General features: G+C 40.0%; 2 protein-coding genes across 2 annotated transcripts in view; both read left to right on the forward strand.

The window, feature by feature from the left end:
- Positions 1-5,435, forward strand: part of manf (mesencephalic astrocyte-derived neurotrophic factor) — a 5,454-nt gene extending 19 nt beyond the window's left edge. Inside the window, exons 1-4 of the mRNA XM_084061182.1 lie at positions 1-179; positions 2,592-2,719; positions 3,662-3,803; positions 4,400-5,435. The exon at positions 1-179 is cut by the window's left edge and continues 19 nt beyond it. Coding sequence (XP_083917308.1) covers positions 92-179; positions 2,592-2,719; positions 3,662-3,803; positions 4,400-4,584 — 543 coding nt within the window. The 5' untranslated portion in view covers positions 1-91 and the 3' untranslated portion in view covers positions 4,585-5,435. The remainder of the gene's footprint in view (positions 180-2,591; positions 2,720-3,661; positions 3,804-4,399) is intronic.
- Positions 5,436-8,621: 3,186 nt separating this feature from the next.
- rbm15b (RNA binding motif protein 15B) lies at positions 8,622-16,692 on the forward strand. Its single transcript, XM_084061176.1, has one exon. The coding sequence runs from the start codon at positions 8,853-8,855 to the stop codon at positions 11,901-11,903; it is 3,051 nt and encodes a 1,016-aa protein (XP_083917302.1). The 5' UTR covers positions 8,622-8,852; the 3' UTR covers positions 11,904-16,692.
- Positions 16,693-72,089: the final 55,397 nt, after the last annotated feature.

Below are 72,089 nucleotides of genomic sequence, written 5' to 3' on the forward strand. Positions count from 1 at the left end.
TTCTTCAGACATACTCATGTGAACGAACGGAACCAGTCATTTTATATAACTGTAAAAGTATACACATCTGATTTAATTTATTGCTGTCAAAATGTTGTCGTTAGGCGGCTTATCCGTTGCTCTGGCGCTTGTTTTGGTGCCGGGCAGCACTGAAGCACTGAAAGAGGGAGAGTGTGAAGGTAGGTTTTCTAAAGCTAAAGGTAGCTTCAGCTTTAGCTTGCTTCTGTTCACTTCTTACTTCTTATACGTATGTATGGAATGCATTCATATCACAGAAGTGGTTTGCTACCGAGTAGGCCTGGGCTATATTATATCGAATTGTCTCAATATGATGGATACCATATGGATTACTGCCCAAGTGGATTTATATGGAAATTCAATATCGCCATATTGAAAATTATTGTTATTTTTCACGGGAAAAAACATTCACCTGAACCACCTCTCTCTATTTGTAAGTTTGATTTAAGTACTCAAAGAAATGGAGGTACATTGTGCTATATGGGGAGTTTAGAGAAAAGGTGACATTATTATTAATAATATAAAGTTATGTTATTCTTATATTTAAAATCAGATTTTTAAGCCATTTCAACCAGTTCTACTAAGATGTATACAGTAAGCATTATGAGTTTATGCTGTCCAGGTAAGGTGAAAAAGATGCTTCACATTGGAATGGATGAGGGGCACAATCTTAGAGACATCCTGTAAATCAATGTCAAGCCATCATACAGTATTAGGTTACACAATGACCATATGTAATTTGAATTAATAAAACAGGTCACAATAATACACATCACATAATATGTGATTCCATTTCCCGGCTACAATTATATAACTGCTTAGAGGACTAGGAGGCCTCATTAATTCCTTGAAATTTGTAGCAGCTGCCTCAGGTGATAAGGATTAAAGCCAACTATCTATTATTTTCTTTTATTTTCTTGCGATTATTCTATCAATTCATTATTAGATGAATCAAATCAAGATTTTTTTTTCAAATATTTTTATAATAATATATATTTTTTTTAATAGATTTTTTTATAATTGACTAAATCGATAAGTCTGACTAACCACATATTAAGTACCGTTTTATACTCAGTTTAGCGCAAAAATAGCAGATGTACAAGCTCAGTAGCCCACAATGTGTCGCTGCACACTGAGCTTGTAGATCTGCTATTTATTTAATTGTTTTTTTCAAATCAATTGTTGATTTTTTTTTGGGGCTTAAAACAAAAGGTTTTTTGTTAAAAGTTTAAAGCAGCTCTTTAATAATCAGAAAATACATTTTCAGATAGGTGACAACATTTCAGCCAATCAGGAGAGAGTACCCATTTATCAGCTTCATTTTTTATAGTGTTCCAGTTCCAATTTTGTCTGCTCATTTCTTTGAGTCATCACTTTGAGTTTCATCTGTATCCTGTCTGAGTTATCTATCCTGATTGGATAAAATAGGTATCCTGACCTGACATCAAGACCCCTGTTACTGAAGAAACACTCTATAGCAATGAGTACTATCAGAATATAGAGCTATTTAACACTTATTTTAACCAAAGAAAATCACTTACCCAACCTTTTAATTGTTGCACTCCTAATACGGATTGTGACCTTGCCATCTGCATTTGCACCCACTGGGCTACTGTAGTGTGTAACTTTAGCTTATAAATATAGGCGTAAGTATAGTGTACAAACTATCACCAGTAATATGAACATGCTGTACATCTATGAATGGATATGTGTAGTAGACTATTATACACTGTGGATAAAATAAGGCTGATACTATGTACAGTGTATGCTAGTAGCTACACAGTTGATATTTATGGATATAAACCTGATTCATATGAGGTTTTACTGGTTACCCGACCTTGTATATCTCTTTTATACAGAAAGGGAGTGGATTCTGGGAAGATTGTGCCAAGATTTGCTTACTTGTCTTAAACTAGTCTCGCAAGCCAGACAACTATTCCAACATCTTCAAATGCTACAACATTGTCTGTAACTACTCTGTAACTCTGTAACTACTCCCCCCTCCCACCCTGAAAGCAGCACACAGGAAGCTGTCATCGTTCATCATTTCCATTCACTAAAATATATTTTTAAATATGTTTAAAATATATTTTAAACATATCTAGGTTGCTGCTGAGCAGCAACCTAGATATGCTTCGAGTAATTTACAGTAGAACAAATTTAGGCGACTGCAGAGACTAAATGGAAGTGGGGGGGGGGGGGCAGACATCCACTTTAACGTCTGCACTTTTTCAGCGCTTCTGCTGAACAGATTGTATAGCGGTGGCAGAGACATTAAAAAAAGAATCACACCACGGTGGAAATAGTGGCACCGCAAAAAGGAAGCAATGCAAGATGAAGGCTCAGTGGCATATTCATTTATTCAAGGCTATAACGTTTTGGCCTCAGCCGTCCAGAGCAGGTTAAAAAGCCTGCATGTTTACCAGATGTATGGTGGAAGCATTTTCTAAAATGTCTGTCTCGAGAGACTAGCTTTATACTACTCTTTTATCAACTTTCCCCTCAGGTGTTAATAAAGTGTTGTCTTCTCAGTTGCATGACTAATTCTTTATACCTTTTCTTGTTTATTTCAGTGTGCGTGACCTTCCTGGGGAGGTTTTACCAGTGGTTGCAGGACAACAACGCAAAATTCACCAGTGCAGATATTGAGACGGCCTTGGTAAAGCACTGTAAAGATTCCAAGGGCAAGGAGAACCGCTTTGTAAGTTAACAGTCTGACAGAATGTTCAGGTCATCCAAGTAGCTTCATAGTCGGTTGATGTTAGAGAAGTGGGCCTGCAAATAAATGTTGCTACCGCAAACTACCACCAATTGTTGATTACCCTCAAGTAGGACTTTAAATCTCCAAGTGTTCCAGTGCTCAGCAGCAACTTTAGGCAAGTGTCAGGTGTGAATAATGGTATGCAGTGCTTTGTTTGTGAATGAGAACCTGGGTGGTCCTTGAAAAAGACCATGCACTACACTTCCTTTTGATAATTAAAAAGTGCAAACCAAAAAAAATAATCCTTTGTAAAATAATATCTATCAAGTCAACAGCACTTATAATGACGGACTGGTTCAGTCGGTCCACATAAAATTAAACCAGTTTAATCTCGTAAACCAGATAGAACCGGGGAAACTGGAAATCGGCACAACCTTAGAAGTCAGTGGAAATTAACATTTTATTTTAAATATATGTCTTTCCTAATCCTGAAAAGTTTACTTTTACAGGATACTAACTAGGATACGTTAGTCTGTAATTTAGTTAAGTACTATGCATGCATACAGTCAGCACAACATTGAGTAAAGACGGCACATAGATCCTCCAAATTAAATTCATACTTCTTAACACATGTCGGAGTGGCAGTTTTTATCATCTTGTCCCCTGTGTTTATGTCTATGAGAAAGGCAGGCTGGGAAGTTCAGGGAGTGAGATAAAGGAATAAAGATGGACCAGGAGAGTAGTTAAAGTGAGAATAATAAACTGGGAGGGGGCAGTGTGACTGAGCACTCAAATGTTTTGTCTTTTTAAAATGACCATCACATCAACGTTGTCTCTCTGTTTGATTGCTGTTTATCATTGGTTGAGCTACGTTCCTTACGTGAAACAAACTCCACTTTAACTCAATCAAATGTTCTTGCTTCCATCCTGCATGGTCTCTAGTGTTACTACATTGGTGCGACAAGTGACGCTGCCACTAAGATTATTAATGAGGTTTCGAAGCCACTCAGCTACCACGCCCCTGTGGAAAAGATTTGTGAGAAACTGAAGAAGAAAGACGGACAGATCTGTGAACTGAAATACGGTACGTCCCCTGAGGCCGGTGACTAGGCTCCTTCTTTGTTTCCTTCTGTTTCTCTTGCTCTTTTCCTTTCTTTCTTGCGTCTGCTTAGTTTTTACCAGCTCAATCTGTTTCTTGTGCTTTATCTTTTGGTCTTTCTTTCTTATGGTCTTTCTTTCTTATACTTGTTTCTCTTGGCTCCGTTGGTTTTTCTGACTCTTACTTGACATGTTTTTCCCCTCCCCCCTTCTGTTGTGTTATGAGACATGATGTTAGTCTGCATTTCTGAGCTGACAGTATTAGACTGTCATAGCTAGGATTGGGTAGCATTAGTTTGAGTGTGTGTGTGTCTGTCTCTCTCTCTATCTCTCTGTCTGTCTTGTCTGTCTGGTTTTGGAATTGGAATCCTTTTTTACTGGTATTAGAATTGTCAAAATTGAAATGCTGCCCAGCCCCATGTGAAATGAACCACAAATGCCTCTGTTTGGTCATCATATCGGCATTAATGATCGTTTCTCAAAGCGTTCTTGCGTTCTCCACTAGGTCCTCACCCAGCTAAACATGATTGATCTCATGCATTTTTAACATTTCTCTCTCTCTCTCCTAATTGTCGTCTGTAGACAAACAAGTGGACCTGAGCACTGTGGACCTCAAGAAGCTGAAGGTGAAGGACCTGAAGAAGATACTGGAAGAGTGGGGAGAGTCGTGCAAAGGCTGCGCCGAGAAGTCAGACTTCATCCGCAAAATCACTGAGCTCATGCCCAAGTATGCCCCCACTGCCGCCAAAGCACGGACAGATCTGTAAAAAAATCCCCCACTATCTCATAACTTTTGGACTTTTTGGAACAGATTGCAATCCACCGAGGATTGAGAGAAGAGAAGGGAGGAGGTTTTTGTCTATTTGTCTGTTCTTTTCTTGAGGTGTGCACTCATCCGCTATCACACACAGATTCATAAGTGTAGGGGTCTGGTGTGTATGTACGCTGCAGACACCTGCTCTATGCTTTTAAGTCAAGTGTATCAAGTGTTCATAGCAGTCTGGGAATCATTTGGAGGGTCTGGTTGCGTATTTGGGGTGGAATTCATAGTTAAAAATAAATAGAGGAAATTCATTGTGATTCCATTGTAAAGTTAGTCTCTCAGGACAATCGTGTTGGATCCCATCATTTTCAAATGCTTCCACCTAACATTCTGTACATCAGAAGCTCTGAAAATGAGTAGAAAATAAAGCGGAGAGCCCGCCTCTCCCCCACTTACACTGTTTCCCTTGTGCAGGTGCATAAATAAGTTCCACTGGAAACCAAATTAATCAAAGCCTATCTGGCTAGCTGCTTGGCAGTAATGGTAATTAAAACATATATTCTACACCGCATTGTGTGATTGGTCAGTGTGAAAAAAAGCTCATCAGTTACAGAATAGCATTTCTGGAAGCATGTTGGCCCTCAGTATCATCTTCCTTCCTTTGTTTAGTAAAGCTAACAAAGCATGTATGCATGCTCCTCCATGGGACCAAGCCAATTCAATTTGGGAAGGTATGATAGAATGCTGTTTTTTTTCTATCCTTGAAATGTTGGAATATATTTGTGCAAACTATGTTCCCACTGGTGCTTACATCATATTGTTAGTTGTATTCTCATATTTTAATTCAAACAGGACCAGATACTTAGTTGTCACTGTCATTAACTCTGTGCTCTCGGAAACTCACGAAGTTTGAGCAAAAGTTACTTTTATTTAAAGTCTGTTGGGGTGATAGCTAAGTTACATAATGGTAATTCAGATGTAAAATTAAATCTGCACCAAGTCTGTTTCCAGGGTAAATTGTCCTCACAGAAATGGAGAGGTAAAATAAACTTAGACCTGGGCTTCAAAATGGTACTCCTTAAGACCAGTCCATCACACCACTGCAACAGTCTTGTTGCAAGGAGTGGTTGGTGTGGACTGGCCTTTATATCTTCCATAGTCGATACAAGGCTGAGGTCATATTTATATTTCAAATGGGTCATTTTCAGGTTTTTCTTGCTTTCTTTTTTAAACATAGCATTTATTTTTTCCCTGAGGGTAGACCTTTTGAATGATCTATTACAGCAGCTCATCACGTAACTCACTGAAGGCACGCTTCTCCCATCCAACCACCCGTTCAAGGGGAGGATTTCATAAAACAAAAGAAATCCAGTTTCATATTTTCATCAGAATATTCCTCCTTGCTCCTCCAAGAAAATTCTGATGACAAGAACTTTTCAAACATTTCTAAAGTTGAGGAAAACTGAAAAGTTTTCATTTCTAGATCACAATGATGGGACTGAAAATACACGTTTTCATGTTTCTATTTCAATTTGCATGCTGAAATGGTAGCACCGAAGGTTGCGCTGTCCTCACCAACACTGAATTCCACCCCTGACTGCAATGTATTTCAGAAGGGATAGATATTGTATTTGATGTACGCAAAAAGAAAAATATGTGCAACACTTGAAAAGACTTGATACATTTGTAAAAAGGAAAAATACTGTTCTTTGACATCAACCTTTAATGTTAATCCTGATTGTTTATTACAACTGTGCTACTACTATACTTTTTCATTAAAATATAAAAACATTGTGTCTTGAGTATAGGGTTGTCTCACTTGCCACTAGTAATACAGCATTTGTGTTAACTTCTTTGTACTGTTTAGGATGAACATCATTGTTAAAACCTGTTTTGGATGTTAAAAATCACTTTGCCCATTTTCAACCTTATCGTCATATTTGTCTTACTGTTCACTGATGCACTAATGGAACTATTTGTGTACTCGCTCTGTCTCGGAGAGGTGAGCTGTGGCCAGTTCAAAAACATGCCTACCAATCAATCTGCAGCCATTCTCTTCCTGGAAAATTAGCATGCTGAAAGCATGCTACAAGCCATTAGTTCTAGCATTAAAAAAAAGTTACCAAACCTGCCAACCGATGATGTAATTGGTGAACAATTTTCTGAACTGTTCACAGCTCCTCTGACACAGCGAGTAGACTGAAAGTCTTATAATGACCCATTATATGAAAATAAGCGTGAAAATGGGTGACGTGCTACTTTAACCACTTAAACATATTATACTTAAGTTGACCGGGGTCCCCCAAGGGTCTGTACTTGGTCCCCTTCTTTTCCCCTCTACATCAAATCTCTTCACTCAAAATAGCCAATATCTTGTAGATCTGCTATTTTCCCTTGTTGATCTGCTATTTTTGCAGAATTTTGCCTATTATGACATGCCCTGGGATTAGGGATGCTAGAGTACATGTAGTTAAAGAAAAGTCTGTGTAAAGGCAATCTGGTATGGGGGGGTTCTGTCAATGGGCTCATGAAGTGGGCACCTCCCACCACAGATGTTTCATATAATTAGGCCCACAAAATATCCAGAAGGCTGAACAGTGACTTCTTTCCCTGGGCCATCCTAGAACAGAATACCAATGAACCTATTCGACAGACGCAAGACATGTACTGGAATTTGTTGTTGAGCTGATCTTGGGGATGTTGATGACTGCACATCTACAACTTGTGTACATAGTATACAGTATATTTACTACACCATGGACACTGGGCAACAACATTCCAGAAGGGAACAGTGTGCGCACAATTACTCCACACATCCAGGCCTTTGGTTGAGTCTCTATATGACAGTAGTGGCAGTATGACATGGCTGCTGTAGACAGCCGTGGTTAGAATCTTGACAATACTGTTAAATAGCCTACTAGTGGCTATATACAAAATGCTAAAATGTGAATACTTATAAGCTGTATGTAATGGTGTAATGCACCCCAAATGTCTGAGGGTGTGGGAGTTCTCCTAAATATAGCTATATAATATAGCTCAGTAACAATTGAAAAATCCTTATAAAACGTTTATTCATTTTTCATCTAGGGTAGGTATGGCAGCCTATCAATATCTTGCAGGGACAGGTGCCTGATCAGTTTGAATGTTTTAGTGGTCTTAACATCTTATGATGCACTATTACAATTCTGTCCTGAAGTCACTGTGGCCTCAACTTTGCCGTTACACCCAGCCTAGAGATTGAAATTGTAGACATTAAAAAATATGCTGCATCCCTGTTTGGTATATTTTAAATGATTTAAATGATTTAATTGGAAGTGATTTTGTAGGGTTTCAAATAAATCAACACCTCATTTTTCCTACGTCTCAAATTGTCTGGTGTTGTGGTGCCCTTTGTATTTTACATACATTCTACAGACAGCTCTAAATTATTATTATTATTCCATTTTACATTAAATCTGTATGATTAATGCCAGGCTCAAGATAGACCATAGACTAGATTAGTGATTCTCAACCTTTTCAGGCCGTGACCCCCCAAAATGATCATATTTGAACTGGGGACCCCCCCACCCTGACAAGCACTTGGAATCAAATTGTATGAGTTGAGGAATTACATTTAGTTTCACTCGGTTCCACAGATAAATATTGTGAAAAACAAGCTCACAACACCTCGCGTTGCGAACTTGTAGATCGGCTTTCTTATGATATTAGAAAATGTGGCCAATGTTTGACCACTTTTTATAGTATAGTTTTGATGCAGTAATGGTCTTTTTTCTTTTCTTTCTTTTTTTTTAGGTATTAAAAAGGTCTTAAAAGTCATTATAAATTGTCACTTCACTGTCATCTGGCAGAGGGGGTGGGGACCCCCCTGGGGGTCCTGACCCACAGGTTGAGAACCACTGGATTAGATGAACAGAAATGGTTTGGGGTTGGGGGGGGTACGTAATGCGTCATGACGCACGCTCCACCGAACGTGCTGACGTGCTGACTAGACCCTCCCATTGGGGGGAGGAAGCGCACATTCCTATTGTCCAAGATGGCGGCGCTGGTGCAGATCCTTTGATGCTAGCGTGTTTTTAAATGTTTTTACGCTTTTATTTCGGAACACATGCAATCGCTCGGCGTCTCAATCGGCAGCTTCCTTTAACCGAAACGCCGCTCCGCGAGGTTAGTGTCGCTAACACCCGTGGAATCGGCTCACCGCGCACGGATTCCGTGTGTGCAGGCGGTGAAAAGTTTGGGCTCCATCATCATCATCATCATCTTGTTTAGAAGATGAAACGCCAGGCCGGGAGAGACAGGGACAGCAGTCCGTCCCGGGCTCTAGCCAAGAGGATCCGGGAACGTGAACGGGAGAGAGAGGCGCGGAGAGAGGAGCTGCCGCCGCCGCCGCTCGCCTTGCTGCTGGCGGAGAGAGAGAGGTATCACAGCCACAGGCGGAGCCGCAGCCGAGAGAGAGAGAGAGAGAAGCCCCGGCTGAGAGAGAGAGAGGAGCGCGCCGCTGCGGCCGCCGCCTTGGAGCTCCATCACCACCGGCACCATGAGCTCAGTCTGCTGGGCCGCCCGCCCCTCCGGACCACCGCCCCGGCGGAGCTCCCTCTGCCCGGCGGCGGGGGGAGACCGGGCACGTTGGAATACAAGACGCTGCTCATCAGCAGCCTCGGCTCGCAGGTCTCGGACGAGGACGTCGAGGACATGCTGTTTCACGAGTTCAAAAAGTTCGGGGACGTGAGCGTGAAGCTGTCGCACACCCCGGAGCTCGGCAGGATCGCCTACGTTAATTTTCGCCACCCGGAGGACGCGAAGGAGGCGAGACACGCCAAGTCTTCCAGGTTAGTGCTGGGCGACCGTCCGCTCAAAGTAGAACCCATGTACGTTAGAAAGCGAAGCGTGACGCCGCCAGATGTGGGTTATTTGCCACTGCACGCACCCTACCCCTACCGCCAGCGATCCCTCTCGCCCCCTGGGCCTGGGGTCAGAGACATTAGAGACATCAGAGCCAGGCAGTATGCCTTGGAAAGTCTGGGACTCAGTAGAGAGAGAGAGAGGATCTTGGATTATTATGGAATGCTCGATGAGAGGGGGCGACCCTATGGCTTCCCTCCCATTCCAGTAGTAGAGGATATAAAACCTGAAGATGACCAGAGAGCAACTAGTAATCTTTTTATTGGAAATTTGGAACATAATGTTCAAGAGGCGGAGATAAGGAGGAGTTTCGACAAGTATGGTATCATTGAAGATGTGGTGATAAAACGCCCAGTCCGTGGCCAGGGCGGGGCGTATGCTTTTGTGAAGTACCAGAATCTTGACATGGCTCTTAGGGCCAAGGTAGCCATGCAGGGCCGTTTAGTAATTGGTGGCAACCAGGTGAAAATTGGCTATGGCAAGGCCAACCCTACCACACGGCTCTGGGTGGGTGGCCTTGGCCCTGGAACCTCGCTCGCTGCCCTCGCACGGGAGTTTGACCGCTTTGGCAGTATACGAAATGTTGATTATGTCAAGGGGGACACTTTTGCTTACATCCAGTATGAAAGTTTGGACGCTGCCCAGGCTGCCTGCGGCCAGATGAGGGGCTTTCCCTTGGGAGGCCCTGAGCGGCGTCTGAGGGTGGACTTCGCTAAAGTGGAGGAGAGCCCTACCCTTCGTCCTTTACCACCAGGCTTCCAGCCACCTGTGGTGCCCCTCCCCGCCCACTACGAACTTCTCGCGGAGGGCTTTGGCCCGCACAGGAGCGTGGAGCGTGAGCTGAGGGGAGTCAGGGATCGATTGTCACCTCCTGCCCTCGGCCTCCTCTCACCGAGGGAGAGAGAAAGGGCTCTGCTTGAGCGGGACTTTCCTGGCAGCCCTACCCGTAGCCTTGAGAGGAGGGCAGTGGGCAGCCCTACCCGTAGCCTTGAGAGGAGGGCAGTGGGCAGCCCTACCCGTAGCCTTGAGAGGAGGGCAGTGGGGAGCCCTACCCGTAGCCTTGAGAGGAGGGCAGTGGGCAGCCCTACTCGTAGCCTTGAAAGGAGGGCAGTGGGCAGCCCTACCCGTAGCCTGGAGAGGAGGGCAGTGGGCAGCCCTCCCCGTAGCCTTGAAAGGAGGGCAGTGGGCAGCCCTACTCGTAGCCTCGAGAGGAGGGCAGCGGGCAGCCCTACTCGTAGCCTCGAGAGGAGGGCAGTGGGCAGCCCTACTCGTAGCCTGGAGAGGAGGGCAGTGGGCAGCCCTAATCGTAGCCTCGAGAGGAGGGCAGTGGGCAGCCCTAATCGTAGCCTGGAGAGGAGGGCAGTGGGCAGCGCGGTGGAGGCTTTTGGGAGAGGTGCCAGAGCAGCGAGGAGCCGCAGCAGGAGCCGGGAGCGCTGGCTGAAGGAGAGGGAGGAGAGGAGGAACAGGAGGAGGAGCAGGAGTGTGTCTAATGACAGGAAAACAGATGAGAGGGAGAGAGAAAGAGAGAAGGAGAGGGGCAGGGCTAAAGTGAGAGGGGACAGAGTGGGTCCTGTGTCTCCTGATGCCAGCCCGGATCGAGCACGAGTTCGAGCCCCCGACTCCACCACGGAACCCAGGGACCACTCGCCGGACAGTGGTGGAGGTGGCCTGCGACCCTCTGCCGCCAACGAAGACGACTCCGCTGCCCCGCCATCCAGTCGCCACCACCATCACCACCACCACCACCACCACAAGAAATCCTCCAGCGATCACCTGAACAACCATCACCATAGGAACAGTGAGAGCACAACAGCTGCCACTGGCTCTCCCTCTGCGCACACAGACTCTCGCACCACCTCCTCTTCCTCCTCCCCCGTCACCACCCTGTCAGAATTTGCCCAGGTGCACCTCTCCAAGTCCTGGCATGGCTTCTTTGCGCTGAAAAACAGCAGCTTCCCCACAGACCTGTACCTGATGGAAGGCGGCCCAGCCTTCTTCAACTCGATGATGACGAGGGACAGTCTGAAGCCCCCGCAAGGCCAGCCCAACCAGCTGAAGATCGCCCAGCGGCTCCGCATGGACCAGACTCGCCTCGACGAGGTAACGCGTCGCATCAAGCAGGGCCGCCCCAGCAGCTATGCGATACTCCTGGCCCTCCAGGGTCCCATTGACCGCCAGGCCCCGCCCCCAGAGCCCGGGCTCCAGGTGCGTTTGCTGCGTCACCTTGTGACCTATCTGAGGAACAAGGAGGCGGCCGGGGTCATCAGTCTGCCCGCCACGAAAGAGGGGGCGTCTGGGGCAATGCTGTACGCGTTCCCTCCCGGAGAGTTCTCCCAGCAGTACCTCCAGGCGGCCAAAAGGACTGTAGGCAATCTGGATGAGGAACACATGGTCGTTGTGATCGTCAGCGACACTGGCTGACTAACTGACTGACTGACTGACTGATTGATTACATTACATTACAATGCACTGATGTGTGTTCGCACGCAATAGGAGTGCATATATACATAGTCACACACATATGGACACGGAAACACATGCATAACTGACTGAGAAGAGACTAGAGCTTGGGAACCTCTGCACAGACTGCAAATGTTTTTAGAGGAACGAAGACATGTTTTTGTTTTATCCTTTTACATTTTGAATAAGTCATCTTAAAAGCAGAAACAGCCATTCACACTACACTCTGCCTCTCTCTCTCTGGTGTCGGTTCGGGTTGTCACTTCCATGATGAACTGGAGGGGGAAAATGTCTTCCTTGGAATGCTGGGAAAGTTAGTGATCAAAACACTTCAAGGTGAGAGGATGTTCATAAGTGTATAGGGCATCGCAGTTGCGGCCACTTCCGGGTTCCACTGCAAAATACTCAATGCATTTTTCCCATTGACATTTCCAAAAATATTTATATCAATTGATTTAAGCCTAGAATCAAGCCATCCAGGGTCCTGGTGAATCATGACCATTAAACATTTTTTTCTGTGATTTTTATTTTATTTTATATTTAATTATATGATATACTATATTTAATAAATACCCTTTGTTTTGCCGTTTTCAAAAAGGTTTTTTCACGGAATCAAACGTTTTATGGTCATGATTCACCAGGACCCTGGATAGCTTGATTCTAGGCTTAAATGAATTGATATAAATATTTTTGGAAATGTCAATGGGAAAAATGCATTGAGTATTTTGCAGTGGAACCAGGAAGTGGGCGGGAACTGCGATGCCCTGTAGGCCTGCTGTACTTCACCATTGTTTTTGTATCTTAAAACCGTTAAACACTAAATCCGAGGTGGTCTCATATATAGGCTTTGTACTTGTTTATTTGTTTTATTTTGTTAATGTTTTTTGTATGAAAAAGAGTAAGACCAAGTTGTTTGTGTATATACGACAATAGCAGGCTTATATGCCTGATTTAAATGTAGTTGTGCATAATGTCGCACACCAAAAATGGGAGATCTTACAAGCTCACCACGAGTCACAATGCATCGCAGTGCAACTCGTTGTAAGCTTGTAGATCAGCTATTTTTGGTGTGCGACTCCAGTGTGCAACTATGTATAAATCAGGCTTTAGGATGTTGTAGCCTATTTGATATGATTGTACTGATTGTACTGTATAGCAGGGTGGGAATATTGGTGCCAGCTCCCAGTCATATGCTGTTAACTTTTAACTTTTCAATATTATGAATTTGTTACCAGTAAGATGTTCTTAGTACTAGTATGTTACTAGTTTGTTTGGTCTACTGGCCACTATCACCAGTTTAAACTGCATTTCTGAGGAGGTATTTTTGGAATGCACCAGCTACAGTGGCCGGTGGGGCTCAGGAACTGAATTTCCACCCTCCTTCCACCTTCATCACTTCAACTGTACACTTTTATCAATTGAACCATTCCAAGTTTTTTTGAGGTGCAAGTGTCTGTTGTTGCATGCAAGAAACAAAAAAACGAAACAAAAAGTTTTTTTATTTTTTTATCTGGGGGAAAAAGACTTCCCTCTCTCAGTGAGCGATTCTCAACTGAAGTGTTATTTTGAATATATCAAGGCAGCATTTTAATGGTTCTTGTAAAAGCTGGCTTAGGGCTGCAACGGTTAATTAAACTAATGAATTTAATCGATGATAAAAAAATATTGATTTAAATACAATTAAATAAAATAATCCCCCAAAATCGATTAATTGAAAAGGTAATCAACAGAATATTCACTAAGAATATAGCTGATAGTTATAGTTGCAGCCCTAGACTGTTTGAAATGTTACTGCTTGTTCTGTATGTTTATTGTTTTGACATCTGATTTGAATACAACCATCCGTTCATTCATCCATCCATCCATCTTTCTCTTGTTATTTAGCCAACGGTTGAGCCTCAAGAAAGCATTTTATTTCTTGCCTTTTGCCGCTGTTTACCCCTAATATCTCAGTCCTAACATCATCCAAAGGAGTATCCAAGTGTGAGAGGGAAACATTTGATGTTTTTGTAATAGTTGATTTGAACTACTTGCATTAACCTGAGGTGCACTTGATGTATTTATGCCAGTCTCTCAATTTGCCTCAAAAGTCAAAAACATCCATGCAGTCAATCCAAATCAAAGGCATCTTATGTATTCCCAAAAATGTTTACAGTTTTTATGTCTGCATTTCATCCTTTCCCAAATACACACGTTGAACTCATGTATTAGGAATGGTAGGTTGGTAACACTATTTTCTATTTTATTTTCTGTTGCATAACACTTACTTTTTTCAGGGGAGTAGGGTGCACATTATAAACCATCTGAGCGAGGTAGCATAGTGTAAAGAATAGAAATGGACAAAATACTTGCTAATCTGCATCCATGCCCCTACATCGGGATTGTAATATTAATGTGGAAATGAATATTGACTCTCCAAAAAAATGTTTAGCAAACAACTGCCGCTGAAATATTGTCTTTGCCAGTCATCTCATCACACACATTGTGCTGATGCCTACTTACATTAGGTAATTAAGGCTTGATTTATTCTTAATTGTGCACTGGTGTCGCACTGAAAAAATCTACAAGCACACAACACGTACCATGACCTGTTGTGAGCTTGTAGATTGGTTATTTTTGGTGCGTGTCACCAGCACACAACAAAGAATAAATAAGGCTTAACTGCATCAAATATTTGTTGTCAGTCATCTTGGCTGAAGCAGGCATTTAATGTGAATGCGATTTGTCTCGAATAGCGGAGATGCATAGCTGATAGTACATCCTATAAAGGTGCCGGGTTGACCGCAATAATAAATTAGCAACATGCATGACAGATGCTTCCTTTTCACCGTGTATTTTGACAAATGAAAACATTTCATCAAAAAAGATTAGCCTGAGATAGAAGACAGTAACATTGTAATTGATGAGAGATACAAGTATTCATTAAACATATACAAAACAAGTTTTTTTTCTTACCCTGATATTGAACTAACTGGTACTGTTTTTGTTAAAGCAGAACCATCGCCTGGGGTAGCCAGAATCATGGTAAAGAATGCTTTCGTGTTCTATGGATTTGTACAATTGTTACTAATACTTATAATCTTCAAAATAGTATACATACAAGAAAAGGCTCCAGATGAAGCATGCGATTCTCTAAATTCCTAGCATAGCAAGCTGTTTTGTGTTTTAGAAAAACAAGTTCTGCTTTGTCGGAATTGTCAGCGCAATGGCCAAACACATTGTGATTGAACATGTGAAATGACTGGACTCAACCAATGAGGACTTTGAAATCTTCTAAAATCTGCTAACTTTTGTCTTCAAGGTCTGCAGTCATTTCATACAAATGTAACCTATAAATGCAATATGTCTGTGATAATCGTCACGGTGAGTCTGGAGATTAACATTCAAGGCATTTTCAGTGTCACAATTCCAGTTAAATTTGGCTTTATTGTTCAGGGTTTTATTGTTTCTCTTTCTTTATTCTGTGTGAGAATGCTGGCCCAGTGTTCTTCCTGGAAGATTTGATCAATAGGATTCAGTCTATGCTGGCTATCTCTTAAGTGAATCTGATTTAAAGTAGGCTGTTAATTTAACTCGGGACTGTACACATGGAACCAAGTGGACCCCTATGATTTCACTTGTTTCCATGTGTGCTCCCCTAGTTAAATGAACACCCAAGATTTTACTGTGTACCTACCTCTGGTGATAAGGGTTTGTCCCTCAAAGTTTTGCTAATTTGAAATTCATAAAACGATGCATACACCTTAAACACCTCACTGTATCACTCTTGGCCCTTACAAGACATGTTTACTTAAATATTTCTAACCTGCCTTCCATGCTCTGAATAAGTATTTCCATGCCTTCCCATTGAACATTTTTAGAACATCTTGTAATTAATGTTGCTATTCGTTCAGTTCATCCTGGTTAAGTGTTGATACTAACACAGTTAGTCAGGGGACAAGGGTTTCATTCTGTCTGGGGCCAGCCATGTTTAAATGTACACTCACTTCAAGCCTAAAGAACTCTAAAGTGCTTTGGGATGCTTTGGTGTCCAGCAAATGACTTGTGTTGCCCGCTACATGGATTGTATAATTATACCTTTTTTTGGGTCATTTTTCTCCCACAATTTTCTTGGCAGGCTATGGAATTGCCACCTGTGAAATTAGGATGGTAAAACCTTTTGTCTATGGCTCTTTGGGTGGTCTACTCTATTGTATAAAATTAGGCAGATTTATTTAGTAAAATAGAGAAATTGACTGACAAGTTTTTTTAATTCACCATCCTCTGTGGCACCATAGACAGAAAGTTAAGCCGAATTTATACTGTCATTGTACAATGCTGTCACGCACCGTAAATAGCTGATCTACAAGCTCACCACGCATTGCATTGCGTGATGCGTTGTGAGCTTGTAGATCAGCCATATTCAGAATGAAACTCCTTTCAGTGAGGTGATAGCTCTTCTTCCAGGCAGGTGGTGCCTGTCTCATTGCTGTCTACCATTACACTCCTACTGTATACATAGTTCTACTTAGTGCAACGCTCCGCTGTAAAACATTTCGCAAAGTTCAGTTGTAAATGCTTTTTTTCCCTGTCTCATGCAAATCTGTATTATTCTGTGTATTGACCGATAATGCTGAAGAATATTTGCCCAAAACTCCAAGATGAGGGTGGGTTTTGTGCACAGATCCCCACCTTGTTTGGTTTTGATTTCAGTCTATACGTTAATATTCTGTATGGGGGAAAACAATGTAATAAAATTGTATGCATTTTACGCACTTGTTTCTAAAGTTTGGAATTTCTCTACACACACTCTAATATTTGAAGAACGTATTAGCTCTTATGACTTACAAAGGTACCAAAATGTGTTTTAATTTGTGCTATATGGTTGGTGTGTGTAGGTGTCACTTTGTAGTTAAACACTTGTTTTGTAGGTTGTCAAATCCCATTAGAAATGTGTATGTCTATTGTACATGAATTACAGTTGTGCCAAACTTTCTCTTTGATAGTAAATATTCAGCACTGAAATGAGTGAAAATAGTGTACTGTTTCAAGGTGGACCCTTTTCACAGACACAGCTGCAGCTAATTAAATTAATAGTGGGTATGTTTGACTTAAAGCACAACTGAAGCCATTTTCAACCTATCTTCATATAATTGGTCCTCACTAATGCTCATGATAAAGTGCTACCATGTTTTTTTCTAACATGGTAGCATGAGGAGGGCTGTGGACGCTTAAAAAAATCTCCCTACCAGTGACATCATTGATGGGGAATCGAAGCTAATAGAAACTGCAGGCTTTCTATTCCTGGAAAGTTAGCATGCTATAATGGAAGCCATTGTTCTTCCGTAAATAAAAATCTAAAAATAAAGCAAAAAATAACTGCCTATACTTGAAAATGGGTGAAGTTGTTCTTTAGGTGTGCCAGTTAGCAAGCATTGACAACACTATTGACTATATTACCAATTCTTGCCCTTCAGTGCTTGCCCTTTATAGTCTACTCTTTACCTTGTTATGACATGTCTGTGAAAAGGGTCCGTTCTTTCTCCAGCTATGACTGCATGGAGGAGGGATATTTTGGAGGTCAGGGAGAATAACTTTGGGTATGGTTTCCTAAAAAAATCTGCATCATGATTTGGCCTAGTTTTAATAATTAGCCGGCCTAGCCTACCACATCTGTAGTTTGCTCCATCATCCACCCCCCTTCTTTTTTTTTTTAAATACCCCCTCGGGTGAACTCCATGTTAATGCTGAACAAGCACCCAATTAATGATTTCACACCTCCTCTTTAATTTAGTTTGACTTAATATTAGTCGAAATTATATAAATGAAATTATCCCAAAGACAACACTTCTCTTTATTTTTTTAGATTAATTCTCAGGTTGTTAAAAATGGCACAATATAAATGAATATACATATCAAACACATCCAGAAAATATGTTAGAGGTATGTTTATGAATAAATATATTTCTTTCTTTATTAACATCTATATCTATTTTTCTCAGACACGGCTGCATTTGTACAGATTCCCAAAGGTCAATTTGATTCCATTTGTACACTCTCAGAGTAAAATTAACACTGGGGATTTTACTGTGTCGGAGTTGTGTTCTATGGTCAGTATCATGGTCAGTAACATGTCAGTATCATGGTCAGTAGCATGTCAGTATGTGCATGTACATCTACTCTATTATCAATTGAAAGAGACAGCAGGGCAGTTTATTAATTCAGAATTTATCACTATCAGAATCATGACTGAATAATGCTAATAGAATTAGAAATATTTTAAGGTTTTTATTATCACATGTAGGCTACCTACAATACAGCTGTGGAAACATTGCAGTGGAACTCTTGTAGCCTCCGCAACAATGTGGACAAAATAAAAATTAAGGAGAGGATCGAAAATAAAAACAAAACAAAATAGTTACAAAATAGGATAAAAAGTAAATAGAAGAGAATATAAAATTGCGTCTGCACAACCATAGATTGTGAGGCTGTAATCATATATCAAAACATATTTAGGTAGGTAACATAAAATATGATTTATATCACGTCGCCTCAGCTTGTGAATGGACCATCACTGTGAATAAATGCACATACACATACCAGGAAGGAACACTAGGGAGCAGCACATACCTGTAAATGAAAAACAGTGGCAACAGAGGAGCCTGAAGGCACCAGCTAGCAGACAGATGTTAACTAATCTCATGTTTCCCTGACTTCAAAGTCAAATCGGGGAGAAAAATCCCCAACAGCTATCAGCTAATTTGATTCATGATGAGGAGGAAGACACAGATAAACAAAGCTAGACCATAGCTTTTGTTTATCTGTGTAATCCTCTTCCCACTGGTGTTTTTCTGGCATAAATTATGTTATGTTATGATATGATGTTACTTTACGTTAGGTAGGTAGCCAGGTTCCATTTTCACATTACATATAGTGCCCTCTGTCATTTTCTGACAGGTCTTAGAGTGTATAACTTAAGGATACATACTTAGGCGTAGGCCTATGTGAGTATTCATCTATAGGCCTATACCCTTTGAGTATGTAAGGATGCACATATTTTGATGCCCTTCAAATACAACTGCAAGTCCTGTCCTAATATTTAATATAATCACATAAATGTGAACCGTTCTACTGGAAAAGTAATGGGGAGTGGAACTGTAAATGGAACCAAAATCTCCCCTAATCTTTACGATTAGAAAACAAAATCTCTGGTAAAGAGAGAGGAGAGCGAGTGACTAGCCTAGTTTTATACTAGACAACCATACAAAGGCTAGTGTATGAGCTTAGATACAAGTCTTTTACTTGAATAGACGCTTTCAGATCTGTAGCTGGAGAACGCAATTAGCTGTAGAAGCTGTGGACTCCGTTATGGCCATGTCACTTGTGGCAAATAACATATTCAAGTTGAAAAAGGCAACTTCACTGGCCTGGGTTCCACACAGTATTGCAAGAAAAGTGAAAGAGTGAAAAAGTGAAAGAGAAACAAAGGAACCTTGCTGTGCAATAGAGTACAAGTCTATTGTGTTTATATTCATATCACTCGAAAAACACAAGAAGCATCCAAACACCAACCGGCTACCAGTGTGTAAAGCTAATGAATTGGTTAGAGTTTCTCTGTGTTCTGTTTCAACATCTCGTTATCCTGACTGACTTTGAATTCTGTTCTCTTTGTCTTTCGCACAGACCAAGCCCTCTATCGGGCCTGAAGTGGCCTGAAGCCTGAACTGTTGAGCAGTCCATTGACCGAATACTAGGCTACTCATTAGTTGCTCTGTGGGTGATTTAGTGACTCGGTGTGTGGCTGTTAATTATTAAAACTCTCTACCTCTAACTTTAAATATTAAATGTATTCTCTATGTAGTTTCATACAAGTATACGTTCACTTCTCTACATTGGTGTAGGTCTTTTTTTGTGTTTTGATTATTCATAATTGCAGAACAATTAGAGGGATTTCAGTCTATGGGACAAGCATCCAGCAGGCTATGGACTGGAACTAGACAATAGCAGACATACATTTTGGGCAGTGAGAGCCCACATTAGATTAACACCAATATATACATTTATGAACTTGACAACATACCCCAAATTACGATTTACACACACGTTCTCAACTCAGTCTACTTGTCAGTATTTAGCCCATTTCTTACAGAGTTTAGAGTGTCTTTTACAGATCTTACTACTTCACATGAAGGATTTGCAAAGCGAGTGTGGGGCAGCAAAAATTGACACTTACATTTCAAAACACATCCGTTGACTGGTGATACAAGGAATTAACTATCAGACTTTGCAGGTTACAGAGCAATTTTAATGACAGAAATCTGATCAGAATTGTGTGCAGGATTTTATTGATATTGGGGCTGGGAGGGTCACGCACACTGTGTATTAGGCTATTATACATTGTAACTCTATGTTTGTCCTATATGACAACATGCTACTTATACCTTTCGATGGGTTCAGTGTCCATAGATTTATCATGTGAAGACAGTCCTGTATTATTTCCTTCCCTCCATGCCTTTCATACTCTTGCAGAATCTCAAAACATGGTCATCGCATGCCCAAGACAGACAGGCATCTGGAGAGTGGTAGACAATGAACATGTATAAGAAAGAGAGAAGGGGGAAGAGAGTACAGCCAATGTACAACTGGTAATTATTTTAGGGCTGAAGGTAGAAATCTAACTGCACACATTGCTATTATAGGGCATGGGAGCTTTGCACTCTACTCTTGTGTTTATGTGTGTTTCCTGTTACTCCAACAGCAACACACACACGCACGCACGCACGCACGCACGCACGCGCGCGCACGCACGCACACACACACACACACACACACACACACACACACACACACACACACACACACACACACACACACACACACACACACACACACACACACACACACACACACACACAACAAACTGTTTGCAGTAATCCGCCATCAGCAGCAGTAGCTGGTGCTGCAGCTTTTACAGCGGCATGCAGGAAACGGAGGCCTGTTGAAATATTAATGTGGAATCATAGGAGCTCCAATGGAATCCATTAGGGAACTAAATTCAATGGGAGGAGTAGGCACTGCCGTAACACCCCCTCATTGAATGAACCAGATAGAGAATGAATGCATAGCGGCTATAGTGTTCGGGTGGTGGAAGTGAGTAGTGTCGCTCCACTGAAATGTGACTGAAATGTTAGTACAATGCTTTGCTGCTCTCTTAATCTCTCTCTGTTCTCTTACTCTCTCTCTCTCTCTCTCTCTGCTCTCTTACTCTCTCTCTCTCTGCTCTCTTACTCTCTCTCTCTCTCTCTCTCTCTCTCTCTCTCTCTCTCTCTCTCTTCCTGCTCCCTCCCTTAGTGTTAAGCTTAATGTCTATTTAGTAGCTTGACAGAGTCGCTCACCGAAAAAAAAAAGAAGTAATTTTGTTAAATTAGAAATTCTGTGGTGTAGTAGGCCAGTGGTTCTCAACCTGTGCGGGTCCCCACATGATTTTATTTGTGGGGGGGGGGCCCAGATGATAGTGAAGTGACCTTTTTAATACCTCAAGAAAAAAAAAAGAAAAAAAAAAAGAAAAGACCAAATACTGCATCAAAAGTAATCAACAAACTATACTATAAAACATTGGCCAAATTGTCAAATCATTTAAGAAAGAGGCCAAAATGGTGAAAATAGCCGAGCTTGTAGACCTGCTATTTTCACAATATTTATCTGTGGAACGAAGTAAAACTAAATGGGGGTCCCCATGCAGTGGGGGTCCCCAGTTCAAATATGATTATTTTGGGGGCTCACAGCCTGAAAAAGGTTGAGAACCACAGCGGTAGGCTATAAAGCAAATATAAATGGCTTCAGTCAGAATGGTGTGCCATGGGATAGGGAGATCTCTTCCAGCAGGTCATGTTTGGAATATGGGGTATCTAACCAGACGTATCAGCTATATCAATACATCTTTCATGCATGTAGACGTCCTCACAGAGTGCTATTCCGCCCAGGTTAGCATGCGATGGTTCATCTCTTTCAGCTTTCCCACTTCTTCTTCCCGTGTCATTTTGCTCATAGCTCCATTCATCATCCTCCCACTGTCATTCTTTCATCCTGCCCTGCTTTCTTCCCTCCCTGGGATTCGCACTCCTCTACAGACAAGGTTGGCTCTCTTCTCCATTCTTTGCTTCAGTGATAGATGGAGTACATCTCGACTCTTTGTTAATCAGCTCCATATCTCGGTAACAGTCATGTGTGTTAGACTGATAATCGATTGCATAATGTAGTGTATTGACGCGGTCGGGTGGAAACCTTGTATGTCCAAAACAGTTACTTTTCAGGAAATGGAAAAAAAGCTTGTAGAAAGCCTATTTACGCTACCTTTGCACGACACTTTCAAAGGGACAAAGTAAAGGTATTTGATTTATACACACACACACACACACACACACACACACACACACACACACACACAAACACACACACACGCACACGCACACACGCACACGCACACGCACACGCACACGCCCACGCCCACGCCCACGCACACGCCCACACACACACACACACACACACACACACACACACACACACACACACACACACACACACACACACACACACACACACACACACGCGCACACACACACATTATAAACTAAATAAAAAAGATAAAATATGGAGATCTCATGCATCTCTTATGCAGACTCACCCTGTACTGTATCTAACTGATGGTGGCACAACATGTATTGTGTCTTTATTTGTGAAGCAGTATTGGGATGGTATAGATATGGTCTTAGGCTCTCTGCCATGTTAATTCAGTGCAGTGCATAATGTGGTGATGTATTATGCATGGTGGCAACCACGCCCGTTAAAGTGTGTCATGATCTGATTCCAGCTCTGTCATTAGCTTATTTGCAAAGTGAGCTGGAAGCGGCCTGGGAGTGCATCACCATATTACTTGCTATGACTAATGTAAATATTTTGATTTTTTAAAATCTTTAAATCTTGAATCTTTAAAGTGAGGGTAAGTTTGTATAGAGCTAATGAATGTCGGCTTCTACAACTGAGATGAATTCCTAAACTGTCATAAGCGTGTGTGTGTGTGTGTGTGTGTGTGTGTGTGTGTGTGTGTGTGTGTGTGTGTGTGTGTGTGTGTGTGTGTGTGTGTGTGTGTGTGTGTGTGTGTGTGTGTGTGTGTGTGTGTGTGTGTGTGTGTGTGTGTGTGTGTGTGTGTGTTTGTGTGTGTGAGCTGACATCCGATACATAGAACTCATCCCATTGAATGGGGCTGTTATCCCCCTTATCATTTCATACCATAGCTATGGTCCCAGTATGTCCCTACTGGCCTACCAGGAGGCTCTGGTAGGCTGCCACTCCTATGGGTGATTCAATGTTAACGCATGTGAACTGAAAGGATGGGCGGATTGTCATGAAATTGGTGGGAATGATCAGTAGCTAATCCAAAGAGATGAATAACTTTGGGGTCAAAGAAGTGAAAGTAAAAGTCACCATCAAGGTCCTCCTGAGGAAGATTATGGACGAAAAAGCATTGCATTTTGGTGCCTGGTTGTTTGTCACTTTGAAGATGTACATTTCTATGAGCTACTAAATCTACTAAAATAAAGAATCTTATTTGTGGATACAGAAGGAAATCCATATTACTGTTTGAGATAAAACCTCATCCAAGCAGCTTTGTATAACATGTGGTTTATAATATAAGCTAGCACAGAGTATAAGGCAGGTGCGGCCACTTCAAAATGGCCGCCACTCTGACATCCTTGAATGCTATTGCTAATCTTAGACCCTCCAGAAAAAACTGCATGAAATATGCAGTTTTTTTTGCAATTTTATGCTGTGAAATTGCGGGAAGTTGCGAAATATGTGGAAAGTTGTGAAATATGCGGCCATAATGCGAAATATGCGATATGTGAAAAGTTGCGAAATATGCGATGCGAAGCGCATATTATGCGATCCGATGTGCATATTATGCGATGCGATGCGCATATTATGTGATGCGATGTAGCCTTTTTGAAAAAAACGTTACCCCTGCATAATTATGCGCCATTTTGCTGATTATGCGGATTACAATGACGTGGTTTGGGCACCAATTGTACGGTAAAATACTTATTAATTCATTTATACTGACATGATACTGACCATATTACTGACATGATAATGACCATAACTAACCATGATACTGACATGATGATACTGACTGACAATGGTACTGTCATGATACTGACATGATACTGACCATGAGGATACTGACCATAATAGACATCACAATAGATCACTGAGTTTTTTCTTTTCCTGCTTTGACAGCATACGTTCTCTCTACTCCACCCCCTCCCTTTACTGTTTCTTCCAAAATCCCTCCCTCCCTCCCTCCCTCTTTACATTTCTTGCTATAGTCTCTCTCCATATCCTCCCTCAACCTTCTAAACTTGATGTTTTTCCTTAGCATTCATTACCCATCATTCATTCTGACCACCACAAAACCACATAATTCTGTTACCCAGTTTGGGAGATTATGGATCAAACCCATTTTAGCATAAAAGAGAAATTGTTTGCTCTAGCGAAAACAAAAAAAAACTCTTGCTGATGGAGCGAGTGTCAATAAAGTGTCTTCATTTTCCCTAAATGGAGTGAAGCAGCACACACACACACACACACACACACACACACACACACACACACACACACACACACACACACACACACACACACACACACACACACACACACACACACACACACACACCTCAGACAGCTGAAGTATCATTCATCACCGGCTCAGCAGCCTATCCCTTGCCAGCCGGCTTTACAAATCTTATGCATTGTTCTGTCGACCCTCCATGCTGCGAGGAAGCCCTCTCCATAAATGCTCCCTTAGATGCGTCCTCAATCCTCAAACGTTCTTCCCTCTTAAGCACCCTTACACACATCACAGAAGAGACCTGATTAGGGGTGCTTACTTATGCTTACATAATGCAAACATAATGCTTAAAGGGATAGTTCACCCCAAAATGTTGTTTTTCCTATTGATTAGTCATGCCATGGAGACTTGAATTCATGGATATCTTTTTGTTTTTACTTATTACAAAGCCAATAATTGGATGACCGGCAGAGGTTCCGGTAGGAGACACAAAGGGTTTCCTTTGTGTCTCCTACAGGAACCACTATCTACCGGTCCTCTGGTGACCACATTATTGGCTTAGGAATGGGGCAAAAACATAAAAAAAATATCCATGAATTCAAGTCTCCATGGGGGGACTAATCGATAGAGGAAAAGTATTTTTGGGGGTGAACTATCTCTTTAACTGCTTGAACACCAGCATGTCTATCCTGGGGCGAACATTTGGTGCAGACAGAAAAAAGCAGTCCAAGTACAGTTGCAACTCCGATTTGACTAAGAATGGAGGTTTTAAGTGGCCCAGCTTCGTCCTGTAAAATCTCCAAAGGGAAGGAATGACTCTGAGGGAGCATGCAAGGGAATGAGACTAGGTATTGGAACGGAGTCCAGGCAGAGACAGAGCTTTGTGTAGAACAATGGGGCGGCTTTATTCTCTTGACAGGATTGGTGGGGTATTTTTAGGCAAGTGGTGCGAGTTCAAGCGTGCAAAGTCAGGGGGGTTCTTTTTTTAATGCTTTAAGCCTGCCTTAGTGTGCTGTGTCGTGCTGTGCGTGTGTATTTATGCCTGTTTGTATATGTGTGTGTGTACATATGTTTGAGTGTTCGTGTATCGGTGTGTTGGTGTGTAGGTGTGTGTGCATGCATGTGTGTTTGTACTGTATGTAATTATCTGTCTATTTGCCTGTCTGCCCTTTTGCATGTCAGCCTGGGTGCCTATCTGTCTATCTGCGCGCGTGTGTGTGTGTGTGTGTGTGTGTGTGTGTGTGTGTGTGTGTGTGTGTGTGTGTGTGTGTGTGTGTGTGTGTGTGTGTGTGTGTCTGTGTGTGTGTGTGTGTGTGTGTGTGTGTGTGTGTGTGTGTGTACGTACTGCATATGTGTATGCGTGCGTGTGTGCATATGCGCTCGCGTGTGTCTGTGCACGCATCCGTGTGTGTGTGTGTGTGTGTGTGTGTGTGTGTGTGTGTGTGTGTGTGTGTGTGTGTGTGTGTGTGTGTGTGTGTGCATGCTTGTTTCTAATTATCTGCCTGTCTACGTAGATGCTATTCTGTTTGCCTGCTGGCCTGTCAGTCAGTCTGTCTACCTATCTACAGATACTGCTCTACAACAATAACAGAAAATACAAGTTATTATCAGAGGATACATTATGTGTCTGTAGCTGAATCCATTGCTATGAGGTCTGTGTACGTCTGCAGGGCTATGAGAAGAGATCTTTTAGCAGTTATGGTGTGCTGTAAAATGGACAATAATATTGTATATATATGGTTATATGCTGTATATACGGCTTTACCTTGTAAAGTCCGCCTTGGGCTACCCTCCAGTACAGTACAGCCTCCTGGCTGTTCTGTAATTGACAGCTGACACTGATGTGGGACACTGTGTGTGTATGTGTGTGTGTGTGTGTGTGTGTGTGTGTGTGTGTGTGTGTGTGTGTGTGTGTGTGTGTGTGTGCGCGCGCGCGCGCGCATGGGTGTCGGTGTGTCTGTGTGTGTCTGTGTAAGTTCCATGCCAGTTTTTATAAAACTTTCTTTCCCCACCGATTTCTTAAAAATGTTGTTATTTTGATTTATTTTACAATAGTTTCACTGCATTTTTCATGCATGATGTGCAATGCACTTGTGTTTTATCTGTGGCTGTTCTTATCCTTTATTTAAACAGGATAATATCATATAGATATTTTGATCCAATTTTCAAGTGAGCCCTGGCCAACAAGGGAGCATACACAGTTTCACATATAAAAGCAATAAAATAAACACCAATAAAAACTAGAAAAACATTTCCTACGAAAATTTAAGTGTGCCTGCGTTGGCTGAGGGGATTTGCCTATAACTTTGCCGTGGTACAATAGCCTGGTTGGCCCGGTCATTGCGCACGTTTTGATGTATACATTGGCGGGGCCGTGTCAACCGTGTGGGAGGAGTAGCATTTTGGTCCCCTCGGGCGGCCAAAAAAGTTAAGGATAAAAGCAGCAAAATAATGATTAAAAAATGTATTAAAAATAAACCAAAAGTCAGAAAAGGAAAATTAAAAAACGGAAAAAGTCAAGGTAAAAATGAGCATCTAAAACAATGTTTGAAAAAAATCTAATAATTGTTGTAAATATATAAACAATTACTCAAATGGTCTTGAGTGCTTGTTTCACCCACTTCTGAAGGTCTGACCATTATACAATTGTTTGCAGTCCCCCAATTAGGGGGGGTAGGCGAAGTTTCGGAGCATTTCGGGCACTTTTCAAAACCGGAAGTGATATATCCACTTCCTGTTGTGACGCATGTGTTCGCAGACCCCCATTTAGGGGGGGTAGGCGAAGTTTTGGAGCATTTTGGGCACTTTTCAAACTGGAAGTGAAGAGGTCCAAGTCCGGGTTGGACCATTGAGTTGCATACCCCTCAGAGAGTGTTTTGGTGTTAAAAAAAAAAAAAGTTAGGAAAAAAAAATGAACAAAAAAAATGTTTTGGGGAAAAAAAAAAGTTAGAAAAAAAAATATTTTGGGAAAAAAAAAAGTCCCCGGACCCCCAACACCCAAAGTCTTTGATAACCAGTTGGACGTGTGGCCGATGAGAGAAGAAACCGGATCTGTAACCGTTAACATGGGTGTGAATGGGGAACTATAAGGGGGCGTGGCTATGTGGTTGGGGGCGTGGCTACGTGGTTGGGGGCGTGGCTACGTGGTCTTCTGTGGTCTCTTGCACGCTCTTCAGTGAAAGATCAGATAAAGGTGCAAGAGTCAGGTAAAAGTTTGAAAAGTGCGCTGGTTGAATTTGAACCGGGAACCTTATGGTTGTAAGTCCTGTATCTAAACCACTGCACCACAGAGGTCCTTACCTGTTCTGTTGACTTGCGTGGAATTTTCAGAAAGATTAGATAAAGGTAAAAGCCCCAAGTAAAAGTTAGAAAGATGTCCTTGCGGGATTTGAGCTCAGGACCTTCAGTATGCAAGGCCTGAATCTTAACCACTGCTCCACCATGGTACATACTTTCTATGGTCTCTTGTACGCTCTTCAGTGAAAGATCAGATAAAGGTGCAAGAGTCAGGTAATAGTTGGAAACCTGTCCTGGTTGGATTTGAACCGGTAACCTTCTGGTTGCAAGTCGGTCAGGGGATCTTAATATAATCTCACATTTCAGTCCAATTCACTTTTTAAACAATTATTTTACTGATTTTCCTTTCAGACCCCAAATTAGGTATTGCTAAATTTTTCAAATATTCACTTCCAATTTGAAGCTCAGATTATACTAAAATCCCATAGGCCTGTGGAGGTGTCTTAGTATAATCTGAGATTCAATTCGAATTCACTTCTCAAGTCTATTTTACTGATTTTCGTTTCAGAACCTAAATAAAACATTGCTTCATTTTTCCAATTTTCTAGCCCACCCAAAAATCTGGGAAATGGTCCATTTTTCTGATATTCTGCTTAGTATTTTGGCTTGATTTGATTTGGGACTGACACTGAGAAAAGCTCAAAATAGGGTATTTTTCAAATTTTTCATCCCAGAATAAAAATCAAAGAATGTCTTCATTTTTCCAATTTTCTAGCCCACCAAAAAAAAATCAGGAAAGTGCTCCATTTTTCTGTTATTCTGATTAGTATTTTGGCATCTTTTGATTTGGGACTGACACTGAAAAACGCTCTTAAAAACGGCTTTTGCCATTTTTTCATCCCAGAACAAAAATCAAAGACTGGCTTCAATTTTCCAAATTTCTAGCCTACCCAAAAATCTGGAAAATGTTCAATTTTTCTGATATTCTGATTAGTATTTTGGCATCTTTTGATTTGGGACTGACACTGAAAAAAGCTCTTAAAAACAGGTTTTGCCATTTTTTTTAATCCCAGAACAAAAATCAAAGAATGGCTTCATTTTTCCAAATTTCTCGCCTACCCAAAAATCAGGAAAATGCTCAATTTTTCTGATATTCTGATTAGTATTTTGGCGTATTTTGATTTGGGACTGACAAAGGAAAACATTTTTTTTTGTCTTTGTTTTTCAAAATGTCAGTCATCTTTAAATCTACCTTTTTCATCAAAACAAAGAAGTCACGTGACTATGTGTTAAATCACATGGTCTTTGTCCTTCAAAGTAAAAGTTGTAGTCTAACATGTAAGCAATAGGATCTACAGACAGTCATTAACACCACATGTAATGACTGTACGATGTTGTTTTTAATGCCTTTTCTGTCTATTTGTTTTAGATCAAAGCTACGGCTCACAAAAGTATGTTGCAAGACTATCAAACCTTTGTGGGACATAAAACCGTAAACCCCTTAGAATTATATACTTGTGGTGTGGAAGCTCCACCAGCAGGGGTCATTCATTTTCCCCTTGTGCCTCCCAACTTCACAGCACCTTCATAGTTTTACTGAGGTGCTGTCAACCAAACAATCTTTTTGTTCTTCTATACAAATATTTGCTTTCACATCAGGATTGACGAGTTCACCCATTTTCAACCTGTCTTCATCTTACTACTATATAATTGACAAAAGCTCCGAAAGTTTGTGCGGGGTAAGCAAGCACAGGATCACTCCATTTGCCACAGACTGTTGATCAGAGCTATGGCTATGTTTTAGGCATCTTACCCCACCTCGATCTATGATTGGACTCTCGGTTTGATTGATTCTCTGATTTGCCTATCAGACCCTCAGCCTGATCTGGCAGGTTGCCATAGCAACCAGATACAGGAAGTCTGACCTCTTTATCACATGACCGAGGTTGGGAGGTTGGGAGGATGTGACTAGAGGCTATGGCCGCAAAGCAAAGCGGGGAGGGAGGAGAGGGGAGGAGAGGAGCCGAGAGGAGAGGGGAGGCCAGAGAGGCCGGACTTCGCATGACCTGTGTGCAGACCTGGCCTATATATTAGGCCTATGATGATTGTATCAGACTGTTAGCCACACCATTGAAGGATAAGGAGGAAATTGACTATTTAGAAGGGATGGCAGAGGAAATGTTTGGAGAGTTTGAAGCGGCCCTGACATCTGATGAGTTTTGGACCTCGGATCTAGGGGGTCATAGGCCATATAGGCCAGGTCTGACGTGTGTGCAGACCTGGCTAGAGGTTAGGGCCGCAAAGCAAAGCAAAGCGGGGAGCCGAGGGGAGCCGAGGGGAGACGGACTTCGCATGACGTGTGTGCAGAGCTATAATTAGCCGTCATGGTTCATAAATATCTCTTACAGAGCATCTTACAGAGCCATGTCACATGTCATTATTATTATTATTGTCTCCGCCAGGAGACATTGTTTTCACTTTCCACATGTCAAGCTAACATTGGTCAAGCCTCACGTGACACGTGACAATACGGTGAAATAGTGTGATCTGATTGGCTAGTGACGTATAGTGGCCTATAAATACATGTGTCACTTTGAAAGAGTCTTAGCCTCTTTCAAAGTGAGGTAAGACAGGAATAATCACGAAATGGCTGAGAAATGGCGGATACTGTAACAATTGGATAGGACACTTACACAGACAGGACAGATAGGACACTTACATAGGACACTTACATAGACAGGACGGATAGGACACTTATACAGACAGGACGGATAGGACACTTATACAGACAGGACGGATAGGACAGTTATACAGACGGATAGGACACTTGTGTCATGTTACTATGACACAGTAACATGTTCTATCTTTTGTAAGAATTAGAACATAAGAAGTAGAACATTCCCAACATTCCCAAGTCTGCTGGCGGAGACTTGTGCTCCGAGGAGCACTTTTTCTAGTTATTATTTTGTTTCGTAATGATGTGTCTTTTATTTGTTAAACTAGATGTGAGGGCTTTTATTTGTTGAACTAGATGTGAGGGCCGCAAAGCGGCCCTGACATCTAAGTTATTTAAACAACAGACAAATTGTGCAATGAAATAATTTGTTGTGCGTCGGTGAAATTAAGAGCAGACAAGACAAGACAAGTTCAAATTAAATGTATTTATTAATCAAGCAGTAAGTTAAAAGTTAGAGAAATGTACTTAACAGAGACCTCTGGGCTCACACTAGCTTTCCTTATCAGCAACAAATTGCATCGAGGTCACCTCACAAAGTCTGAGCCCTCCTATCTGTCACTAGAGCCCCTATATACTGAAATGTGTGATGGTCTTCAAGGGGGGGGGGGGGTATCGTTTGCCATCAGATGTCAGACTTTTTGTTGTCTCCATCTATGGGTATCTCCATTTGGGAAGGCTGTGATCGAATAGGTCACTAAAGTCGGGACTGATGTCAGGATGTCATTTGTATATGTGAGGGAACTTAATTTAACAGACTAAACATCTTTTTTATTTTAAAAGAAAAACCTCTCTGTCACACTTATGCCAGTGTGCCAGCGGTGATCACCCTGGCCTCCCCTGTGCCAATATTGGCACCCGTGCCTAAGGTTGCCTAACCCTGTGTTCAGCTAACCTCACAAAAATGTGCGTTTCATCAGAAAAAAAAAAATTCTCCATAGCAGGATTCGAATCCGGAGTTGACATTTTAGTAGGCTAATGGCGACGAGCGCTACTCGCAACCGAAACGAGTTACGGTGAGGTTATTTGAACGTGACTCCTCCAACTTTTGGGTACAATGTGGCTGTTATACTTACAGTAGTTTGTTTCAGCCAATCAGAAGAAGGTATGTGCGGTCCTTGGTACGACAATGTTCAGAACTCGACCTGCATGCCAGTCTTTAAATGAAACTCAGTTTACACTATTACCACCGATTTGTGTGTGAATCCAATATACTGTTAATGTAAAGATTCTTGCCTTCATAGTTTTTCTGTGTTCTTTTCATTTAAACGATGTCTTTTCTACTAGAATGTGAGATTCATTTGATATGCTTTGTGATGTGTGTCCTCCCCAAATGTCCCTGTGAGAGCCATATTTAAAAGAAATCTGTTTAGAGTATTTTTTGAGTACTTTTAGTATTTGGATTACATTTCTTGATTGCCATTATTTTGTGCATGCTTGTGGGTTTGCAGCTAATTAAGTCCTTTGAGCCAGTTGCTAGAACAGCCTTTGATTAGAAGCTTTCTATATTAACAGCACCTGTGTCTAGAAATGTTTGTCAGTCTAGAGCTGGAAGCCTAGGAGCAAAGACAGTTTTTTGACCCTGTCAAGAACCTACAAAACCTGTTAAGATAGAACCACCTTTTTGAACACTTGGAATGTATATGTCATGTTTGTTTTTTCTGTGCACTTTTTTCTTCACTAAAAAGTTAAAAGACATCAAGGTGTGATTTTTTGGAGTCAAGCTTACTTGTTTTTTGGGCTTTCACTGAACTTAAGAATTGGAACCAACATTTTGTCAAAAAACTAGCTCAAGAGAAGCAAGTCTAATGGAAGACTAACATCGCTGGAATTACCCACAAAAGAAACTCAAGAAGTTACAGTGACTGTTAATCTTGTGGAAAAAGAAGAAGACAAGGAAATAAGCATTGCACTGGTGAGCTGAATATTGTTGATTTGTCATTGACGTTTTTGAAGATATATCCAAGCCTATATCTGAAGACAGTGCACTTAAGGAACAGTTTGCAACGTTTTATTGGAAGCTTTTTTGTGAAGTTTAAACATTGCACTGTATTTGCATTGAAAAAACGAAATGCCAGATGATGCAACAACCATGGCCACAGATACTCCTAGCCACCACAAGAGGGTGCCAGTACTCACAGAAAAGGCTATGGAAGAGAAACTCCATAGACTAATTGGATCTAGGAGAGCAAAACTAGGGCATATAACTAACAAAATTAACGAATTGGATATGCTGAAGAAAGATGTAAGCAATGTGGATAAAGTTGAACAAATGGTTCTGGCTGATCTTGCAACGCTGTGTACAGAATTCAGTGGTGTTAATGATGAAGTGACAAATCTTTTACCTAAAGAAGAGGTTACTGCTGATCAGAATAATTGGTATGAACCGAAGATAGCACCAGTCAGAGATTTTGTCAAAGCAACTCAAGAATGGATTGATGGCGTGCGTGAAATAAATAAAGAAGGCCCTCTAAAAGAGGGTGAAGAGGAAGATGAAATCACACCTGGTGACAGTGCTTCTAATGTGCATACTTCAAGAGTATCCTCTACCACGTCTTCTGCACGTAGAAAAGTAGAAGCAGAAAGGGCAGCACTGCTGGCACGGGCAGCAAAGTTAAAGGAGAAGCAAGCCCTTGAATTGGAAGAAGCCCAATTGAAGGCTAAGAAAGAACAGCTGGAGCTAGATACAGCCATTGCAGAATCTGATGCCAAGTTGCAAGTACTTGAAGATTATGCAGACACCCAGGATGGAATGAATGACTACTTAAAGTCACGTGGTGCAAAGACATCAAAAGTAGGCTCTAAGACATCAAAGACAGGACCACCAAAGGCATCTAAAGAGTCAGAGGAGCGGTCTCTAACACAACGTTTCGAAAGGAAGGTTGCCGCGGCACCTTCAGGAAGTGAGAGAGACGGCTATGAAGTGATAAGGCGTCAGAATCAGATTACAGAGATGCTCGTCACACAACAACAATTGTCTTATCTCCCTAAAAGAGACATACCCGTGTTCCTTGGTGACCCGCTCACCTACAGGTCCTTTATTAGAGCCTTCGATCACGCCATAGACAGCAAGGCGGGGAACAGCAGAGACAAGCTGTATTATTTGGAGCAGTTTACCAGTGGAGAACCACAACATCTAGTCTGCAGTTGTGAACATATGGACCCGGACAGAGGTTACAAAGAAGCCAGGGCGCTACTTCAGAAGCATTATGGTGACGAGCTGAAGATAGCCAATGCCTACATAGAAAAGGCTCTGAAGTGGCCTCAGATGAAGTCTGAGGACGGGAAAGCAATGAACACATACGCTCTCTTCCTGATTGGATGTCGAAATACCATGGAAGATATTGAGTTCATGAATGAGATGGACAACCCCACGAATATGAGAGTTGTTATCTCAAAACTTCCTTACAAGATGAGAGAGAAGTGGAGGGTAACAGCATTTGACATTCAAGAAAGACATGGAAAAAGAGCCAGGTTCTCAGACTTGGTGACGTTTATCTCCCGACAAGCACAGATTGCAAGTTATCCGCTGTTCGGAAATATTCAAGAAGGAAAACCAAAGAGCAGTTTTGATACCAAGACCCTGAAGTCTGCCAAGCCAAAGGGAAGCAGTTTTGTTACAACTGTAACTTCTGCTGAAGAGGAGAAGTCACAATACTCACCTTCCAAAAAGAATGTACCATCCAACACTGTAAATGCTTTCCAGAAACCCTGCTTGTTCTGCCAGAAGAATCACGCACTGGATGTATGCAGAACTATAAGAGAAAAGCAGGGTAAAGACAGAGTTGAGTTCCTGAAGAAAAGAGGCCTTTGCTTTGGTTGTCTTACGCAGGGACACTTAAGTAAGGACTGCAAAAAGAGGATGACATGTCATGAGTGTTCTCAGAAACATCCAAGCATCTTGCATGTCGACAAAGAAGACAGTGTTCAGTCAAAGAAGAATGAGGACAGCAACACTGAGGAAAGGAGCATCACAAGCGCCCTCGTGTCACTAGAGAAAGAGACCTGTGGACGCACTGGGGCCGGAGATGAATGTATCCTTGCAATAGTACCTGTAATGGTTAAGTCCAAGAAAAGTGAGAAGACTGTGAAGACATACGCCTTCTTGGATCAGGGAAGTTCAGCCACCTTCTGTACTGAAGCACTCATGAGGCAGCTGAACATCAGAGGCAGGAAGACAGAGATCCTTCTGCGGACTATGGGCCAGGAGAAGCTGGTTCCCAGTTACATCCTGTCTGACCTGGAAGTGTGTGGACTCGAGTCGAAAGATTACATTGACCTACCGAAAGCCTTCACACATAGGGACATACCGGTGAAGAGGGAGAACATTCCCCGGCCAGAAGATGTGATGAGATGGCCTTACTTGAAAGAGGTACAAATCCCGCAGCTCGAAGCAGAAGTCGGCCTACTGATCGGGACCAACTCGCCTAAAGCTATGGAGCCATGGCAGGTGATTAATAGTGAAGAGGACGGACCCTACGCAGTTAAGACCATCCTTGGTTGGGTAGTGAATGGGCCTGTAAGAAGAGAGGATGACATCACATCAGCAGATGGTGGTCGCAATCACACAGTCAACCGCATTTCCGTAGCAAGCATTGAAGAACTGTTAGTCCAACAGTACAATACAGACTTCCCAGAACAAAGCTGTGAAGACAAAACAGAGATGTCTCAAGAAGATCACAAGTTCATGCGGTCAGTTACTAAGTCTGCTGAGCTTGTTGATGGACATTACTGTATCGGCTTGCCATTGAGGAATGAGACTGCCAATATGCCAAACAACCGCTGTGTAGCTGAGCAGCGTACAGTTGGTTTAAAAAGAAAGCTCAGCAAGAACCCAGACTTCCATGAAGACTACAAGGGATTTATGGCAGGAGTAATAGAGAAAGGCTATGCTGTGAAAATCCCCAAAGAGGAGCTTAGCCGAGAGGATGGACGTGTATGGTATATACCTCACCATGGGGTTTACCATCCAAAGAAAAACAAGATCAGGGTAGTCTTTGACTGCACTGCAAGGTTCCAAGGAACATCACTAAACGATCAGCTGCTTCAGGGACCTGATCTAACTAACACCCTCATTGGCGTCCTGACAAGGTTCAGAGAGGAGCCTGTCGCTATGATGGCCGACATAGAGGCAATGTTCTATCAGGTCAGGGTTCCAGACAAAGATGCTGATCTACTGCGCTTCCTTTGGTGGCCGGGTGGTGACCTGAGTCAACCCGTAGAAGACTACCGAATGACTGTGCACCTGTTTGGAGCCACATCGTCTCCCAGCTGTGCATCATATGCCCTAAGAAGAACAACTGAAGACGGAAGGAACGAAACAACACCGGAAGTGGTGGACACAGTCCTCAAAAACTTCTATGTTGATGACTGTTTGAAGTCTGTGTCCTCAGAAGGTCAAGCTGTTGCTCTGGCAAGGGACCTCAGTGCCTTATGTCACACTGGAGGGTTCCGTCTGACCAAGTGGGTCAGCAACAGCAGAGTTGTCTTGTCGTCTATCCTGGAAGAAGATAGAGCTACTGAAGTCAAAAATTTGGACTTGAGCCATAACCAGCTTCCTATGGAGAGAGCTCTTGGTATCCAGTGGTGCACTGAATCAGATACGTTCCAGTTCAAGATGCAGCCACAGGATAAACCAGTCTTAAGACGAGGGATTCTCTCCGTGGTCAGCTCCGTTTATGACCCCCTCGGTTTTCTAGCCCCCTTCGTTCTGCCTGCAAAGCTTCTACTAAGAGATCTGTGTAGAGAGAAGAAAGGCTGGGATGATGAAATCCAGGGGGAGCAGGCACAAAGATGGATGAAGTGGTTAGCCGACCTGACACAACTCGCAGATTTTCGCTGGGAAAGATGCCTCAAGCCTGTAGGGTTTGGATCTACAGGGATGGCACAGCTCCATCATTTTTCAGATGCCATTTTTCTGGCTACGGCACAGCTACCTACATCTTACTGACAAATGCACAAGGCAAGAAACACGTCTCCTTTCTGATGGGCAAGTCCAGAGTGGCACCGCTCAAGCAGGTTACTATACCGCGGATGGAATTGAACCGTCTGTCTTCTGGACGGATAGTACTACTGTACTGAAGTACATCGAGAATGATACGGCTCGCTTCAAGACTTTTGTAGCCAACCGAATTTCGATTATCCGTGAGGCTACTACCCCAACCCAGTGGAGGTATGTAAACACCTCAGTTAACCCAGCAGATCACGCTTCAAGAGGTCTGAAAGCTGAGAACTTTTGTCAATGTGAGATTTGGATTCATGGCCCGAGTTTCCTGATGAAAAATCAAAGTGAGTGGCCAGAAAGTAGTGATTTTTTTTCCCCGTTTCGGTAGTGACGAAAAGTGACGAGTGACGAAAACAGAAAAAAAAAAAATCCCCCAAAAACCTGTTAGGAGCACGTTTCAGGCAATTTAAAGCTGATTGGTAGTGATTTTTTTGTGAATTTTTTTTTCCGTTTCGGTAGTGACGACTAGTGACGAGTGACGAAAACAGAAAAAAAATTGTTCCCCCAAAAACCTGTTAGGAGCACGTTTCAGGCAATTTAAAGCTGATTGGTAGTGATTTTTTTGTGAATTTTTTTTCCCGTTTCGGTAGTGACGAAAAGTGACGAGTGACGAAAACAGAAAAAAATGTGTTCCCCCAAAAACCTGTTAGGAGCACGTTTCAGGCAATTTAAAGCTGATTGGTAGTGATTTCTTTGTGATTTTTTTCCCCTGTTTCGGTAGTGACGAAAAGTGACGAGTGACGAAAACAGAAAAAAAAATGTTCCCCCAAAAACCTGTTAGGAGCACGTTTCAGGCAATTTAAAGCTGATTGGTAGTGATTTTTTTGTGATTTTTTGTGATTTTTTTTTTCCGTTTCGGTAATGACGAAAAGTGACGAGTGACGAAAACAGAAACAAATTTGTTCCCCCAAAAACCAGTTAGGAGCACGTTTCAGGCAATTTAAAGCTGATTGGTAGTGATTTTTTTGTGATTTTTTTTTTCGTTTCGGTAGTGACGAAAAGTGACGAGTGACGAAAACAGAAAAAAAATGTTTCCCCCAAAAACCTGTTAGGAGCACGTTTCAGGCAATTTAAAGCTGATTGGTAGTGATTTTTTTGTGATTTCTTTTCCCGTTTCGGTAGTGACGAAAAGTGACGAGTGACGAAAACAGAAAAAAAATTGTTCCCCCAAAAACCTGTTAGGAGCAAGTTTCAGGCAATTTAAAGCTGATTGGTAGTGATTTTTTTGTGAATTTCTTTTTCCGTTTCGGTAGTGACGACTAGTGACGAGTGACGAAAACAGAAAAAAAATTGTTCCCCCAAAAACCTGTTAGGAGCACGTTTCAGGTAATTTAAAGCTGATTGGTAGTGATTTTTTTGTGATTTTTTTTTCCCCGTTTCGGTAGTGACGAAAAGTGGCGAGTGACGAAAACAGAAAAAAAAATTGTTCCCCCAAAAACCTGTTAGGAGCACGTTTCAGGCAATTTAAAGCTGATTGGTTGTGATTTTTTTGTGAATTTTTTTTCCCGTTTCGGTAGTGACGAAAAGTGACGAGTGACGAAAACAGAAAAAAAATTGTTCCCCAAAAACCTGTTAGGAGCACGTTTCAGGCAATTTAAAGCTGATTGGTAGTGATTTTTTTGTGATTTTTCTTTCCCGTTTCGGTAGTGACGAAAAGTGACGAGTGACGAAAACAGAAAAAAAAATGTTCCCCCAAAAACCTGTTAGGAGCACGTTTCAGGCAGTGAGTGACGAAAACAGAAAAAAATTCTAATTCGTTGAGAATTCTATAGAGTTCTCAACGGGCCTGAAAATGAAGGCTCGGCCCTAACTGGGCCCGACTGGGCCGGCCCAGGGCTCGGCCCGAACCCGACTATTGCCATCATGTTAGGCCCAAAACCCGAAAAAAAAGAAAAGAAGATTTTCGATTTTTTGTTTTATTAAATATTTTTAATATTATTATTCTGTTCTGAATATATATTTATCTATTATGAAGATGGCGCTGACGGCAGCGGACATTAACTTACACTGTGCTTACACTGTGCTGATTTAAATTAAGTTAAATCCTTATCTTGCTCACGCACCTCTGTGCAATGAGATGCATCGTCTGCATTTCTCTGCCTCTCTCGACCGAGTCTTTGTCTCCCCCCTCCCGACTGTTTGAGACCGACTCGAGACTGTTGTTAACCTATTAGCTTAAGTTTACACGCGTTGGGTGAACACTTTTATAATACTGAACTAAACGCGGGTGGATTACATTGTATTGTGAAAATCAGAAAGCACCGTTTCTGCCACTTGTGTAACTTAACAAAACACGACGGCATAGAGCACGCCGGTCAGTTATCGTAACTCAAAAAAACACATTGAACAGCCTGTTATACCTTCAAATTAAAACCATCTGAAAACGTCAACAACACATGTGTAGTGTACTGCGTGTATGCACGTTCTCGCGCGTGGCTTGCTATATATGGAAAACTCGCTCCTGCGTTCTTCAATTGATTTCTGAACGAACCTGACCACTGAATGTACACTATTGTTGAAGGCTGGTGTACTGTAGACCGAAATTGCCGTGGGTTTTTGTATTAAAAGGGCCCTTGATATGGATGCATCATACGGTAGGCAGTAGCCCTGAAACATGAATGTGAACCATGGCTACATATGCGGCAATGGATTACAAGAACGCTCGTCCCCAAACACACTCGCCCGGGTCTAATCCGGCGGCCTCTGTCCGCGAAATGAATGGGGGTGAGTGTGTTTTGGGGCGAGTGTTCTGTTTACCTCGCCCAGAATCGCTTTTTTTTTTACTCTCTCTCACATGGTTAATACATTTGATTTTGGGATGTACAATACATGAAAATTACGGGATTAATAACGCAACTTGCGTCAAGAACTAATGGAGAGTGGACATTACCGCGTTTGGCTAAAAACAGTTAATAACATCATACAAGCATACAAGCTAACTATTAGCCAAATTCGGCTAGCGCTCAGACGAATCCACTGAGAGAGGCGTGTCTAGTCCCATAGCTTGGGAGGACGAGGGCGCCCGTTCAGAGTATGGAAAAGTATCCCATTGGCTTAAACGACAGCCAATCACGCAAAAAAAGTGTCGCAAACATGAATACATGTCGGAAATCTGTCGGGTCAGAGTCAGACTGAATATAGAGCCGCTATGCTTTTCAGCATACGGCTAAAAATTGTTCCCCCAAAAACCTGTTAGGAGCACGTTTCAGGCAATTTAAAGCTGATTGGTAGTGATTTTTTTGTGAATTTTTTTTTCCGTTTCGGTAGTGACGAAAAGTGACGAGTGACGAAAACAGAAAAAAAATTGTTCCCCCAAAAACCTGTTAGGAGCACGTTTCAGGCAATTTAAAGCTGATTGGTAGTGATTTTTTTGTGAATTTCTTTTTCCGTTTCGGTAGTGACGACTAGTGACGAAAACAGAAAAAAAATTGTTCCCCCAAAAACCTGTTAGGAGCACGTTTCAGGCAATTTAAAGCTGATTGGTAGTGATTTTTTTTTTCGTTTCGGTAGTGACGAAAAGTGACGAGTGACGAAAACAGAAAAAAAAATGTTCCCCCAGAAACCTGTTAGGAGCACGTTTCAGGCAATTTAAAGCTGATTGGTAGTGATTTTTTTGTGAATTTTTTTTTCCGTTTCGGTAGTGACGAAAAGTGACGAGTGACGAAAACAGAAACAAAATTGTTCCCCCAAAAACCTGTTAGGAGCACGTTTCAGGCAATTTAAAGCTGATTGGTAGTGATTTTTTTGTGAATTTCTTTTTCCGTTTCGGTAGTGACGACTAGTGACGAAAACAGAAAAAAAATTGTTCCCCCAAAAACCTGTTAGGAGCACGTTTCAGGCAACTTAAAGCTGATTGGTAGTGATTTTTTTTTTCGTTTCGGTAGTGACGAAAAGTGCGAGTGACGAAAACAGAAAAAAAATTGTTCCCCCAAAAACCTGTTAGGAGCACGTTTCAGGCAATTTAAAGCTGATTGGTAGTGATTTTTTTGTGAATTTCTTTTTCCGTTTCGGTAGTGACGACTAGTGACGAAAACAGAAAAAAAATTGTTCCCCCAAAAACCTGTTAGGAGCACGTTTCAGGCAATTTAAAGCTGATTGGTAGTGATTTTTTTTTTCGTTTCGGTAGTGACGAAAAGTGACGAGTGACGAAAACAGAAAAAAAAATGTTCCCCCAGAAACCTGTTAGGAGCACGTTTCAGGCAATTTAAAGCTGATTGGTAGTGATTTTTTTGTGAATTTTTTTTTCCGTTTCGGTAGTGACGAAAAGTGACGAGTGACGAAAACAGAAACAAAATTGTTCCCCCAAAAACCTGTTAGGAGCACGTTTCAGGCAATTTAAAGCTGATTGGTAGTGATTTTTTTGTGAATTTCTTTTTCCGTTTCGGTAGTGACGACTAGTGACGAAAACAGAAAAAAAAAAATTCCCCCAAAAACCTGTTAGGAGCACGTTTCAGGCAATTTAAAGCTGATTGGTAGTGATTTTTTTTTTCGTTTCGGTAGTGACGAAAAGTGACGAGTGACGAAAACAGAAAAAAAAATGTTCCCCCAGAAACCTGTTAGGAGCACGTTTCAGGCAATTTAAAGCTGATTGGTAGTGATTTTTTTGTGAATTTTTTTTTCCGTTTCGGTAGTGACGAAAAGTGACGAGTGACGAAAACAGAAACAAAATTGTTCCCCCAAAAACCTGTTAGGAGCACGTTTCAGGCAATTTAAAGCTGATTGGTAGTGATTTTTTTGTGAATTTCTTTTTCCGTTTCGGTAGTGACGACTAGTGACGAAAACAGAAAAAAAATTGTTCCCCCAAAAACCTGTTAGGAGCACGTTTCAGGCAATTTAAAGCTGATTGGTAGTGATTTTTTTTTTCGTTTCGGTAGTGACGAAAAGTGACGAGTGACGAAAACAGAAAAAAAAATGTTCCCCCAGAAACCTGTTAGGAGCACGTTTCAGGCAATTTAAAGCTGATTGGTAGTGATTTTTTTGTGATTTTTTTTTTCCGTTTCGGTAGTGACGAAAAGTGACGAGTGACGAAAACAGAAACAAAATTGTTCCCCCAAAAACCTGTTAGGAGCACGTTTCAGGCAATTTAAAGCTGATTGGTAGTGATTTTTTTGTGAATTTCTTTTTCCGTTTCGGTAGTGACGACTAGTGACGAAAACAGAAAAAAAATTGTTCCCCCAAAAACCTGTTAGGAGCACGTTTCAGGCAATTTAAAGCTGATTTGTAGTGATTTTTTTTTTCGTTTCGGTAGTGACGAAAAGTGACGAGTGACGAAAACAGAAAAAAAAATGTTCCCCCAGAAACCTGTTAGGAGCACGTTTCAGGCAATTTAAAGCTGATTGGTAGTGATTTTTTTGTGAATTTTTTTTCCGTTTCGGTAGTGACGAAAAGTGACGAGTGACGAAAACAGAAACAAAATTGTTCCCCCAAAAACCTGTTAGGAGCACGTTTCAGGCAATTTAAAGCTGATTGGTAGTGATTTTTTTGTGATTTTTTTTTTTCGTTTCGGTAGTGACGAAAAGTGACGAGTGACGAAAACAGAAAAAAAAATGTTCCCCCAAAAACCTGTTAGGAGCGCGTTTCAGGCAATTTAAAGATGATTGGTAGTGATTTTTTTGTGAATTTTTTTTCCGTTTCGATAGTGACGAAAAGTGACGAGTGACGAAAACAGAAAAAAAATTGTTCCCCCAAAAACCTGTTAGGAGCACGTTTCAGGCAATTTAAAGCTGATTGGTAGTGATTTTTTTGTGAATTTTTTTTTCCGTTTCGGTAGTGACGAAAAGTGACGAGTGACGAAAACAGAAAAAAAATGTTCCCCCAAAAACCTGTTAGGAGCACGTTTCAGGCAATTTAAAGCTGATTGGTAGTGATTTTTTTGTGAATTTTTTTTTCCGTTTCGGTAGTGACGAAAAGTGACGAGTGACGAAAACAGAAAAAAAATTGTTCCCCCAAAAACCTGTTAGGAGCACGTTTCAGGCAATTTAAAGCTGATTGGTAGTGATTTATTTGTGAATTTTTTTTCCCGTTTCGGTAGTGACGAAAAGTGACGAGTGACGAAAACAGAAAAAAAATTGTTCCCCAAAAACCTGTTAGGAGCACGTTTCAGGCAATTTAAAGCTGATTGGTAGTGATTTTTTTGTGATTTTTCTTTCCCGTTTCGGTAGTGACGAAAAGTGACGAGTGACGAAAACAGAAAAAAAAATGTTCCCCCAAAAACCTGTTAGGAGCACGTTTCAGGCAATTTAAAGCTGATTGGTAGTGATTTTTTTGTGAATTTTTTTTTTCGTTTCGGTAGTGACGAAAAGTGACGAGTGACGAAAACAGAAAAAAATTGTTCCCCCAAAAACCTGTTAGGAGCACGTTTCAGGCAATTTAAAGCTGATTGGTAGTGATTTTTTTGTGATTTTTTTTTTCCGTTTCGGTAGTGACGAAAAGTGACGAGTGACGAAAACAGAAAAAAAATTGTTCCCCCAAAAACCTGTTAGGAGCACGTTTCAGGCAATTTAAAGCTGATTGGTAGTGATTTTTTTGTGAATTTCTTTTTCCGTTTCGGTAGTGACGACTAGTGACGAAAACAGAAAAAAAATTGTTCCCCCAAAAACCTGTTAGGAGCACATTTCAGGCAATTTAAAGCTGATTGGTAGTGATTTTTTTTTTCGTTTCGGTAGTGACGAAAAGTGACGAGTGACGAAAACAGAAAAAAAAATGTTCCCCCAGAAACCTGTTAGGAGCACGTTTCAGGCAATTTAAAGCTGATTGGTAGTGATTTTTTTGTGAATTTTTTTTCCGTTTCGGTAGTGACGAAAAGTGACGAGTGACGAAAACAGAAACAAAATTGTTCCCCCAAAAACCTGTTAGGAGCACGTTTCAGGCAATTTAAAGCTGATTGGTAGTGATTTTTTTGTGATTTTTTTTTTCGTTTCGGTAGTGACGAAAAGTGACGAGTGACGAAAACAGAAAAAAAAATGTTCCCCCAAAAACCTGTTAGGAGCACGTTTCAGGCAATTTAAAGCTGATTGGTAGTGATTTTTTTGTGATTTTTTTTTTTCCCGTTTCGGTAGTGACGAAAAGTGACGAGTGACGAAAACAGAAAAAAAAATGTTCCCCCAAAAACCTGTTAGGAGCACGTTTCAGGCAATGTAAAGCTGATTGGTAGTGATTTTTTTGTGATTTTTTTTCCCGTTTCGGTAGTGACGAAAAGTGACGAGTGACGAAAACAGAAAAAAAGAATCCCCCAAAAACCTGTTAGGAGCACGTTTCAGCCAATTTAAAGCTGATTGGTAGTGATTTTTTTGTGATTTTTTTTTCCCGTTTCGGTAGTGACGAAAAGTGACGAGTGACGAAAACAGAAAAAAAAATGTTCCCCCAAAAACCTGTTAGGAGCACGTTTCAGGCAATTTATAGCTGATTGGTAGTGATTTTTTTGTGATTTTTTTTTCCGTTTCGGTAGTGACGAAAAGTGACGAGTGACGAAAACAGAAACAAAATTGTTCCCCCAAAAACCTGTTAGGAGCACGTTTCAGGCAATTTAAAGCTGATTGGTAGTGATTTTTTTGTGATTTTTTTTTTCGTTTCGGTAGTGACGAAAAGTGACGAGTGACGAAAACAGAAAAAAAAATGTTCCCCCAAAAACCTGTTAGGAGCACGTTTCAGGCAATTTAAAGCTGATTGGTAGTGATTTTTTTGTGATTTTTTTTTTTCCCGTTTCGGTAGTGACGAAAAGTGACGAGTGACGAAAACAGAAAAAAAAATGTTCCCCCAAAAACCTGTTAGGAGCACGTTTCAGGCAATTTAAAGCTGATTGGTAGTGATTTTTTTGTGATTTTTTTTTCCCGTTTCGGTAGTGACGAAAAGTGACGAGTGACAAACAGAAAAAAAAATGTTCCCCCAAAAACCTGTTAGGAGCACGTTTCAGGCAATTTAAAGCTGATTGGTAGTGATTTTGTGATTTTTTTTTTCGTTTCGGTAGTGACGAAAAGTGACGAGTGACGAAAACAGAAAAAAAATTGTTCCCCCAAAAACCTGTTAGGAGCACGTTTCAGGCAATTTAAAGCTGATTGGTAGTGATTTTTTTGTGAATTTTTTTTTCCGTTTCGGTAGTGACGAAAAGTGACGAGTGACGAAAACAGAAAAAAAAAAAATCCCCCAAAAACCTGTTAGGAGCACGTTTCAGGCAATTTAAAGCTGATTGGTAGTGATTTTTTTGTGATTATTTCCCCCCGTTTCGGTAGTGACGAAAAGTGACGAGTGACGAAAACAGAAAAAAAAATGTTCCCCCAAAAACCTGTTAGGAGCACGTTTCAGGCAATTTAAAGCTGATTGGTAGTGATTTTTTTGTGAATTTTTTTTTCCGTTTCGATAGTGACGAAAAGTGTTAGGAGCACGTTTCAGGCAATTTAAAGCTGATTGGTAGTGATTTTTTTGTGAATTTTTTTTTCCGTTTCGGTAGTGACGAAAAGTGACGAGTGACGAAAACATAAAAAAAATTGTTCACCTAAAAACCTGTTAGGAGCACGTTTCAGGCAATTTAAAGCTGATTGGTAGTGATTTTTTTGTGAATTTTTTTTTCCGTTTCGGTAGTGACGAAAAGTGACGAGTGACGAAAACAGAAAAAGAAAAAAATCCCCCAAAAACCTGTTAGGAGCACGTTTCAGGCAATTTAAAGCTGATTGGTAGTGATTTTTTTGTGATTTTTTCCCCCCGTTTCGGTAGTGACGAAAAGTGACGAGTGACGAAAACAGAAAAAAAAATGTTCCCCCAAAAACCTGTTAGGAGCACGTTTCAGGCAATTTAAAGCTGATTGGTAGTGATTTTTTTGTGAATTTTTTTTTCCGTTTCGATAGTGACGAAAAGTGTTAGGAGCACGTTTCAGGCAATTTAAAGCTGATTGGTAGTGATTTTTGTGTGAATTTTTTTTTCCGTTTCGGTAGTGACGAAAAGTGACGAGTGACGAAAACATAAAAAAAATTGTTCCCCCAAAAACCTGTTAGGAGCACGTTTCAGGCAATTTAAAGCTGATTGGTAGTGATTTTTTTGTGATTTTTTTTTTTCGTTTCGGTAGTGACGAAAAGTGACGAGTGACGAAAACAGAAACAAAATTGTTCCCCCAAAAACCTGTTATGAGCACGTTTCAGGCAATTTAAAGCTGATTGGTAGTGATTTTTTTGTGAATTTTTTTTCCCGTTTCGGTACTGACGAAAAGTGACGAGTGACGAAAACAGAAAAAAATGTGTTCCCCCAAAAGCCTGTTAGGAGCACGTTTCAGGCAATTTAAAGCTGATTGGTAGTGATTTTTTTGTGAATTTTTTTTTCCGTTTCGGTAGTGACGAAAAGTGACGAGTGATGAAAACAGAAAAAGAAAAAAATCCCCCAAAAACCTGTTAGGAGCACGTTTCAGGCAATTTAAAGCTGATTGGTAGTGATTTTTTTGTGATTTTTTCCCCCCGTTTCGGTAGTGACGAAAAGTGACGAGTGACGAAAACAGAAAAAAAAATGTTCCCCCAAAAACCTGTTAGGAGCACGTTTCAGGCAATTTAAAGCTGATTGGTAGTGATTTTTTTGTGATTTTTTTTTTCCGTTTCGATAGTGACGAAAAGTGTTAGGAGCACGTTTCAGGCAATTTAAAGCTGATTGGTAGTGATTTTTTTGTGAATTTTTTTTTCCGTTTCGGTAGTGACGAAAAGTGACGAGTGACGAAAACATAAAAAAAATTGTTCCCCCAAAAACCTGTTAGGAGCACGTTTCAGGCAATTTAAAGCTGATTGGTAGTGATTTTTTTGTGATTTTTTTTTTTTCGTTTCGGTAGTGACGAAAAGTGACGAGTGACGAAAACAGAAACAAAATTGTTCCCCCAAAAACCTGTTATGAGCACGTTTCAGGCAATTTAAAGCTGATTGGTAGTGATTTTTTTGTGAATTTTTTTTCCCGTTTCGGTACTGACGAAAAGTGACGTGTGACGAAAACAGAAAAAAATGTGTTCCCCCAAAAACCTGTTAGGAGCACGTTTCAGGCAATTTAAAGCTGATTGGTAGTGATTTTTTTGTGAATTTTTTTTCCCGTTTCGGTAGTGACGACTAGTGACGAGTGACGAAAACAGAAAAAAAATGGTTCCCCCAAAAACCTGTTAGGAGCACGTTTCAGGCAATTTAAAGCTGATTGGTAGTGATTTTTTTGTGATTTTTTTTTTCCGTTTCGGTAGTGACGAAAAGTGACGAGTGACGAAAACAGAAAAAAAATTGTTCCCCCAAAAACCTGTTAGGAGCACGTTTCAGGCAATTTAAAGCTGATTGGTAGTGTTTTTTTTGTGATTTTTTTTTTCCGTTTCGCTAGTGACGAAAAGTGACGAGTGACGAAAACAGAAAAAAAATTGTTCCCCCAAAAACCTGTTAGGAGCACGTTTCAGGCAATTTAAAGCTGATTGGTAGTGATTTTTTTGTGATTTTTCTTTTCCGTTTCGGTAGTGACGAAAAGTGACGAGTGACGAAAACAGAAAAAAAAATGTTCCCCCAAAAACCTGTTAGGAGCACGTTTCAGGCAATTTAAAGCTGATTGGTAGTGATTTTTTTTAAAGTTGATTGGTAGTGACTTTTTTTTTGGTCCCTAACATTCATCGAGCTCTGGACTTTTTTTTCTGGAATTTTTTTTCCGTTTCGGTAGTGACACTACCGAAACGAAAAAAAAATTGTTCCCCCAAAAACCTGTTAGGAGTACGTTTCAGGCAATTTAAAGTTGATTAGTAGTGACTTTTTTTTTGGTCCCTTACATTCATCGAGCTCTGGACTTAGTAATTTTTTTCCCCTTTCGGTAGTGACACTACCGAAACGAAAAAAAATGTGTTCCCCCAAAAACCTGTTAGGAGTACGTTTCAGGCAATTTAAAGTTGATTGGTAGTGACTTTTTTTTGGTCCCTAACATTCATCAAGCTCTGGACTTGGTAATTTTTTTTCCGTTTCGGTAGTGACACTACCGAAACGAAAAAAAAATTGTTCCCCCAAAAACCTGTTACGAGTACGTTTCAGGCAATTTAAAGTTGATTGGTAGTGACTTTGTTTTTGGTCCCTAACATTCATCGAGCTCTGGACTTGATATTTTTTTTTCCGTTTCGGTAGTGACACTACCGAAACGAAAAAAAAAATGTTTCCTCAAAAACCTGTTAGGAGTACGTTTCAGGCAATTTAAAGTTGATTGGTAGTGACTTTTTTTTTGGTCCCTAACATTCATCGAGCTCTGGACTTAGTAATTTTTTTCCCCTTTCGGTAGTGACACTACCGAAACGAAAAAAAATGTGTTCCCCCAAAAACCTGTTAGGAGTACGTTTCAGGCAATTTAAAGTTGATTGGTAGTGACTTTTTTTTGGTCCCTAACATTCATCAAGCTCTGGACTTGGTAATTTTTTTTCCGTTTCGGTAGTGACACTACCGAAACGAAAAAAAAATTGTTCCCCCAAAAACCTGTTACGAGTACGTTTCAGGCAATTTAAAGTTGATTGGTAGTGACTTTGTTTTTGGTCCCCAACATTCATCGAGCTCTGGACTTGATATTTTTTTTTCCGTTTCGGTAGTGACACTACCGAAACGAAAAAAAAAATGTTTCCTCAAAAACCTGTTAGGAGTACGTTTCAGGCAATTTAAAGTTGATTGGTAGTGACTTTTTTTTTGGTCCCTAACATTCATCGAGCTCTGGACTTAGTAATTTTTTTTCCGTTTCGGTAGTGACACTACCGAAACGAAAAAAAAAAAGTTCCCCCAAAAACCTGTTAGGAGTACGTTTCAGGCAATTTAAAGTTGATTGGTAGTGACTTTTTTTTGGTCCCTAACATTCATCGAGCTCTGGACTTAGTAATTTTTTTTCCGTTTCGGTAGTGACAGTACCGAAACGAAAAAAAAATTGTTCCCCCAAAAACCTGTTAGGAGTACGTTTCAGGCAATTTAAAGTTGATTGGTAGTGACTTTTTTTTTGGTCCCTAACATTCATCGAGCTCTGGACTTAGTAATTTTTTTTCCGTTTCGGTAGTGACACTACCGAAACGACAAAAAAATTGTTCCCCCAAAAACCTGTTAGGAGTACGTTTCAGGCAATTTAAAGTTGATTGGTAGTGACTTTTTTTTTGGTCCCTAACATTCATCGAGCTCTGGACTTAGTAATTTTTTTCCCGTTTCGGTAGTGACACTACCGAAACGACAAAAAAATTGTTCCCCCAAAAACCTGTTAGGAGTACGTTTCAGGCAATCTAAAGTTGATTGGTAGTGACTTTTTTTTTTGGTCCCTAACATTCATCGAGCTCTGGACTTAGTCATTTTTTTTCCGTTTCGGTAGTGACACTACCGAAACGAAAAAAAAATTGTTCCCCCAAAAACCTGTTAGCAGTACGTTTCAGGCAATTTAAAGTTGATTGGTAGTGACTTTTTTTTTGGTCCCTAACATTCATCGAGCTCTGGACTTAGTCATTATTTTTTTCGTTTCGGTAGTGACACTACCGAAATGAAAAAAAATTGTTCCCTCAAAAACCTGTTAGGAGTAGGTTTCAGGCAATTTAAAGTTGATCGGTAGTGACTTTTTTTTTGGTCCCTAACATTCATCGAGCTCTGGACTTAGTAATGTTTTCTCCGTTTCGGTAGTGACACTACCGAAACGAAAAAAAAAATGTTCCCCCAAAAACCTGTTAGGAGTACGTTTCAGGCAATTTAAAGTTGATTGGTAGTGACTTTTTTTTTGGTCCCTAACATTCATCGAGCTCTGGACTTCGTAATTTTTTTTCCGTTTCGGTAGTGACACTACCGAAACGAAAAAAAAGATAGCACTTCACAATAATGACCCGTTATAAAGCATTTATAAACGTTTATAAGTAGTTTGTAGACTATTAACAAATCATTAACAACCTGTTTGTTGACATTCGTAAATGCTTACTACAGTTACAAATCATTTGTAAAGTATTAGTAAGTAGTGAACTATTCATGAATAAGCCATTTATATACATCTGTAAAAGATTATTAAATAATTTGTAACGACCCATTCTAAAGCATTTATAAACGTTTATAAGCAGTTTGTAGACTATTAACAAATCATTAACAACCTGTTTATTGACATTCGTAAATGATTACTAAAACCTTTATAACTACGGTTACAAATCATCTATAAAGGTATTAGTAACTATTCATGAATAAGCCATATATAATACATCTGTAAATGATTATTAAATCATTTGTAACTGATGTTACATAATATATACAAGCTATTGGTAGCTTGTTCATGTTTAACATATGCTTTGTTAAACATTCCTAAAGTATCTATAAATCCTTAGTACATGTTATTATGTGCCCTATAGTAAAGTGAAGACAGTTCATCATTTACAACTGTCTGTTAATGTGTTTGTTCATGTTTAACATGCTTTGTAAAACATTCCTAAAATATCTATAAATCCTTTGTACATGTTATTATGTGCCCTACAGTAAAGTGAAGACAGTTCATCATTTATGACTGTCTGTTAATGTGGACTTTCTCCTTACCTGTTGCAAACTACCTGGCTTTCATGAATGCAGACACCAAACAATTACTAGAATTATCATTCATGTTAAGCAAATGATGCGTAAGACATTCGTAAAGAGTATGTAAACCATTTGTGGTGTTAGGGACCAAAAAAGTCACTACAAAGTACTACCAATCAACTCTAAATTGCCTGAAACGTACTCCTAACAGGTTTTTGGGGGGACGATTTTGGCCTCCACACTTAGTGATTATTTCGGATTTAACTTTCGTTTCGGTGGTGACCAACTTTCGTTTCGGTAGTTTGATTACAAAATGTAAGTTGTGTAAAAAATAATCTGACTATACTAAGTTGTTATTTGTTTGTTTAAGTCAGGCTATACTCTACTCAGAGTCATAAGTTTACAAAATGTACTAAAGTACAGTGAACGTCTGTGCGGTTTGTCTTCATCACTGAAAATAACGTACATGTAAACTGATGTCATTTGCAGTTGGGGTGAAGAAACACAACCATTTCACTCCTAATAATACCTATTTGATTTGACATCCTGACTTGCTGCTGTAGCTGAGCCTTGAACCTGTTACCTGCGGCTCACTAGTCAGTGACTCTATCCATTCACCTACAGCTGTTTCCTTGGAATCTGTGGTTCTGAAACGTTTTGTTGTCAACCCCCCAAATTGACATGTATTTGGGCAGTGGACCCCAATGTGAAAAGATGTAGTGTCAGGGCCCCCCATGAAAAAGATTTATATTTATGCTGTAACACATTTTTTAAAAGTTATTTGTCTTGTTTGTTGTTTAAGTCAAAGCACCAGGAAGGCTGTACTTGTCAGCCGTCTGTTAGCTCAATGGGTTGAGACGCAGTGTTCATGATCCAGAGGCCATGAGTTCAAATCCCATTGATGTCTTTCCTATGATTCTTTCCTTTGCAGACTGGCTTCCAGAAGATCAACTGAAAACTACCAGGAAGGCTATATTTGTCATCCAACTGTTAGCTCAATGGGTTGAGACGCAGTATACATGATCCAGAGGCCATGAGTTCAAATCCCATTGATGTCTTTCCTATGATTCTTTCCTTTGCAGACTGGCTTCCAGAAGATCAACTGAAAACTACCAGGAAGGCTGTACTTGTCAGCCATCTGTTAGCTCAATGGGTTGAGACGCAGTATTCATGATCCAGAGGCCATGAGTTCAAATCCCATTGATGTCTTTCCTATGATTCTTTCCTTTGCAGACTGGCTTCCAGAAGATCAACTGAAAACTACCAGGAAGGCTGTACTTGTCAGCCATCTGTTAGCTCAATGGGTTGAGATGCAGTATTCATGATCCAGAGGCCATGAGTTCAAATCCCATTGATGTCTTTCCTTTGCAGACTGGCTTCTAGAAGATCAACTGAAAACTACCAGGAAGGCTGTACTTGTCAGCCATCTGTTAACTCAATGGGTTTAGACGCAGTATACATGATCCAGAGGCCATGAGTTCAAATCCCACTGGTGTCTTTACTGTGATGCTTCCCTTTGCAGACTAACTTCTAGAAAAACAAGGTAAAACCACCAGAAAACCTGTAACTCTCAGCCAACAGCATAGCTCAACTGGTAGAGCTTCTGTCCAATAACATGACTTGACTTGACTTGAGTGGGTTTGATTCCCACTCGAGTCAAGTGTCCCCGGTAACTTGGGGCAACGGATAAATTGACTGATATCCTTAGTGATGCTTCCCTTTGCAGACTAACTTCTAGAAAAACAAGTTAAAACCACCAGGAAACCTGTAACTCTCAGCCAACAGCATAGCTCAACTGGTAGAGCGTCTCTCCAATAACATGACTTGACTTGACTTGAGTGGGTTCGATTCCCACTCGAGTCAAGTGTCCCCGGTAACTTGGGGCAAAGGATAAATTGACTGATATCCTTAGTGATGCTTCCTTTTGCAGACTAACTTCTAGAAAAACAAGTTAAAACCACCAGGAAACCTGTAACTCTCAGCCTACAGCATAGCTCAACTGGTAGAGCGTCTGTCCAATAACATGACTTGACTTGACTTGAGTGGGTTCGATTCCCACTTGAGTCAAGTGTCCCCGGTATCTTGGGGCAACGGATAAATTGACTGATATCCTTAGTGCCCCAAGTTACCGGGGACACTTGACTCGAGTGGGAATCGAACCCACTCAAGTCAAGTCAAGTCATGTTATTGGACAGACGCTCTACCAGTTGAGCTATGCTGTTGGCTGAGAGTTACAGGTTTTCTGGTGGTTTTACCTTGTTTTTCTAGAAGTTAGTCTGCAAAGGGAAGCATCACAGTAAAGACACCAGTGGGATTTGAACTCATGGCCTCTGGATCATGTATACTGCGTCTCAACCCATTGAGTTAACAGATGGCTGACAAGTACAGCCTTCCTGGTAGTTTTCAGTTGATCTTCTGGAAGCCAGTCTGCAAAGGAAAGAATCATAGGAAAGACATCAATGGGATTTGAACTCATGGCCTCTGGATCATGAACACTGCGTCTCAACCCATTGAGCTAACAGACGGCTGACAAGTACAGCCTTCCTGGTGCTTTGACTTAAACAACAAACAAGACAAATAACTTTAAAAAAATGTGTTACAGCATAAATATAAATCTTTTTCATGGGGGGCCCTGACACTACATCTTTTCACATTTGGGTCCACTGCCCAAATACATGTCAATTTGGGGGGTTGACAACAAAACGTTTCAGAACCACAGATTCCAAGGAAACAGCTGTAGGTGAATGGATAGAGTCACTGACTAGTGAGCCGCAGGTAACAGGTTCAAGCCTCAGCTACAGCAGCAAGTCAGGATGTCAAATCAAATAGGTATTATATTAGGAGTGAAATGGTTGTGTTTCTTCACCCCAACTGCACATGACATCAGTTTACATGTACGTTATTTTCAGTGATGAAGACAAACCGCACAGACGTTCACTGTACTTTAGTACATTTTGTAAACTTATGACTCTGAGTAGAGTATAGCCTGACTTAAACAAACAAATAACAACTTAGTATAGTCAGATTATTTTTTACACAACTTACATTTTGTAATCAAACTACGGAAACGAAAGTTAAATCCGAAATAATCACTAAGTGTGGAGGCCAAAATCGTCCCCCCAAAAACCTGTTAGGAGTACGTTTCAGGCAATTTAGAGTTGATTGGTAGTACTTTGTAGTGACTTTTTTGGTCCCTAACACCACAAATGGTTTACATACTCTTTACGAATGTCTTACGCATCATTTGCTTAACATGAATGATAATTCTAGTAATTGTTTGGTGTCTGCATTCATGAAAGCCAGGTAGTTTGCAACAGGTAAGGAGAAAGTCCACATTAACAGACAGTCATAAATGATGAACTGTCTTCACTTTACTGTAGGGCACATAATAACATGTACAAAGGATTTATAGATATTTTAGGAATGTTTTACAAAGCATGTTAAACATGAACAAACACATTAACAGACAGTTGTAAATGATGAACTGTCTTCACTTTACTATAGGGCACATAATAACATGTACTAAGGATTTATAGATACTTTAGGAATGTTTAACAAAGCATATGTTAAACATGAACAAGCTACCAATAGCTTGTATATATTATGTAACATCAGTTACAAATGATTTAATAATCATTTACAGATGTATTATACATGGCTTATTCATGAATAGTTACTAATACCTTTATAGATGATTTGTAACCGTAGTTATAAAGGTTTTAGTAATCATTTACAAATGTCAATAAACAGGTTGTTAATGATTTGTTAATAGTCTACAAACTGCTTATAAACGTTTATAAATGCTTTAGAATGGGTCGTTACAAATGATTTAATAATCTTTTACAGATGTATATAAATTGCTTATTCATGAATAGTTCACTACTTACTAATACTTTACAAATGATTTGTAACTGTAGTTATAAAGGTTTTAGTAATCATTTACGAATGTCAACAAACAGGTTGTTAATGATTTGTTAATAGTCTACAAACTACTTATAAACGTTTATAAATGCTTTATAACGGGTCATTATTGTAAAGTGCTACCCATTTATCTCACATTATTGCACTTCCTTTTCACATGTCATCACAACACATCTTTTCAAAATATCCATTCCTATGCAAGGCCCAGTAGCAAACAAAAAAGCACACAACCTCGCAAGCTATTCCGCCCTACGTACACACAACACTCACTCACACGATCAGGTGGCAATAAGGTGAGTCTGCAATGAGCCAATATTCACAACGCCTCTTTGCAAACAACAGAATCCCACGATCCACCTCCCTTAAAGGAGCATACATCCCATCTTAATGCCCACTCTGTGCTACAGCGACACTAACACAAAGACAGACACACGTAGGCACCAGCGAACGCAAAGCCCCGCGCAACGGCTGGGGTCTCGGGGGGCGTAGTCCCCCGAGACTCTAGTAAATGGATAAAGTGGTTAAAATGTTTATGATGCTACCTTAACTACTCTAGCTGGGAAACCCCTGAAATCCCCCCAAGGACCCCTGGGGGTCCCCGGACCCCACTTTGAGACAGGCTAAGAGCTTGTAGCTGCGTTAGCATTTGGAACCGTATCCATCACACTGTAAGAGCTGGTGTGTGGACTTCACGTCTGATAAACCATTACAATACCAGTGGTCCTCAAACTTTTACGTTCCATCAACGTCATCAACAATTATAATGAAGGATCCCAACCCTACACAATGAACATAAAGAATAAAACAAACCATGTAAGGGTAAATACAACATTATGAACATAAAGATAAAATAAACCACATAAGGGGAAATACAACACTATGAACAAAGAATTAAACAAACCATGTAAGGGTAAATACAACACAATGAACATAAAGAATAAAACATAAAACCATAAAGGGTAAATACAACACTATGAACATAAATAAAACAGACAATATAAAATGGTAAATACAACACTATGAGTAGGGCACTGCAGGGAATTGAACCCCATCCCGGTAAACCAGGAGAACCACACCAGAGCCTTTGTTTTTATGTTGTTATTTACAAATCATGGTAACATTCACTCATTTACATTTCAACAGTAAAGTCACTTCACAATTTTCAATGTAGATATTCATCTATACTCTTTGTCCAGAGTGACTCACATTAAACAAGGTAAACACATACATAGAATACCATCACATTCAAATACAGTAAATGGAAGTTAAAACAAAACATACATTACAACTGAAATATTTTTTGTGCAAATATTACATAATTTCCAATGATATTATCCATATCCAAGACTAATGCTATTATGTAATTTTGACAAGCCTATGAAGTCATGACGACCAAGAAGAAAACAGGAAAACAATAACCCAAAATACATGTCAATAATTAACATTACAATAAAAAAGGAGAAAAACTAAAGCAAGATACAATAAACTAACAGATATTAAAATTAACATTTGCACAAAAAAAAACTCTTGCTGACCTCCCTCATCTATCCCGTCACAGTTCATCCATTTACCAATTTAGTTTATCCACTTAACAAGGTTGCCATGTTAAAGGACAAGTCCGGACTAGAATAACAGACTTTTGTCCTACTTTTATTGATCCCAAATGACTGGCCATGGAAAATTCATGAACAGGCCATAAATAGGTAGCCATGTTTTCACTCCACACAAACTTTAAGGAAAACTCCTTAGACAGAGATTAAGAAAATATATTTGCATTTTATTTGTTCATGCTCATAAAGCGCTCCAAGAGCCAAGTGAAAAGTGCAGCAGCAAACTTTTGGGTCAAAGGACCATCGTCAGTGCCTCGCCTACTGACCGCCGGGAATAATGAAGCTTTACCCGCAAATGACAACACATAAATCCACATCACATACAGCGCCTATGGTCATATGTGATGTGGACTGACGTGATGAAGACTTACCTGCACATGACTGAAGTGACGTGAAATGATAAGACGAGACGCAAATCAAATTACGCAAAATGAAACGAGACATAAATCCACATCACATACTACACTACACTACACTACACCCATTATGTGATGTGGACTGACGTAATGAAGCTTTAACCGCAAATAGTAGGGGGTGCTAACCACAAAAAATGGCCAAATCGTTACGCGGCGGATAAAAGCATGAAATTTGATACAGATGTCCCTTGGGTCATCCTAAAACATCCTAGAAGGGGTGCCCAAAAAAATCTTAAACAGGAAGTGAGTTATGGACAAACTTCAAAATGGCCACCTAAACTGTTGACCGTTGACTCAAAAGACACCAAAAGAATCTCCAAAAAGCATAAAATTTGGCACACATGTCCCTTGGGTCATCCTAAGACATCCTAGAAGGGGTGCCCAAAAGAATCTGAAACAGGAAGTGAGTTATTGATGAAATTGAAAATGGCCGCCTAGTGTTGTCGATTGACTCAAAAGACAACTAAAGAATCTCATAAAAGCATACAATTTGGCATACATGTCCCTTGGGTCATCCCAAGACATCCCAGAAGGGGTGCCCAAAAAAATCTTAAACAGGAAGTGAGTTATTGACAAAATTGAAAATGACCGCCTACAGTGTTGTCGATTGACTCAACAGACAACTAAAGAATCTCATAAAAGCATACAATTTGGCATACATGTCCCTTGGGTCATCCTAAGACATCCTAGAAGGGGTGCCTGAAATGATCTGAAACAGGAAGTGAGTTGACTAAATTGAAAATGGCCGTGTACAGTGTCGACAGATGATGCAAAAGACACTCATAAAAAATAATCTCATAAAAGCATGACATTTGGTACAAATGTCCCTTGGGTGATCTGAATGCATCTTAAGGGGTGCCAAAAAAAAAGTTTTAATAGTCTCTCAATGGAAAACACTCCTCCCCCACGGGCTGCACTGCTACAACATTCAAATCGAACAGTTTGCCAATCTGGCATTTGGTCCAGAAGCCTGAAAGCTATGCAATCTCTACCATCTCCTGACAAATATGGATGGATTAAAGTCACTGATTCGTGGACACCTTTATGGACACTCTTGCCAGAGGCTGCCAAAGTTTGTAGAGAACTCAAGTGTGGCTGCAAAGCTGAGCCCTTCTGTTCGAGAAAGTGTAGATGCCGGGATGCTGGGTTACCTTGCAGAGCATTATGCCAATGTGCTGGTATTTGCGAAATGGCACACATGAATACATGTAGGTACTAAACACTAATCACAAAAAAACAGTAATGATCAAGAAGAAAATACATGAGAAGATAGAGTGTAAAACCAGCAAGAAGATGTAGAGTGCAAAATAAATAAGATGCAGAGAGTAAAATAAGAATATGCAGAGTAAGATAAGATGCATAGTAAAATAAATAAGAATATGCAGAGAGTTAGATAAATAAAGAAGATTCAAAGAGTAAAAAAATAATAATAATGCAGAAAGTAAAATAAATAAGATGATGTAGAAATGAAAACAGAAGGTAGACTACAAAATACGGCAGGTTATGCACTGCATAACCTGTCGTATTGAGTCTGCATAATATGCAGACTGCCGTGGTCAACTGTTTAAACAGCAATTTAGAATTTCTTCAACATGGTCTCTTCCTAAAAAGTTTAATAAACAAGCAAACAAACAAATAAATAACCCCTTCTAGGATATATTAAGAAGCACTCAATGTACGTACCAAATGGTACACTTTTATGACGTCCCTTTATGTTTTCTTTTGTGTCAACTGCTTTAGGCGGTCACTTCTTGTTTAAAACCTCTTTGGGCAGCCCTTGTAGGATGCGTTCAGATCACCCAAGGGACATTTGTACCACATTTCATGCTTTTATGAGATTCTTTAGGTATCTTGCATCATCTTTCACACTGTAGGCGGCCATTTTCAATTTAGTCAATAACTCACTTCCTGTTTCAGATTATTTTGAGCACCCCTTCTAGGATGTGTTAGGATGACCCAAGGGACATATGTGCCAAATTGTATGCTTTTTGGAGATTCTATAGGCTTTTTGAGCCAATCGCCAACACTGTAGGCGGCCATTTTCAATTTTGTCAATAACTCACTTCCTGTTGAAGACTTTTTTGGGCACCCCTTCTAGGATGTCTTAGGATGACCTAAGGGACATGTGTGCCAAATTTTATGCTTTTTGGAGATTCTTTAGTTGTCTTTTGAGTCAATCGACAACACTAGGCAGCCATTTTCAATTTGGTCAATAACTCACTTCCTGTTTCAGATTTTTTTGGGCACCCCTTCTAGGATGTCATAGGATGACCCAAGGGACATGTGTGCCAAATGTTATGCTTTTTGGAGATTCTTTTGGTGTCTTTTGAGTCAACGGTCAACAGTTTAGGTGGCCATTTTGGATTTTGTCCATAACTCACTTCCTGTTTAAGATTTTTTTGGGCACCCCTTCTAGGATGTTTTAGGATGACCCAAGGGACATCTGTATCAAATTTCATGCTTTTATCCGCCGCGTAACGATTTTTCACTTAGCACCCCCTACTAAAATGATTAGATCTGATGATATAGCACTGACGATGGTCCTATGACCTAAATGTTTGCTGCTGCACTTTTCACTTTGATCCCTTGGAGCACTTTATGATCATGAAACGAATAAAATAAAAATAGCTTTTCTTTGTCTCCGTCTAAGGAGTTTGTGGAAGGAGTCTTTTTTTCTGCCAGTTTTGCTTTGTTTTTGAGACCAGCTACAGTCAGTAAATATTCCTCTTTTTCCTTTTAGTTTGCTACAATAAAAAACAAAGAAAGAAATGTACAGAAATAAAACGTTATTTTTTCAAAGGAACCTCATATATTTAAGGAAACATGGAACAAAATGGACCCTTGTCCACTGTTTCCCAAGTTATGGGTCGGGACTCAATAATGGGTCGTGGACACATTTTCTTGGGTCATGAGTAAATAACCCCCCCCCCCCAACCTGTTAATTAAGTATTCAATCAAAGCTTCCAGCAGGTTATTGGCCTGTGGATTACGGTTCATTGAACATTGTAATGTATTAAATACATTTGAAATGACATTGGTTTGTTCTGAATGGATTAGATATGACATATTGGAATATTGTTGATGTCCAAAAAACATTATAAAAAGTGAAAATAGCCGATCTACAAGATCAATGTCACAAAATAAAGAAAAACATTCAAAATAATGTAGTTTAAGAAAATGCTAAATAAGAAATTCCATGAAGAAAAGAAAATAATGAAAATCTACAAGAGTGAAGATCTACAAGCTCAAACTAATTTCATAAAGTAAATTCAAAAAAGAAAAGCAATTCCATAAAGTAGGGGAATCATTTGTTTAACATACAACTTACATTTAGTTGAAATTTAAACCAGTGGTTCTCCTCCTAAATATTTGGAAAATACATTAAGATTTAATATAAAAAAGTTATAATAAATAAATAATTTATACTAAGTTAGTACCAATGGATTGATTGGTCTTCAAAGCATGCTCTGGAAAGGCCCACCCATCTGTCCACTTAACACGGCTGCCATGTTAAGTGGTCAGATCCAGAATAAGGTTGAGAACCACTGATTTACACATTTCAAAGATCTACAACTACAGCAGAAATGAACATTTAATTAAAGATCTACAACTATGGCAGATGAAAACCTAACCCTATAGATTAAGTACATGAGCAACATGTAATTAAGTTTCGCAATTAAGATTGACATTTTTAGAGGAACTTCATTTTATTTAACACTTTTTTAAAGCTCTGTGGACATTGTTTTAATAAAAACCTGATAATGCTTTTTAACCGGGTAAACGACATATAGATCATATTTGTTATCAAAAAACAAAAATGTCCACAAAACTTACAAGTGTGAAATAAAATCTTGACTCCAACCAATTTTATATTTTTGAAAATTGTAATAATGTAATCATTTACAGACCATAAATGGGTAGCCATGTTAACATCTTTATAAAAAATAAAAAACGGTTGAAGAAAAGACTCACTCCACAAAAACCTTATGGAAAACTCCTTAGACAAAGACTAAGTAAATATATTAGTGTTTTAATTTTTCATGCTCATAAAGAGCTCCAAGTGCTAAAAGTGAAAAGTGCAGCAGCAAACGTTTGGGTCAAAGGACCATCGTCAGTGCATCGCCTACTGACCGCTGTGAATAATGAAGCTTTACCCGCAAATGACAACACATAAATCCACATCACATACAGCGCCTATGGTCATATGTGATGTGGACTGACATGAAGACTTGCCTGCAAATGAATTATAAGTGACGTGAAATGATATGACGAGACACAAATCAAATTACGCAAAATGATACAAGACATAAATCCACATCACATACTACACTACACTACACTACACCAGACATACACATATATGGTCATTATGTGATGTGGACTGACGTAATGAAGCTTTAACCGCAAATGATTAGATCTGATGATATAGCACTGACGATGGTCCTATGACCTAAATGTGTGTTGCTGCACTTTTCACTTTGAGCACTTGGATCACTTTATGATCATGAAACAAATAAAACAAAAATAGATTTTCTTAATCTCCGTCTATAAATCTTCCTCTTTTTCCTTTTAGTTTCCTACATTTTCTTTAAATGAAACATTTACAGAAATAAAAAGTTCTCATATTTCAAAAGAACCTCATACATTTAAGGCAACAAATGGACCCTGGTCCACTGTTTCCCAAGTTATGGGTCGGGACTCAATAATGGGTCGTGGACACATTTTCTTGGGTCATGAGTAAATAACCCCCCCCCTCCCCCGAACCTGTTAATAAAGTATTCAATCAAAGCTTCCAGCAGGTGATTGGCCTGTGGATTACGGTTCATTGAACATTGTAATGTATTAAATACATTTGAAAATGACATTGGTTTGTTCTGAATAGAGCAGATATGACATATTGGAATATTGTTGATGTCCAAAAAACATTATACAATGTGAAAATAGCCGATCTACAAGATCAATGTCACAAAAATAAAGAAAAACATTCAAAATAATGTAATTTAGGAAAATGCTAAATAAGAAATTCCATAAAGAAAAGAAAATAATGAAAATCTACAAGAGTGAAGATCTACAAGCTCAAACTAATTTAAAAAAGTAAATTAAAAAAGAAGCAATTCCATAAAGTAGGGGAATCATTTGTTTAACATACAACTTACATTTAGTTGAAATTTAAACCAGTGGTTCTCCTCCTAAATATTTGGCAAAAACATTAAGATTTAATATAAAAAAGTTATACTAAATAAATAATTTATACCAAGTTAGTACCAATGGATTGATTGGTCTTTAAAGCATGATCTGAAAAGGCCCACCCATCTGTCCACTTAACACAGCTGCCATGTTAAGTGGTCAGATCCAGAATAAGGTTGAGAACCACTGATTTACACATTTCAAAGATCTACAACTTGAAAGTGACGTGAAATGATAAGACGAGACGCAAATCAAATTACGCAAAATGATACGAGACATAAATCCACATCACATACTACACTACACTACACTACACCAGACATACACTATGGTCATTATGTGATGTGGATTGACGTAATGAAGCTTTAACCGCAAATGATTAGATCTGATGATATAGCACTGACGATGGTCTTATGACCTAAATGTGTGTTGCTGCACTTTTCACTTTGAGCACTTGGATCACTTTATGATCATTAAACAAATAAAACAAAAATAGATTTTCTTAATCTCTGTCTATCAATCTTTCTATTTTTCCTTTAAGTTTCCTACATTTTTTTTAAAATAAAACACTTACAGAAATAAAAAGTTCTCATATTTCAAAAGAACCTCATACATTTAAGGCAACAAATGGACCCTGGTCCTTTGTTTCCCAAGTTATGGGTCGGGACTCAATGGTGGGTCGTGGACACATTTTCTTGGGTCATGAGTAAATACCCCCTCCCCCCCCCCCAAACCTGTTAATAAAGTATTCAATTAAATCAAAGATCTACAACATCAAAACATAACCCTATCGATTAACGCTCTGTACATGAGCAAAATGTAGTTCACAATTAAGATTGTTTTTAAAGGAAAAAATATTTTATTCAACACTTTTTAAAGCTCTGTGGATTTTTTGTTTTACTTTTTTTTTTAGATGACAACCTGATAATGCATTTAATCATCGGGTAAACAATACATCATATTTTTATCAAAAAAACAAAGCAAAAATATCCACAGAACTTACAAGTGTGAAATACAATCTTGACTCTTCCAAACATTTAGAAATTTGTAATAATTTAATCATTACAGACCATAAATGTGAAGCCATGTTAACATCTTTATACAAAAGGAAAACCGGTTGAAGAAAAGACTCACTCCACAAAAACCTTAAGAAAAACACCTTAGACAGAGACTAAAAATATATATTAGTGTTTTATTTGTTCATGCTCATAAAGAGCTCCAAGTGCTAAAAGTGAAAAGTGCAGCAGCAAACGTTTGGGTCAAAGGACCATCGTCAGTGCCTCGCCTATTGACCGGCATGAATAATGAAGCTTTACCCACAAATGACAACACAGAAATCCACATCACATACTACACTACACTACACTACATTACGGTCATTATGTGATGTGGACTGACGTGATGAAGCTTTAATTGCACTGACGATGGTCCTACGACCTAAATGTGTGTCGCTGCACTTTTCACTTTGAGCACTTGGAGCACTTTATGAACACTTTATGAATAAAATAAAAATATATGTTCTTAGTCTCTGTCTGAGGAGTTTTCCTTAAGGTTTTTATGGAGTGAGTCTTTATTTCTGCCAGTTTTAATTTGTTTTTGAGATCAGTCAGTGAATATTCCTCTTTCCTTTTAGTATCCTACATTTGTTTTACAAATACAATATTTAGAGTAGTAAAACGTTCTTATGTTTCAAAAGAACCCGATACATTTAAAAACAAAAATCAAAGAAATTCAATTTAAAATATTAAAATAAGAGTAATGAAAATAGCAGATCTACAAGCCGAGCTTGTAGATCTGCTATTCTCACTAGGTCCCAGGGAGACATCACATTTCTCTTTTGGGTCTCGAGCTAAAACGTTATGAAAATCTTTACACTGAAATGTTTACATTCCAGTGTGTTTTTGCCATTGCTTGTTTATTGATAATTTCAGATCCAGATTCAAACAGTGACTATTTTTTCTGGGGTCAAATAGTAAAATGAAAATGAATTAAAAGCACATATAAGAAGCAAGCAAAATAGAACATGTGCTATTTCGTGAAAACAACTAATCTAAGCAATAAATTAGAAACAAAACAAAAAAAAAGAGGTTGTGAAAATAGATTTACATGCTCGTTGTGAGCTTGCAAATCTATTATCTTCACTAGTTTGGGTCCTGAGCTAAAAGGTTTGGGAACCTCTGCAGTGGCACAATGCCTGGTAGCTGTTAAATATAGAGCTTACACATTTTGAATGACATCAGTTATGACTGTAATGTTTAGAATGCAATCACACAGTTATGACTAATGTTTATTTTATTTTCCAGAAGTAATACAGTCTACAGTGACTGAACTGCCTCTTACACAGTGTCACAATGGCTGCTAGCTGATGCCTATGAGTTCAATTCAAAGTTTCAATTTAAATGGTGCATTTATCTATAGTACCTTTAACCAAAGCACGTTGTAATGTGCATTACATTCACCAACATACTTAGCAGGGGGAGAGATAGAGAGATGAGGGATAAAGAGACAGAGAGAGGGATAGATAGAGAGACTCGTATAATTTACATCATTTGTGAACGATTGACATAAATCATACGAGGCGCATATGACGCAATGGCAGCAGCATTCTTTGTTTCATGTTCTCTGCATCAGTCTAAGTCCAGCATCAGTCCATTTTCTTCATTATTCTCCAGCCAAATGACAAGCATTGTACGCAAACAACGTGAAACGAAGTCCACATCACATACTGGTCATATGGTTGTATGTATCGTTTATATTATATTATATTATTATGTGATGTGGATTGACGTGATGAAGCTTTACTCGCAAATGACGGCACAAATAACGAGTAACTATACGTGATGCACATGCCGACATCCGTCAAACACCTTCACATCACATACTGGTCATATGCGATGTGGATTGGCGTGATTAAGCTTTACCGCAAATGACGCAACGCAAAATCAATTGTGCCAACATTTGTCAGCAATACAGCAACAGCATGAATGACATTAGTACACAACACTATGAATGACATTAGTACACAATATACAACACTATGAATGACATTAATACACAACATACAACACAAGCAACAGGAATAACCAAAGTCATTAAATGCATATGATATGAATGATGGCCCTACATCTCTCCCTGTTCTGACCTACTGTAAACAACGGCGTGTACCTCGCCTAAAAGAAAAATTGCCGACCGATGTGAATGACGAGCTATCCGCAAATGTCGTGAAATAATCACAAAATCACATAAATCCACATCACATATAACCCTACGACCAGTAATGTGATGTTATTATTATTATTATTATCATTATTATGTGATGTGGATTGACGTGATGAAGCTTTACTCGCAAATAGCCTGAAACGGTACAACGGCAATAAAATTACGCGAAACGCCACACGACGTAAAGGACGACATGCATCACATACCTCCACATATGTTCATATGTGACGTGGACTAACGTGATGATGTTTTACCCGCATATGTTGTGAAATGACACAACACAAGACATACATCACATCAATGCACATCACATACGGCCCCCGTGTACGGTCATATGTGATGTGGGCTGACGTGATGAAGACTTACCTGCATATGACGGAAGCGACGTGAAATCAAATGTAATTTTTACCCGCATGTGTTGTGAAATGACAACACATACATCACATCAATCCACATCACATACTACACTACACTACACCATGGACTTATGTGATGTGGGCTGACGTGATGAAGACTTACCTGCACGGATATGACGTGAAATCCTGAGACGCGACGCAAATCAAATTACTTAACGCAAATGACGCGAAATGCTACGAGACATAAATCACACAAACGCTGGCCGTGACCCAATAATAAAAAAAACTGGTCCAGTCCCTTACATATTCTTCACGAATGACGGGCATTGAACGCAAACGACGCAAACCGCTGGCCCGCCACCCGTTAAATGACGCAACGCAAGCGGCGCTGATGTGCAAATTTTACAGTTAAAGCTAAAAAAATGTTTAGTTGATACTATGAAAAAAAAAAGCTATATTTTTAACTTTATCAAAAATAGATAAAGCACAAATAGGTTTAACTATGTGAGTTTGCTATGTGACCAAGAGCCACATATACTATACCCTGTCACTATATTATACAACCTAGTATACATATACTGTACCCTGTCACTATATTATACAGCTTAGCGTAGGCCTACATATACTGTACCCTGTCATTACATAAACAGCCTGGAGATACGTATACTGTCAGTACTACAAATAGAACCAAATGGACCAGTGACGGGTCCATTTGGTTCCATTTGTACATACAAAAAAACTCAAAGACACACTAGAAGGAAAAAAAAGTTATAACTTTATTCAAGCAAATAATGAAGAGAAAAGAGAGGAAGTTAAAGTATGGAGGTCAGGCAGAAACCTTGTATGTCCAAAATTGTTACTTTTTAAAATGGACACAAAATAACCTGTGTGCCAATGGATCCAATGTAATTATCATGATCTTTGCGTTGTGAGCTTGTAGATCGGCTGTTTGTACTGCTTTAGTGTGTGACACCGTCACACGGTATGACCAAGTAAAGAAATGTATTTAGGACAAAAAATAAAAATAAAATATATATACATATACATATACATATACATATACATATACATATACATATACATATATAGATACAAGGTTTCTGCCCGACAACCAATGATAGACCGTGTCACTACTATCACTTACCTTGAACAGCAGCCACGACTCAAACAGCAAATGAAATTTAAAAAACACTAAGAAAGAAGCAAATGACACCACGCACATCATTTGCTTTCTCTTTTAGTTTGCACAGACCTACAGCATAGATGACTGTTAACACAGTGTTAATGGGGCTACATGCTACCATAATGATACCAGACATAAATCACATAGCTCCACATCACATACATTTGTACACACAAACCACTAGTGAAGAACTAGTGCAATAGACAGGCAAGAAGAAAGAAATGTGTTTGTGAAAAGAAAGAAAGACAAAAATAAAAAATCGATCAAATAACTCAGACACAAAAGTAAATAAAAACAAATAATTTTGTTATTGCTTTATTAAAGCAAAGAATAGAGAAAAAGAGGAGAAGTTACAACCACATATGGTCGTATGTGATGTGAACCGATGTGATCAAAGCTTTGGGCGCAAATGACGTGAAACAATAAATAAAATCACATAAATCCACATCACAGAAAGGCACATGGTCCTATGTGATGTGGACCGACGTGATAAAGCTTTACCCACAAATGACGCGATGCAAATGACGTGAAACGATAGACGACGCAAATGACCACATACATGGTATATGGTAGCATGTAGCATGTAGCCCCCTTAACAAGCAGCAGCTGCAATCAAAAGGTTCCTACCTTCCTGCCATCTTCACTTACGGACTTCTTCTTCTTGTCATCTTCGTGTTCTGTAAAGACACAAAAAAGAAAACAAAAACGTTGAGTTGAGCAGGCCTTACAGGGTGACATTTTGGAAACCAAGATGGTCTGTAGAGCCATAAGCTGGTCACTGACAGGGCTGTGTCACCATTATGGCATTTTACTTGAGTAATTGTCACAAATAATTGTGATTAAGGATTTAATTGTATTGTACATGAACATTGAACATGTTTGAAAATAAATCAACATCCTACTATAATTCTAGTAACCTCTGTCTGTCTGTAGTGGTGTCACTACCCGGTTCTCCTCAGTGGCTGGACCAATTGCTCTGATTTTGCACAGCCATTGACCATTACCATCTGAACTTAACTGTGAAGCCCGTTTTTCAATTTCATCAAATCTCAGCTTCTTATTAGCGTTTATGTGTCAAACAATGTCGCCTCCCGGGTTGCCAGATCATGTGCGCATATCCCCCCACGGATGCGTCGACCGGGTATGGTCTAGTTTTTGTAACTAGAAGAGTGGGCACCCGGGAAAAGTGGGCACTTCAATGTGTAATTGGCCGTTCCTATTCCTCAAAGTAAGTAATTAAGTAACTTAAAGGAGTAGTTCACCCACAAAATGACTTATTTTCTATCAATTGCACACGCCATGAAGCCTTGAATTCATGGATTTGTTTTTGTCGCATTCCTATGCCAATAATTAGGTTCCCGTCTCCTACCGGCTAATGTATCCGGTAGGAGACACAAAGTAAATCATTTGTGTCTCCTACCGGAAATACACCCGGTCATCAAAGTATTGGCTTAGTAATAAGACAAAAACTAAATCATGAATTCAAGGCTTCATGGGGTGTGCAATTTATAGAAAATAAGTGATTTTTTGGGTGAACTACTCCTTTAAGTACATGATTTGAAGATGCTTGACTGGCCTACAGCCACTGTGGGCATAAAACAATATGTTTTAGGTCTGATAATGATGTACCCACCCGTACATGTTCACATCATGTAGACTTTACATTACTTAAAAGGGATAGTTCACCCAAAAACGTACTTTTTTCCTATCGATTAGTCACCCCATGGAGCCTTGAATTATGGACCGGTAGGCACAAAGGAGACTCTTTGTGTCTCCTACCGGAACCGCTGCCGGTCATCAAATTATTGGTTTAGGAATGAGACAAAAACATATCCATGAATTCAAGTCTCCATGGGGTGACTAATCCATAGGAAAAAAGTGTTTTAAACTATCCCTTTAAGACAGGGGTCTTCAACGTTTTCAGGCCAAGGACCCCCTAGCTGAGAGAGAGATGAAGCAGGGACCCCCTCTATATTGTATGAAATTATGTTTGAGATAAACTTTTGCTGCTCTTTTTTCCCTCTACACCTATAACTCTTTGCTAAAAAATAGCCGATCTACAAGCTCACAATGCCTCGCAGCGCGAGGCGTTGTGAGCTTGTAGATCTGCTATTTTTGGCTTAAAGGGTAAGACCACTTTGGTAGAGGTTTGGGTTGTGTATTTACCTTACCATGATGTAACTCCAAAGGTGGGCAAGAAATAAAAAATAATTGCTCCATTGATTAGAAATTGATAATTCAAAATATGCTCCTCATTGACTTACATTGTACGGTAAAACAGCTCTCAAAGTCACTCTTTTAGCACATAAATGAACCCAAACATAGCTGATTCAGACAATATAGAGCATCACCAAACCCAGTACTGTTTGTTTTTTTAATAAAAATATCAACTTCCTGTTGATTTTACTATTTGAAGATCTGGATCCGGATCCGCCGATCCAGTCCGGGTTTTCTACTATTAAAAATGGCAAAATCAACAGGAAGTTGACATTTTTATTAAAAAAAAAAAACAGTACTGGGTTTGGTGATGTTCTATATTGTCTGAATCAACTCTGTTTGCGTTCATTTTTGTGCTAAAAGAGTGACATTGAGAGTTGTTTTACCGTACAATGTAAGTCAATGAGGAGCATATTTTGAATTATGAATTTCTAATCAATGGAGCAATTATTTTTGATTTCTTGCCCACCTTTGGAGTTACATCATGGCAAGGTAACTACATAACCCAAACTTCTACCAAAGTGGTCTTGCCCTTTAAGTTCTCCTCAGCAAAGGGATGCTAGGGTTCAAGTGGTTAATGTAAAAAAAAAATTTGGCGGACCCCCTGTAGTAACTCTGGGTCCCGGACCCCCTGTTGAAGACCCCTGCTTCAAGAACATTTTGCAAATTCTTCATTTGCTTTAGATTTTGGGAGAAACATTGCCAATTTAGCAAAGAGGCGCCGTCTATTCCTGTATCAAACACCATGTTCAAGTAAAGTCTACAATGCTTATCATTTCATCAAGTTTCAGAAACAACTAAAGACATTGGCTCTCAAAAGTTTCATATCATTGACCCCCAAATGAATATGCATTTGGCCAAGGATTGGGCCTCCTCCTTTCTTCCTTCACATGTGTTACCAATGATACTAATGAAGGCTCTGTTCTATTTAGTGTAGCACGTGGTTCTCAAAGGACACCCATAACTCTGAGTGTACAAATGGAACCAAATGGACCTGTGATTTGTTTCCATCTGTACACTCAAGAGTTACACACCCGTAAGGGTCCGTTTGGAACAGAGCCTTCATTAGCACCATTGGTAACACCTGTGAAGGGAAGTGAGGAAGAGGCCCAATCTATTTCCAATATGGCCGCTGATTCCAAAACTCCAGTTTGTGCCTCCTACCATAGACATATAAAGGTAGACGCCTCCTCTGGCTCTGAAGCGTGTGTATCTCGGACGCACTTCCGCTTCCTCTATGCTTGTGGGGGCCAGCTGGAAACTTCCGTGTGCGTCACAGAAGGGGGCGTTCGGTAGGCCAATCAGAGGAAGGTGGGGGCGCGTCTTTTCCCGGAAAAGACGCACTGTGATTGGCCAATAGTCAACACGCTGTGATTGGCCAGTAGTCAACGCGCTGTGATTGGCCAGTGCCCGTTCCCCCCGGAAATGGCGGCCACCATATCAAGCACGTCGCTCCAATGAACTGCAGAGGCCAATGAGGTATCTAGGTTTCTATATCTATGCCTCCTACCTCCAGCAAGGTGTTGTGTTACGGTGAAATTGGTGTGACCTTCAGAAAACATGCGACCATCTTGTGGACTTCACAAAAACATCACCATGTCCAAATGTAAATAACAACCGTTTGTTTGTTTATGAACAGAGCAACTCCGTTCATAAACTAACAGCGATTGACTTTGGATGTTTGACATGTGAAGTCCACAAGATGGACACATCTTTTGTCAGGTCACCAATTTCTCCATAACACTGGTGGAGGCAGAATGTTGAGGGTTGGGATTCGGCTTGAAAATAAAACCACAGGCGTCTTGGTTCAGCTCTGAGCCGCTAGACCAGTGGCTCTCAAAGTGTGGTCTGATACCAGTCATCAGTTACCAACTAGACCTGTCACAATTATTACATAATAGCCTAATTGCAATTATGTTTTGCATAATCCTCATAATCATTACCATGTTAAAAATGTTCAAATATTTTCAAACATTTTGTGGAAATAGCAGAACTACCAGCTCAAAACGTGTTGCGATGCGACACGTTTGGAGCTTGTAGATTGGCTATTTCCACTCTGCTAATCCCACTATGAATGTATTTTTTTGTAATTAAATAATGTATATTATTTGTCATATCTGCCTTGTGCAACTTTTATTTACAAAGCCATAAAAGCCAAAAATAAATTACATTTGTATTCATAATGTTCCAATGCTCAACGACTAACACAGTTAAATCTTTGATCGCAATCATTTATGTGACAATGAATCGTCAACTTCCATTTTGTAATGGTGACACAGCCCTGGTTTATAATGGCCAGCAGTGGTGGAAAAAATACTGATTTGTTTTTACTTAAGTAAAAGTATCACTACTGCCATGTAGAAATACTCTGTTACAAGTAAAAGTCCGGAATTCAAAATTCACTTGAGTAAAAGTACAAAGGTACTGGTATCAAAATGTACTTAAAGTACCAAAAATAAAAAGTACTCATTATGTAGAATATCCCGTTTCACAAGTTTTTAAAATATATTAAAATCTTTTGAAAATAGCCGATCTACAAGCTCACAATGCGTTGCATCGCAACGCATTGTGAGCTTGTAGATCGGCTATTTTCAAATGGCCGAAATGTATATAGGGCTGAAGTGGTTAATACATTTTTTTGTAATTATAATCCAAATCTACAAAGTAACTAGTAACTAAAGTTTTCAAATAAATGTAGTGAAGTAAAAAGTACAATATTTGGATCCGAGATGTAGTGGAGTAAAAGTATTGAAATTTGGAAATACTCAAGTAAAGTACAAATCCCTTGAAATTGTACTTTATACAGTGCTCAAGTAAATGCACCTAGTTACTTTCCACCACTGCTGGCCAGGTGTGATCCAGGTACGTACCGTGTGGGGTCTCCCGCCGCTCGGTTGAAGATAGCTGGTATTAATAGAGCCGCATAGGTTGTATGGCACCACGTCCCGAGCACCGTACGCCTTGTATCTCCAACGGAGAACTTTGTTGGCACCGTTATACGTTTCAGCTCTCAGGGCTCGTTGCTGTGTCGAAGTTCCAACTTCCTGCCCCTTGTCCTGAGTTACAGACACTCTATTACCAGCTATCTCCTGATGACTCCATCCATCCAGGACCTTCACTGAAGAACTCATACAGCGAGTCAAACGCTGAGTCATAGCTAGAAGCCATGACTCAGCGTTTTTAACTCACTGTATGAAGTAGATTTAGTCCACTCTGCAGAAGGTCACCACATGATTAACCTGCAAGACACAGATATACAGTACACCAACATTATATTTAAAATATTGCATAATAATAACAATAATATAAAATCTAGTTTTTAAGTAGGCTATAGTGCAGGGGTGATACAACTTTGATGATGTAGAGGGCCACTATATTTCCACACTCGCTCCAGAAGGACACATTGCATATTGTTGCTGTCGGGCAGAAACCTCTTATTTCCTTATTGTTACTTTTTTCATAAATTAAATTCAAGTCATTCTAGTATGTCACAATAGTAGCAAAAATAGCTGTATTTTTAAATTGGAATCCTGAAGTCATTGTTTAATTTAATTTCAAATGCATTTAGTTATACTTAAGTTAACTTTATGAACTTAAATACAAATACATTGGACATAGTAATTAAACTGATAATGTAGACTTAAGTAATTAAAGCGGGTCATGATTGCATGTGTGGAATTGTAAACAGCTGAAATCAATAATCTATCACTATTAACCTGCGGACCGCATTAAGTGAAGGTGAGGGCCGCATGTGGCCCTCGGGCCGCCAGTTGCCCATGTATGCTATAGTGTTAAGTATACGTTTGTTGTTGTCGGGCAGAAACCTCTCGTCCTATTTGATCAAACTACAGCGTCACATAAAAGCATCAACAGTAGCAGATCTACAAGCTTGAAACGCACAAAGCAACATGTTTTGAGCTTGTAGATCTGATACTTTTGCCATTTTTTAATCCTGAAAATTAACAGTTTTTG

This window comes from Gymnoscopelus microlampas (genome assembly GCF_963454915.1).
Source record: "Gymnoscopelus microlampas genome assembly, chromosome: 7".
Taxonomy (NCBI): Eukaryota; Metazoa; Chordata; class Actinopteri; order Myctophiformes; family Myctophidae; genus Gymnoscopelus; species Gymnoscopelus microlampas.

Excerpts from the sequence above, each read along its gene's own strand:
- rbm15b (XM_084061176.1), top strand. The coding sequence starts at position 8,853 with ATGAAACGCCAGGCCGGGAGAGACAGGGACAGCAGTCCGTCCCGGGCT.